This window comes from Buceros rhinoceros, unplaced genomic scaffold (assembly GCF_000710305.1).
Source record: "Buceros rhinoceros silvestris isolate BGI_N320 unplaced genomic scaffold, ASM71030v1 scaffold4833, whole genome shotgun sequence".
Taxonomy (NCBI): domain Eukaryota; kingdom Metazoa; phylum Chordata; class Aves; order Bucerotiformes; family Bucerotidae; genus Buceros; species Buceros rhinoceros.
Window position 1 is genome coordinate 1 of NW_010404058.1, and position 52079 is coordinate 52079.

Consider the following 52079-nt stretch of genomic DNA (forward strand, 5'->3'; position numbering starts at 1 on the left):
CAGCGCCCGGCTCGTCCGTCCCTCGGGGCCGTCCAGGCGACTTCACCGAGGAGATGCTCTGTGGAAGCCAGCCTCGGGGTACCGGGCTGCTGGCCGGGAGCGGCCCATCAGGGTCGGCCTGTTCCTCCTCAGCCTAGGCAGGGCTGCGCTTACCTGGTACGGGAGAAGAAACAACGGGTTTGTGAGAAACGTGTCTTCTTTAAAGCGAGATGAAAATTTCAACTGAGAATGCCAGCAAGCGTGAAGAGAGCAGAGCTGGGGCATTCCCCTCAAAAGGTTTTGGTGCGCGAAACTTCAGCCAGCCCAGCCACATCATTTTCCGCTGTCCAGGACTGTAAATTTCAGAGCTAAAAGCATTTAATTGAAAAGACAGCACCGTGCCCAGTGTATCTCGTTTGTACAGTGTGCGTTTTTAACCTAAAACCAGGTGCTCAAAACAGGCTAGTTAGCAGATCTTCCCCAGCATACGGAGGATCACCAGACCTGCCTCGTTTAGTGAAACGGTAGTGGCTCACTTGCAAATATTACTTTGCCTCTCAGATGCAAGCTGCATGTGCCAAGAATTCAAAGCCAGCCTGAGCGTGAGCGACACAAACTGTTTATTCGGATTTAATCCATTACAGCTGTGCAAATCCACAACCTTCAGCAGAGGCTCGGAGACATCAGCCAGGGCAAGCAGAATGTGCAGGTTTTTCTATGAGGATCATAGAGTTGGTCCCACCTGTGCTGGGGGCACTGTGGTGGCTACCACAGCAGGTGTGCAGCAGGGAAGGTGTCTTCAAGATGAGGTTTTGGCCATAGGACAGTGAAGGAGGAAGAGCATTATGTAGGCTGCATCTACAGCCACTGCAATTAATGGTTCCAGTTGGGTGAACACAGCTCAGGGTCAGCAAGTATGTTAAATACATTTTCTTTCACCAAGGCAGCTAAAACATAAAGTCTGTCTGAAAAACGGGTGGTTCATGCAGTTCATCGCACACGGGTTTTCATACTCTGAATTCTACCTCGTCTTTTTGTAGAGAACAAAAAGGAAAGACAACGTGGGGAAATTTTCAGTACCGTTGAATGTTGTTGAATGCAAAAAGAAAAACATGGGGCTTTGTTATGCCTGTCAAGTATTTCAAAACATAGGTTTCTATGTTGATACATTTTGCTTAGTGTGCAAAGTTAAAAAAAATAAACATTTTATCCCAGAGTGATCATTTCCGTCATTTTATTCCTTCCCTGATGAATTCTAGCTCAATGGACCTGATTTCACAGAGCATTTTCATTTTGCATGTATAAAGTGCAAAAGTTTATTGAGCTGTTGGACTACCAGGAAATAATATTTTAATTGCAGGGCTAAAAGAAGGTTTAAAATAGATGAGAAATGGTTTGGAAAAAAAGCGACACAAAAAAATCTTTGCCATTCTGCCTACATGACTCGACCTTTGTGTGAACAGATTGTTTTGCTTTGCTTTTTAGAAATAAATTGGATCTTCCTACAGAATTTTTTCTCTTACATTTCCTGGAATTAAATCCAAAGCTTTCACTCCAATTTCATTCAATTAAATAACCCGCTTTGACTTTTCCAGTGCTCCAAGATCTTTACTGTTGTTTACTGAGCTGCCTGTTTACATTAGAAATGTTTTCCTGTCCAGAGAGAGTAACACTATTTTTCATAATAGGCATTATCACTACGACAGTTGGTAGGATCAGTCCGAGTAATTTGATTCGTCATTTCAGTTGTCTAATAATGCCTTTGCTATTAATGCAGTTATGGCTAAAACCTAGGGAGGCGTGTTGGTCATTTCACAGTTAGTTACTAGAGTCTTATGTTACTGTGCCAGGAAGAGTTCTGCGGCTGATCCGAGTTTTCAAGCCAAACTGAGCTCAGTCATTATTTCTGATTAGATTATTTCCTTGGTTTGGGAGGATGTTTTGGCGTGAGCTCCAGCAGCAGCTTTGGGAAGGACTTCACAGGCAGGCTCATACCCAGAGCTCTTGACTGGCTCTCACAGGTGTTGGCACAAGAAGGGTGCTGGGGGTTTCAAGGAGAGTGGACCTACGTGGTATGTACGATGGCAGCTCTGGCTTTTAGAAAGGCTGATAGCCTTGACACAGCATGAATAAATCAAAGATGCAAATCAGAAAAAAAAATTGGCCTGAAGTTCACTAGGTGAAGGTGCCTTCCCCCACACCCTGCTTTTTGAATGGACCTAAAATCCTCACGGCGATTTCTGTTTAACAACAACGTTATCTTAAAATTGCATAATTCCTTATCAGGCCAGCACATCTTAGTGCACCAGCAATAACAATGATTTAACTGCAACTCTGGGAATTTCGTTAGGAGAGCTGGAGCTTACCAAGCACTAACCCTCGTCGCCTTGCGCGGGGTGAGGGGAGGAAACGCGGCTGCTCCGGAGCAGCTTGCACAAAGCCCTGGGCTGGCCCTGCTCAGCTAGTGGGGCTGTTCCATCAGAAAGACCCCAGCTTGCACGTTTGCGCTTTTGCAGGGGGGAGCACAAAAGAGGAGGACCCTGTTTTGCACCACCTTGATTGAAATGGCAGCAAGGACGGGCGTGATGTCCTGTTCCCCTTGAAAAGCCCTCCTTTTCAGAACTGGTTTGTTAGCATCACATACTGTAGAATAGGCACTATTATACTTGCCAGCAGGGAGGAATATTTGGGGGTGTATTTACGAAGTGTACCCCTGGAATAAAGTCTCCAGAAGAGAAATAAGTACATGTAACACACCGTTTTCCAGCCTGCTCATTGCCCTTCAGTGGGTTTCTTGCCTTGTCTCCCAGGCCTGGAGTCTCTTTAAATATTGTGGTCAGTTAGTACTGCTTCATTCTTCACATAAAATTTCGTAACTGGGATTTGGGGTTGTTTTCCAGTCTTTAGCGTTTTTTAATTTGGCCTTTCTTCTTTTGCTCCCTTGCTCATGGTGCTGAGCACTGCGGGAGCAATGGCCCGTTTTCCACAGTGGCCTTTCTTTGATCCATCACCTTGTCTGAGGGTCTGGTACAAAATTGCTTCTCATTACCAGTCATTTATTCTTAAAACCTTAACTAATTCACTAATCATATAGTGATAAATGAGATTTTAAAATTAATCACTAACATTTTTAAAGATTTATACACAACTGCAAAGAAAGGTTCCCAGCTAGTAAATATAATGTTGTGTGAAGACAAAAACCCCATAAATTAAAGCTGTTCTGTATTAATGGGAAGCAGTAAAAGTGAAGACGCAGTGAGATGTTACCTGATGAATAGGGGTACCATCTTATCACAGTTAGCATGTTCCTGCAGCAGACCTCTTGGACAACAGGAAAACAGCACCACAGAAGTTGTCATGTGCAGAGTTTCATTCAGCTTCTAATGTGTAATTGTTGGGAGTTTGCGGGGCAGGGCGGGAGGCGACCAAGGTCTGCCTCACTGAGCGGATTCAGAGTTCACGCTACCAGCAACAGAAGAGCATTTACGCCTTGGAAAACAGCAAGTCAGACTTCTCCCACTTGTTCAGTAAGATAAATCCAATTGTTCTATCTAATTTAAAAGTCATCCATAAAAAGTTTGAAGACTGACTGCCAAGCTTGCTAGTTAAAATTAATGTTTATATAGGTGAAAGCTATTTGAACTCAACATCAAGCCTCTTGCCAAACCCAGAGCTGTCATTGCACATTACCAGCATTTTGGAAATTTTTTGATAAGAGAACTGGCATTTGAGCTTATCTTTTTGGTGCTGTTGTTGTTCATTATTAATGGGAAAGACCCAACACTGTATGGACATGGAGGGAGACAGAATTCCTGCAACAAGTACAGCTGTTAGGAGCATCCCTTGCAAACCAGGAATAACCAGTGTTTTACTGGTATCTATACTAGTCTGTAGATTTTGGTGGTAATTAGGATTTTTTTCCTCTTTTTCTCTACTGGGTGCAGACTAGCTAAGTAACAGGTACTGGGATGAACCTGGATGTTGAATTTGATGATTGTTGCCAAAGAAAGTGAGATAGGTGTAACACAGCCACAATTCCTTCTGTTTGAAATCACTGCTACCACATTAGAAACTCCCATTTGGCATCCCATCCTGATGAATAGGAATATAGTGCAGTTTAGTACACAGTAGGGGATGTACATCAAGGACATGAAAAATGAGCTTAAACATGCCTGCTTTTCGCTCCCCGGGTCATGAAAAAATTAACAGATGTAGGTGACAACAACAACCTTTGGAGCTAGATTTTTTTCTGGTTACAGTAGAAGTGAATGCCACAAGATCTGAGGGAAAGCAGCACAGGAGCACAATCTTAATTTTGAAACTAAACTAAATCTGTTTGCTTAACTTCTAAACTATTTGCTGTGTTTAGGCTGTTAAGAGACATTATGCCATTTTTGAATGGAACTGCATCGAAAGAAAAAAGCTCCCTCTTGCCTGTTTTTCTTGGCAAAGTCCTTCCTCAGATAATTCTTAAAGACTTTTACATTATGGCTCCCACTTAATTGGGTTTCCAAGACACAAATACGTGCGATGAGAGTTATGTGATGAACAGGTGCTATGGATAGGATATAGTGGATGCTAGCTAGCTATCATGGCAAAATCATACAACTTTAATCTTTGATGTAATTAATATCCATTGAAAAGAAAACCTGCACCTGAAATAACCCTTCATAGCCAGCTTTTCCCATGTGACAGGTAAAACCAGCAGCACTTTCCAAGAACATCCACCTTTGCCTCTGCAGTAACATCTCTGCTCTAACACTGCTGACATGAGGCTGGAGAATGGAAAATGCTGGGTGAGGGACAGCTGAAGTACACCCTATTTTCCTCTGAATTCGGTGGCTACTTTCAGTTCATCTGACTGGTATCCCGCCCTGTCTTTCATGGCAAGAACTACCTCATTCCTATTTTCTTCCAAGCTTTCACCTTTACCTTGTTAAATAAACATTGTCAAGTTCCTGTAATACTTTCAAACACAAATTTCCAGGTACTTCCAGCACTACAGTTGTACTGAGGAAGGACTGGTCTTCCTGTCTCCCACACCTCTAAAGACAGAGGCTGGAAAAGGACTAGAAAATGAAGTCTGCTATATGGAAAGGGAAATCCAGGGCTACCCAAATTTATTTTATAATCACTATCACATAGATTGCTAGATTTGACCAGAACCAACACTTACCTTCTGTTAGGGTGTGCACTTCCTGAGGGTGCAAACACACTAACAAGGTGCTGGTCATCCTCACGCTCGCTGTGGATTGTGGCTGCTCAGCGTGTTGGGGTTTATGCTGACACTTGGAGCTTTCCTCTTGCAATGGGTTCCAGCTGATGTTTAGAACAAACAATATCAAAATAGGTGAGTGACTGAAGTATTTATAACTGCAAAAAAGGCATTTTTATTTGCAGATGGTCTGAATATACTTTAACACCAGACTTTTCATGAGCTTTCTTATTGGTTGTGTACATACACTTACTAAGCATATCCCACCAGTGTAGTCTTCTAATGTGAGATCAGATATTAGTAGAATTATTAAAATACCAGGAATTTTCAAAATTACTTGCACTTTTGCTTGGATTTAAAAGCTACATCCTCTAAGCTACATTTCTAGGAGTCCTGTGCATGAAATACAATATGGTTTTGATTGCTGGTTTTATTAAGTGATATGAACGGCTAATTAAAGAAATTCCAGGAAGTTTCTGCTTTCTGTCTCCTGGGGACAAGCCTCAAGTGTCAAAGGAGATAATACTGATGGCTATAAAACACCCAAGAGTGTTTATACAGGCTGTAAAATGCAGCTTATAGCTTCTATTTAACTTTCATACTATTTCCTTTTTATACCATGCTTAGAAATACATATTAAGACATTAGTCAAAGCAATGCTTGTACATATTTGAAAAAAATTTGGTAATTACAAGTTAAAAAACAGAAGGCAAGCCATTGGCAAAATAGTCTTAGGAATAAACTGTTATGAGTATAGTTTCATCTATAAACACTAAAAACTAAGAACAATTTAGTCATTAAAAAAAAAAAATCTGCAAGCTACTTCTAGTCCTGACTTTCAAAATGTCTTTAACCCTGAGCAGACGATCTCCTACACGAAGCCATAAGCTATGCCATGGAATTGGCAGTGGTTCTTCATGCAATCAGGTGACAGTTCTAGATCCACTGGGAGGCCTTGAAGAATTGCTAAAGAAATTAAACCTTCTCATAAGCAACCAAACCTGCAGTTCTGAAGTGCTGATCCTGAACACTCTGCACGCTTAGTGCAATTGTTTGGTTTTCTAATACCGGAGCCCTCAAAGTTATTTCTACATTCTTAGAGAAGCCAATGTATGTGTTACTGAAGCCAGTCAAAAATAATGTTGGTATTAGTTAATGATGGCATTAATTATTTCATGCAATTTGCTTCTCAGAGTTGCATCTTCTAGGATACTTAGGGTTCTTTGAAAGAATATCAAAGTTTTAGAGCACATAAAATATTTAAGGGTATTTTAAATCTCCGTAATGTGCTTTATATGAGCAAGGGTGTATGGCCCCTAGTAAAGCAAACTGCATCAGATTTGAAGTTGAATTTTGTATGATAGTTTAGAAAGTTGACTATATGAATATTTCCAGATAACTTTGGAAATGTTCTGAGAGTTTCCTGCTGTATAGACATACACAATCTAGTTATCAAGTGTCTTTGTAGAATGAACTTCAATGACCTGAAAATGCTTCTAAGTCCACAACTCAAAGTGTTGAGAGAGCAGAAGCACTGGATAACTAATTTGCAGTTCAACAAATCTCTAAGAAATGTATGTTTTCTTCCACCAGGAAGACTTTTAAAGGAAAATACGAAACCTTCCAAACCAACCAAGCAAGCACATGCACTTGTGGTACCTGTCTGCTTTACGGCACTCACTTACAGCTAACTCTGCAAGCAGGCAGGTAACGGTAGCAGGGCGCAAAAAGCGGCACAGAACAATGCTGGAAATACCTTTCCAGACCAGCTTTAGCTCTTCAGGATCACAGAAAGATGACATTAACCAAAGCAACTTCGAAGAGCTGAAGGAGATTAAAGTTCTTCCTCTTGATGATTCTAAAGGGTTATTGAAAAGATCAATAGCTTTTCCCTGTTAAACAAGCTGTTCAAATCAATTTCTGGAGAGGAGGTAAACCAACCCTGGAAGTAATGAGATTTAATTAGGATTTGAGATTTTCACTGTTCATTAATTGATCTGCCAGTCTCACAATAGTTTTAGGGAACTGTTTAAAACAGTAAGATTCCTTATGAAAGGAGAAGATTCTGATTCCTTCTGAGCCCTTTTACCTGTGCCTAAAAACATTATTTATTATGTGACTCACACAGAGAGAAATTTCTCTTTTCTATACCTGATGTCACTGTTTTCTTCTGTGAGAGGAGGGGAGTGAGATGGAGGGAAAGTGTTATTTCCCTTCTTTTTGACAATAAAATAATTACATCCTATGGTTTTGCACATTTTACTTATTGTTAACCAAGACACGTGGAAAGCCACTCAACAAAGCAAAACTAAATTAGCTTATATCCAGGTCCTAAATTGGCAATGCCAGAGGCAATTACTAAGGCTTGGCGACTTTTCGGCTGTGCATGCAGCAGTTTTATTTTAAACAAAATCAGAGATCACAGAAGCGATCTTGCAATCTGATTTGCACATCTCCACAGAGATGTGGAATTCAATTTCATGTATTCAGTTGTAAACTCATGCGATTCCCAATCAAACAGATATATAGGGAACTAATTCCTGGTTTAGTCCTTCCTAAATTCTGTTCCTAGTGGTTTTCTACACACAGGAGATGTGATACCAATGCTTTCAGCCTGAGCAGATACAATGACTTCAGAATCCAGAGTTTATCTGCAGCAACAAGACCCTGATAAGGGGAGCAGTTTCCAAAGAGCTTTTTACATTTTTTTCTTAAATCCCAGTAAGTCAAGGAAATGTGTCTTGAAAAGATGCAACCAAGCAAAATTCTTGGGCAAACACTGTACAGTACTGCATGAGCAGTGGTACCCAGGCCCTCACCAGTTCAGTGTGGGTTGCAGCAAAGTTTCAACTGCCAATTTGCTGCTTGTTCTTAGAAAACAGCCTCTTTGGGCCACCAAGGCTCTCCTTTTTTTCTCCCAGATAGACGTATTTTTAAAAAGAAAGTGTCTTGAGCTGGTTTAAGGGAACATTGGACAAAGAAATCAAATTACTTTATTCTCTGAGGGTGTCAAAAAAGTGTTAATCTAGATTACCATGTAACACAGCATTAAAATTAATGTCCTTTTTATAGCGTATAATCATTACCCACAAAGACAAAAAACCCATCAGCATTGCCTGAGCTGTCTAGTCTTTGAAGGAGTGAAGGACTTTGTGTAGGCACTATATACTGATTCACTTATATTTGTAGTTAGCTTGATAGCCTCAGAAAACATAGATGCAAAGTTCACATAGATCATGACTCATCAGACTGTTTTCAGAATTCTTTTGCCTTTACCAAGGTTTGATCACATGGCCGTTTGCTCTTAAGATTCCTTTTCTTTCCTGTGTGCACAACAGAACACCTTCCTTCTACCTGTGAAGAGTCATATCCTCTTCAAAGCATCCTGCTGCTCTGAAAACTTAAGAGTAGAAGCAGCCACCCCACCTGCAAGTCCACAGTTGTTACTCTGAGAAAACCACTAATCCAGATTTAAGAAATTGTTCCAGATCTAGGAAATTCCTCATGTATTTTTAGCTAGGACAAACTAGACAGATATCTTGATGCTTTTCAACCTGCATTTGCCAACACTCCCTGCAATCTCCCTGTTCTGCCTACCTAAACATGCTTTACTCCCACCTAAACCAGTGCTGCCCTAGTCGTGTTTCTGCTCCCTCCTCTTTGCAGTTCACTAGCCGTTGCCTGATGCCATGGCCTAGGGTGATAATCAGCAGCATCCTAGAGGGCCAGATGAGTGCTTGAGGGCCAGTGCTGGCATCACAGCGAGGGCAGTGAGCCCACAGCAGCATGACTGCCCCTGTTAATAAGACTCTTTAGTCTGTTGCAGTTTACTTCAAATATCTTACAAAACAAGAATCAAATGAAGGATTTCTTTATCCATCCACGAGCTCCTTCACAGCCCATCAAACTGATGTCATGCCATTTTCATCGACTTCTACAGTAACATCCGTGGGACAGATTAGATTTCTGCATCAGCCTGCAGAATCTATCTCAGAGACTGCTGGTGTAATTACAGCCCTGGCAAACCACTGCCGCGAGCATCTTGCAATGAAACAGGGAAACATGACCGAATAGACAGAGAAATTCAAATAACACATGGCAAAAGCAGACTGATAAACAACAAGAAAACCCTGTAACAATGAAGTGCAAAACCATAGCAAGATGAAACACTGCAGACCTTTCTTCAGTCAGCTCTGTTTGTAAAGCCAGAGTATCTCCATCAGTGGGCTCAAATCACATGCTGGGTGTGCCTGCTGCCTCCTATCCCGAGTTTACACTACTGAATACATTTAAATATAATTACAAGGGGGTTAGTATTTAATCTTGCTGTACAAGCAAGTCTGATAATCAATTCTAGAAGACAGTTTATGGCAGTTACTTCTCAGGAGTCTATTCCAGAGGCCAAATTTTAGTTTTGATTTTTTTTTTTTTTGAGTTTATATTCTTCTCTAAGGAGTCAAGTAGTCAAACTGTGCTATGAAGAGAAGCCATCCCCTGGTAGTTCATTAGAAGACCAGAGGGAATGGCTTCCCCTTAGCTCCCTGGAGAAGGATGAACCAGAAGCAAAAGCCTCCTACCAGAAGCGAGACTGATGAACAGGGTCAATAAAGAAGAGGTGGCTTTCAGCTCTTTCCTATAGCACTGGCCAAATTCACACTTTTGTATTTTATTATCAAGTAACAGTAAGGCGCAGCCTGCCAACTATGTATGAAAGTTTATTCAACCCTCAGCAGGGTAAAACTCCGCGGCCTGCCGAAGGTTGGCAGCAGAGGAGAGAAGGGAGTTCCCAAGCGGGAGTTCCGGGCAGCATGGCATCCCAGTCACTGCAGGGGCGGACCTTTCCCCAACCTCTCTATCTTCTCTTACTTTACAGCTTACTGTGCTGTAAAATGTAGATGAGGAAATACATGTGAAAACATCATGTCAACCTAAAAAAGTATATAAATAGTCAGCAGTGACCACTAGATGGCATTTTGTTCCTGAAAAATTAAAACCTCCCAGGTTTCAAATTACTTGTTAACAGACAGCAGGAAACAGCAGGAAATGGAATTACTTACCTCATTCAGTTAATAATTTATTATCCATTGTCTTGTATAAGCAAGACATCACTAACACAAAATATTTTTACTTACAAATTAATAAATCCCCTCTATTTAGCTATCTATACCTTGTCACCCTTCAGCCCTCTGCTCAGTAGGCAGAGGTTTGAGCTGTTCAGCATTTACCAAAAATGTTTTCCACGTTTTTAAATGAAGAAAAAAATGTAGCCAGTTCACAGACTTTGAGCATGCCATGGAAGTCTGCCAGAAATGCCTTGCTCCAGTAATTGTACACAGTATTTCCTGTGTTATTTTTGGCTAAACCCTTAATACAGATTGCAGTGCAAAAAATAATTCCCATTCAGGAATAGAGCTGTAACAATTTGATTATTATGAAATAATTTCACAATATTACCTTATGAATATTATTCTCTGCTCCAGTTCATTTTAATTTCAGCTTGTACAAGCTGTGATGTACAAGATGACATTTCCATTCTTAATCTTTGCTGGGTCCAACGTATCGTACCCAGCGGTGCGATGAAGTCCTACTGGGCACACACTCAGGTGACAGGTAGGTATCTTGTTTGGCATCCATAAACCTCTCAGTGTCAGATTAAAACCAAGCAAGAGGATTTCCCTTACTCTGCAGAAAAACGGGAGACTGGGAAGTGATATTAATTTATTCTTTAAAAGAGACTGGAGTACACCTAGTCTCTCTACACCTTCAATAAATACCCTTAATTTTGCATGTGTGCAGATGTACGCAATGAGGATGTTTTCGCATTGGATCATCATAAGTACTGCTGCTTTGAGCATATAGCAGCCTGCTTAACAGTTCATCACAGCAAAACTCAGCCGTCAGAATAGTGACATAACTCAATTTTTCACTGAAATTCTGAATGAGAAAAGAACAATCAAAAATCCCCCAGATCAGAACCCTAAACATATTCTCAGTAGGCTCTTTGAAAAACAATTGTTTTTTCTATAATATAAAACTGCATACCGACATGCTTCAGAAATGTTTCACTTTCAAATGTTTTTTAATATATATACTCCATGTATCTGAAGTACAGGTGTCACACCAAGGTCTCTTGCTCTTAACAGGTCTTCAACACCACTGGCAACAGCAGGGCTAACTGCCGATAGCTGTAGAGAAGGGGCTGAACGGCTGTTTAGAGAAATTAGGTTTAGATTAGAGAAATTACAAAAATCTTTCAGGGTGGTGGTTTATGGCAATATTCAAATAACCCATAAACACTAATATCACAGATTTCTGAGCCCTTGAAGAGTAAAACTGAGAAAATATATTGAGGAAAAGGCTTTCTTGCTTAGACTAAACTACAGTAAGGCTCTAGGTATGACAGTAACTGCTGAGTGACTCTGGGCCTTAGAAAGAAATGCAGTTTTGAGTTAGAAGGAAAAAGGAGACATACCTGCTGGATCATGATGCACAGAGAGCCTGTGCATCACCCAAATTTTCTTTGACTATATTGTGTTTACTGACAGAAGCACTGATGGTGATTAGGAGCTGGCAAAACCAGATCCTGCTCTCAATGTTTGCTTGGGAAAAGCCTTGTTATAGAAGGAATATAACTTCACCAGTGTAAAATTAATCTTCTCCTCTTCATAAACCAGGCACAGGTTTCTTTGAAATTGTCATTGTAGTATAACTGCTTTGGTTTAAGTCAAACGTTAAAAAAAAATGGGGTATTGCAAAGTTTTAAGTGGCTTTATATTGGTTTAGTAGCTATACACATGCACTTTCTTTCTCTTTTTTTAAAAAAAATTATTTAACTCAATGCTATTGTCCAGCAACATGAGCTGGACTGAAATAATCCACAGACGTGTCAAAACAAAGCTTTACTATCTCTAAGTTTCTGTTTATAACAGCATAACTCTGCCAATGTGGTGATACTTTCTTAGGTAGATAAGACTGACAGGATTTTATGCACCCTAACAAACATATCTGGGTGCCTGACATATTATAAAGGACAATCAAGTTGAGTCGGGGCATGTGCCCTTATCCGATAGGTGAAAACCTAAACTAGATGTGAAATTACAAGAGCAGGTAAAGATCATGCATTTCTTGCATGATCAAAATGACACTGCCAGACCTTTGGAAGCAGGAAAAGGCCAGAATTTATATAACAAACTGGTACTTACGACTTAAAGAGACCATAGAGGGGAAGCATCCAAGTCAGTACCATGTGTTTCCATCCCAAGGAAGCCAATGCCGTGCCACGTGGTAGGCAGAAGTGACAAATACAACTACGCTGACAACTCAGAAACAGCATTCCAGTTACACGTTGACTGCAAAGAGAGCCCAAAGATCTACGTCTAGCCACCTTCTTACACAGCATTCAGGAGAGTGCTGCATAATTTACAGAAGAAAAAGGAGTTAAGTCCTATTAGAATCAGAGCTCTAAAAAGTTTGGGCAAACTGTAGAGACAGCATGAACAAATCTTTTATATATTCACACCTATGTGGAAGTCATAAATGGTAAACTTAATAGCTTGAGATTCATTAACTATTCAACATCAAGTGTTCAAAACGCTCCTATCATGCAGTGAAATATGCACTATCTGTTCGGCATCTACAAGGATTATCTATTTTTTCTGCAAAAATCATTAGCCTTTTAAAGCAATTCTGCTGAAAGGGAGGACAGAAAACAAGAAAATTGAAATATTAGCCTTTTGCTTCTTTTGAAATCATAATCCTGCTGACTATAAAGTTTGTTAGCATTTTACAGACAACTCGAATGACTGCACTAGACATTATATTGCCTTTAAGAGTATCTTTCTCATCATGCAGTCATGAATAATGGCATGTTTACACTCCTTACCTCAAGCGAGATCAAAATGCTTCTAACACCACTGTAAACATTTGAAGAAACAGATCATCACAGAATGCAATCTTTGTGCCAGAAAGAGTATCAAAAAGGGCTGGCAAAATTAAGATGTGACACGCAGCCCCTCTTCTTCAGATAGAATAGGGCAAAGGGTGCGGACCCTGACTTCTCTCCATTGTATTTTCTCAATTTATTCAGAAAGCCCATTAATTTTGTTTGCTGCTAAAGCAGAAGGCTCATTCCCCCTTTACTTGTTTCCCTTTTCCCCTCATTAGGATCCTAGATGCAGGACATGGATGTAATTTCCCATCTTATTTTTAAACATGAACAAATTAATAGGCTATCTGAAATCATTCAGTTTCTAAACCAAACCAGTCCAGTGATTTATCAAAGACAGTATTTTTGCCTTCTGTAACGTTCTAGAACAAGTGATTCAGATGAAGGAAGTACAATTTATGTAGCATGCCAGTATGAGCTTGCCATGAAACCGTAGCAGGGACTTTTTAGACAGTAGAAAACAAAAAGATGCTAACTTTTGTCTTACGGGTAGCTAAACACACCCGTCACACTTGCATTCAATCCCCACGGGGACAACAGCATTAAATGGAATTGTAACAGGCCGTGTTTGTACTTTGATGTATTAAATTATCCCTGAACTAGGTAGAGACTTTATTTTAAGCAAAGCTTAAAGCAAAGCTTAAAATAAAGTCGGTGCACAAATTGGATCAAGTTTATGTGTCTTGTTATTCTGTTGACAACTGTATAATTAGATATAATTAACCGCACACTGAGGAAGTGAGGAACTCCTTTTGAAGATAGTTGCACTTTGCAGAATTATGAAGCCATCGGCATACAATCTACACTCATCAGTTGTGCAGAGCACTGGTAACGAAATTTTTTGCAACACTAAAAATTCCATACTGGAGATTCAGGGTGTCCTTCAAGACCTAAATATGTATTTTGTAATATATCCTGTTTCAGGAAGATGTAAATGTCAAGATTTCATAAGCTTCTCATATCTATTTTAGCTGAAGGCGACGAGATACACAGTGTGCAGAAATTCCTTTCCTGAAATGAAAGTTTGCTGCAGAGAATTAACACAACCAAGGAGGAAGCAATATGCAAAATGAAGCAATTCCACACTACGTACATAAGCACTTTCAGGGGCTCATTGCACCAAGAAAAATATTTTGAAGAGAAAGTGAGTGAAGAACAAGAAAGGCCATAATTTTATATTCCATGAAGAAAAAAAAAGTTACATTAAAACCTAATATTAAAAGGACAGGAGATTTACTATTAAAGAATATACAACTTTGAAAATCCAAATTATTTCCTGATAGTGTCATCTGCAACTACCCTACAGAGCGTTATACACGCCATGGGTTAAACAAATCTCTACGTGTTTTACTGTTGATATGATGGTTAAAAATAGCTGTAAAGACTAACTGTAAGCTAATCTTGCACTCACTGCTCTGCAATGTAAATGAGTGCAGTTCAAATTATTTCTCTACCAAGGGACGCAACAGGCAGCACATAAATGCAAACAACCTTCATTAGACGCATTGTCATGAGTATATTAATCATGTCAAGAAGCACTGCTGAAGTTTCCTTCAGCGCAATTTAACACACCTTACTTTATTAGGATGCACTTAATTTCGCTATGTTTTCTCCTCATTATCATTTATGATGACCAATTAAAATGTTTGTGTCTGCCTCTAAGCAAATTACTTCTGTAATTCCAGTAGCTGAAATCACAACTGTTGGATGGTAGCTCATCCAACAGTTCTGTCATCTCCTTCCATCAGTGTAATACCTTTCTTTGTTCAGCCTCTATTAGCATTGTAAAGAGAAACGGCACACTCGGATTGGAGTGTTAGGTATAAAACTCAGTCTTCTCACAGTGTAGACATTAAAAAGTGGGTTGGTTGGCCACCCCCCACCCCCCAGGCTGCCCTGTTATACAGCCTTCCTGCTTTTTTCCTTGGAGTGACAAGCGTAACTCACACAGTCAGAAGAAGAACACAGTGAAGCAAGAGAGGCCTTGGGCAGTATTCTCATATTGGGCTTGAAGGGGTGTGCGATAAATGCCAAGTACACCGCAACTTTATCCTTTTTGTTTCCTTCAAACCCTCTGTCTCAGGGCTCTGTCAGGAGCTTTTCAAATGAAAACAATGTGGCACTCCATGTATGTTTCCAACAAGTCCAAAGCATTTTTAATATTCTAAAAATCAAGCGTGAGGGCATGATTTTCTCTCAACCTTTCTCAACACAACTGTTGAGCAGTTCATCTGACTACAGCTGCTGTTTCTTGGCCTCATGGATAATAAGATATCTGCAAGTTAGCTGGCAATTCTGATTACACAGAGCACTTTTGCTGTGGAACTCGGGGCAACCAGAAATGGCTGCACATCTGGGATCAGCAAGCTATGTTTATGAAGTCCTCTGTCTGCAGATTACCTTGGGCTCCTGGAACTAACTAAACACAGCTTGTTCCTCAGAAGCTGAGGGAGCTCAAATACAGAGCAATGGAATTTGGCTTATTTTCTAAAGAAACATGTGTTCTTATTAACATAACATTACTTTGACATTATAGTAATGACTTCCAGAAAAATGCTGATACTTGCAAGGATGAAGAAATAAGTCTGAAGACAGTGCTGCCTTTTAGAACAATTATAATTTCATTAAAATAGGAACATAACTTAAAGATAGATTTTATTCTCTTTGATGATTTACTCATGCAAACTGCACATAAAAGAAAACAGTACAGTTTGTGAAACATGTCAAATGTAAAGACCCAAAATGCAAAAGTACAGAAGTAGTGTGACATACGTCTCCAAACGGAATCCATGGTGGTACGACTAATAACTTTTCTCTATTTGCTGAACACAGATTTTAATGGTTCTTCTTCCAGCCCCACTGTTAAATTCATTAACTGTTTACACGTCTCCTATACACTTATGTAGACTTATTTTACAAGCGCGACATTTTTGTTATAAAAAAACTCCACTTATATAAATATGATTTGAAAGCCTTTGTGTTTAGGAGAGCAAATTATAGTATAATCAATGAGGCCTTATCTAGTCCACCAAAACTACCATGAAAAGTGACTGTATAGCTTTCTTGCAGAATTCACATTTTGTGCCTTTGCAATTAGTTTCCTTCTCACAAGAGGTCCATGGTACTTCACCATCCCAAAAATGTTCAGTAACGGTTACAGCTTTTTATCTTGAAATTGGGAAAGAAAGACTTTTAAACACATGAGGTTACCAACTCAACCTTCTTAGTTTTAAAATACAAAATATTTAGAATCCCTATTATTTTCATGCTTAAAGCCCTGCAATGATACGTATATGATGTAGATACTTCTTTGTCCAGTTTTTTCATTATAGCATGGTTGTATATATATTGTAGAAATTATGATTTTTTCCTGTGGATCAATTACATTTTTAGATTTAAGACTGAATCAAATAGAAACTCGATGGCACTGACACTTAAAAATACATAGTATAATGTGGAGAAGGAAGAGCAAATGAACTACACAACCCATTATAAATGCATTAAATCTTCGTTATATACATAATGGAATCCTGCTTTGCTGCCAGTTGCTACTATGTATCTGTTTTTGCTATTATACAAAGTTTTCCGACCTGAAAGCACACATCTACTTTTTTTTTTAAAACAACTTAATCTATTGTAAAATATTGTACTGTATTTTGAACATGAGTACAGAATCAAAATAGATAATGGCACATTTAAAAAACTCAATATCCTACAGATGATTGGATAATGAGAAAAAGTGTACCTACAATCATCTCATCAGAAACAAACTACATCATGGAATGTTAGTTATCCAAGTTCGCACAGTAAATAACATTTTAAAACTGCAATCACCTATCGGCCAGCATCACATTGAAGGCATCTTTAAACATTCAAGCAAAAGACTGCTGGCATTAACTACTGAACCATTCTCACGCGCACACCACACACACCACATTATAATTACATTGTTTCCAAGATACGGTTGATACTGATTTTTTTTTTTTTCCACAAGAAAGGTATCAAAATTTTTGCTACTAAAAGATGACAGTGCTTACACAAGAATTAAGTACAAGTTAGCTTGCAAATACAAGACAATGACAAAAAAAGTCTTGAGTTGTCTGAAGAAGGACTTTAGGCTTTTCTGGCATCCTCAACCGTAAGTAAACTCCTTAGTCTGTGACTCAGAAATCCACAAAATATCAACCTAGTTTGGAATACTAAGTATTCCATACTTGATAACCCTGTATTTTACAATATGCTTACTGGTTTCAGCCTAGCAACAAAGGGTAATTATAGATATTCTATTCTGACTGGAGAAATAAAGCTCTCCTCCCTCCAGAATGCAAGTGTTGGAGGGGGAAAAAACAAAACAAAAAAATTCACCTGTCATCAATTTAAAATGAAAAATTGAAATAAAAAAAATCAAATCCTTTTAGTAATGATCCTCATATAGGATAGGTATGTGCATAAGAGTACTGTATCTCACATATTGTACTGGCCCTATTAAACAAATTAAAACCCTCAACAGTTAAAAAAGCCAACCGAAATGCTATACATAACACAACCCAAATGTTTTTCTCCCAATGTTCTTCCTCTCATAATGTGCAAAACAACAAAAAGGCAAAAAGACTAAAAGCAAATTTACTGTAACTGTCTTTCTCTTGCCTAGTGCTTTATGACCTTGCTAACGTTACAAAGTCAATAGGGACTATGCAGAACTTTGGTATAAAAATGTCACATAGTATTACTATCACAGTCTTGGGGATGACCTCTAGTAATTCACCCCAATGTTTGTTGAAATAATACCAAATTAAAAATGAAATAAACCACATTGTACTGTACACACACTTTACACATTAAGCACAAAAAATAACTAGTAAAACTAATATTAAAAAAAAGTCTTTTGCAAAGAGACTAGAACTGATGTTCTGTCTCATCTTCACCTGCCAATTCTTAAAGCCAAATTTAAGTTGGATTTTTAAAAATGAATCATTTTAAGCTACAATTTCTCCTAGATGGAGACTGGTCTTTTGTTGATTTCCCTTTAAAGTCACAAATGTGTATCTAAGAAACTGATGCAACGCAAGTTTTTAATCAACTTCCTGAAGGCTGTGACTGGGAGGGAGGTGCCATGACGATCTGGGAAAGCACCGGCTCTGTGCTCTGGTCCGCCATCTGGGTGAGAACGGAGGTGGCCACCGCTTCTGCCTTGGAAGTTGAGCTTACACCGTTGGAAGTGCTGACAGAACTGTGCTGAATAGCTTCTGTGTGTGGACTGCTTGGCACTGATATGTCTTCCGAACTGTCGTCTTTATCTGCAGCTTAAGAAGAAAAATTAATCTATTTTTTCCCCTGGAATGCACACCACCATGTCCCAGGTAACAGCAATCATGCCTTAAATAATTACGATTCACAGTGTAACGCAGCACAAATTGGACAAAACAATCTTACTTTCATTTTTGAAAGAATATAACACTTTGTAAGCAAAAAATATGGACAGCAGTATGGAATTTAGGCAACAAGAACTTTTTCACATCTTCAAAGTAATGACTGTCCGATTTCCTGCCTAGTAAATCAGCTGGTGGGTATGATGCCTAATTCTAATGATGAATGCTTCTATCGATAAGCAATATTTATAGCTTAAAAATGCTACCAGATCTCTTGGTGCTGTGTGAATTTGCTTTAGATTTTTAACATATGCTATTTACTGGGTTTGCTTAGTAATGGAACAAGAATAATTATAAAATCAGTAATTAATCATGGTCATGAATATGAAATCTGAAAAAAAATATTTATATTACTATATTAAAATTGGGCAATACTTCCACAAGTTTTCAACCCACATTCTTTTAACAGAGTGAGGTTCAGTAATTTCTTCAGTATACAAATGCCTCTCAGTAAGATTTAAAATTGTTAAAACCAATTTTAAAAATATCTTCAAGAATACTTGAGGTGTTCTCCACAACACTGAAGTGAATTAGCCACATGGTTGCATGATTTTTTTCTCATGACAGAGGGTAAAAATATTAAAAAATAACTCTGCTTGTGCAAAACTAGAACTAACAAAATGAGCATGACTTAAAATGTCCTTCTTGCACAAACATCCTAGTCATGCTAAAACCATCCTTTTTTTCTGGAGTTGCAAAAGTTAGCCAAGGCATTATGCAAACACTGTCAAGCAAAAAGCTGAGGTAAAGATTAAAAAAAACAAAAAAGAAAATAAGATTACTGGGTTTTTTCACTCTAAATTAGAAGTATGAACACTAAATTTAATTATAATTTTTTGGTATCACTTTCCGCTACTTAGTACTTTCACGTATTTTCCACAATATATATTTATACACTGACTTAAACACTGTATACAGATGGAGTACTGGAAGCCTCTTTCAAAACACTGCCAACTGCTGTATAACATAACAATATAGAAAGATACACACAAACAGAGCCAGAAGCAGCATAAACTATTACTTGTGACATAGCAATGGAATAAATCTTGATTGTCTCTAGACTTGTCTTTGTTATCCCTTTCAGATTTGCTTGAGATTGGCGTACAAATTCAGAAGGGACCCAGGGGAAGAGAAGGGATGGGAAAGGATGATGCTAACATTAAAAGATGAACAACGCTGTGGTATAATAGTCTTGTTTCCACAGAAAGCTAGGCTAGCACAGCAACTAAAATGAACTCTAAGCATGAAGAATGTTGAAATGAAGTTTATGATGTACTGAGGTTTATACGACACACTAGCTATGAGTAAGAAAATTCACTAAATTAGCAAGTCCAGTCCCCAGTATATAGATCTCTGGGCAACCCCATGCATACTAAGAACACACTCCTGTTCAAAGCCTGAAAACAACAGTTCTATTATTGACTGCTTCTGGCAAAGAATGGCAAGGTCAAAAAAGATGGGTAAGTAAGCAAAACTGCTGTATCCCTTTCTAAGAAATACAGCCTACGTGAACAAGGTAGCAATTTCTCTTACATCTCTACTACAAGAGCATCAACATAATTGTTTGAAAGTATCATAATGTTCTTATCCACGGGACCAACTATTTTACAGATACTGCATTTTTTTCAAAAATGATCTTTCAAGCATTAAAGGAGACATGATATTGAGGTAGGTCTGCTGACAATTACCACAGGTATTGTCTGCTGACAATACCATGTTTGTGATCCTTAGCAGGATTTGCTCATTCAAGAACAGAAAAAACATGAATGGGTGCCAATTCAGGTAACACTATCCAACAGGATTTCATCTTCGCTACACTTCTGTCAAGACCTACAAGATCTCACATAAAAACAAGCAAACTTTGTTAAAAACAAACTCTAGTGACACTTCCTGAAAAATCCCTAATTACTAGAGTCTATTTTCTTCCTCTCAAGACAGAATGAAATGGCAGCAACTGGGACAATATGTATTGAATACAGTCTCTCCATGGTAACACCTGCTCCTCCTCTTCAGAACTGCTGTTATTCTCCCATAAACCTCAGTCTCCCTCCAATGCTGCTTTTGCTGATCCCTGAATTCCTTGTTGGCCAAATCCTCCTCACCCTCAAGAAAAAGGGGTAGTTTTAAATGCTACTAGCCAGAGATAGAGAGGAAATAAAAGAGGATTATCTTTCAGCCAGAGAAGGAAGGTCTTCCATTGTTCTGCATCCCTTAGCATATCATATGATGTTAATTCAAAATAAATGTCTGTAGTGACAACATAGTGGTAAAGAAAGTGACAAAGGCTTGACTTTCTAATTTTGATGGGCTCACAAAGACCATATATGCCATAGAAGAAACAGTAATGAGATGACTTATGATCACCGAAGTACAATAGAAGTTTTCATATCATTAGATTTCCTTCAAAATCCTTCCTTATGTAGCCCTAACTTTACAAAAAGAGCAGCCAAAAACTGATTACAGAACTCCATTTGAAGAATTAAAACCAAACAAGAAAATCTACTCAGTGAATACAGAAGATACTTAAGGCACCTCATTAAAAAGGTGACTTGTTTTCTTAAGCATGAAGACTGGCAATAAAGAACAAAGGCTTTTAGAATAACAAGGGAAAGTCACTGTGGTTTCAAGAGTGCATTTAGCTTTTTAATGGCTCCCCCAGCTTTGCCTCAAACCAAGGAAAATGCACAGTCCATATTAGAAATGAATCTACAGAAATAACACACGCTGCACATCAGAAGGCTGGAAATCTACAGACCTACATCCCGTGAACGTTCCTGAAGGCTACATGGTTCCTAGACAGGCTGCGTCACAAGAAGGAGCAAGCCAATTTGGTGGTGCAACACAACGAGGGCTAGATTGAGCTATAGAGGAGATTTAAAAAATGCCAAACAAAACACAGAGGAAACTTTTGAGGATGTACTAAAAAGCACCCTTTTGGAGTAGTCAAACATTGCTGCTATTTGCTTCTTAGCATTGTTTACCAACAGCTTTCAGTAAGGTAAGCAAAAAAAGAGGGATTTCAGAAGAGAAACCCCACTGAAACAGGAACGACTATGCGAGCATCTCCTTTTGGTCCCCTGATAATCACTAGAAAGGGAGCCTCATGGCAATTCTCATCAGACCATCCATGGACCACAGAGGGACTCAAGCCTAGAAATGCTCATTTCCAGTGAGCTGGCCTTTGTATTTTTGTGAGCCTGTAGTCACTGAAGGACTGTTGTCTGTCCAGAACAGGCTGTAGGAACAGTGGTTTGAGTGGTTAAAATTACTCGAGGTCTGAAATTGGTTAGTCACCTTCTACCATTTCTTTAAAACTAGCTAGAGAAAGAACACCAAAAACCCCCATTTAACACCACCTATATTGAAGCCTCTATTTATCTTCCTTTATATTGTTTTATACAAACGTTCTTGAATATTATTATTTCCTTTTGAAAAATATTACAAAATACCTAACACAATCTTATATTTTTTTTTTTTTTGGGCACAACTATAATTTTCTCAACACATTTTATTCTCAATTTTCACCTTTTTCCTGCTGCAAGTCCAGAAAAAAACTGAGAAAATATAGGAGCACTGTAGAAGTAGAAATAATCTGATATAGGAGTGCTAAAATTTACATAAATGAACAGGATTTAGATTTCTCCTACACACAGCACTTCCCCCCCCATCCCCCCGCCAATGCTTAAAGATGCATTCAAAACCAATAACCTCCTTCTTTGGGATATATAGAAGTTTAAACTGGGTGAAAACTCAAACATCGCAACAGAAATTAATCCATACTGCCTCAGAGTACAATAATAATTTTTCTGGTTTCTCTGTCCTGATGATACCCTCTTTTTGAAGCAGGCAGAAGGCTTTTTAAATAAGGAAAATATGATCACAAGAACTATTTTAGAAGAAGAAAGTGGTATCTGCACTGTTGTGCTTTTCACTTGGCCTGAGACAAAAATTATGCCTGGGAAATCCAAAGATCTTAAAAGATATGTACAAGTAACTGCCAAAAATACCCTGCAAAACAATAGATTATTTACACCTGTTTAAGTGCATCATACAGGAAAGCCCATTAAGTTGTGGACTTGGCTGTTAAAACACAGTATGGTATAAACTAGCACTATCTCAGCAGTCTGCAATATTCAGCACTGCAGGAGCTCTGTAATCTGGTGTCTTCAATTTCGTCCACAGAGACAGACTGTTAAACCACTCAATATGCTTTTGAAGCAAATTCAACTTATATTACCTGATGAACATAGCATGTTTATGTAAAAACACTTTCCATGAACACCATTTTCACGAACCACCTTTTCCTCACATAAATTGTACTGTGGCTATGTCACTTCGTCAACACGTTTTCCTAACAATATTTACATGGAGTTAATGTGACAAAATCCTTTCAGAGGGATGGCATTACTAGAATCACTCATGTTGAACTTTTACTTTTAGAAGGCTTTTCAAGAAAAAGGCTATGCTTCCAATCCCCTTGCTTACTCTTATTCTACTTTTTTTCTAAAAAGTAGGCTTTTCCCACTGATTAGTATTTTAGTTCTTTTTCATTTTGCATTCTTTAGTAAATGAGGAATATTATAGTTCTTTTCTAAGGGCAGAAAGTAAGCCATTTGTTAATTCCTCAATAAAGAAATCCTTAGCATGTAAGTAGTTTGCCAGTGAAAGACTTATGTTGAAATATTTTTTATGCCAATTGGGGAACATGCATCCTCATAACATCAAAATTCAAGGAACCTACTTTATTTTTTTGCTTTTTGAACAACCTTGCATGCATAATGTTATCCCCTAGCAGATTCTGTATGAAATTATGTTATTCTGTCAGATGGGAGCCATAATGGCCTCATCCCTGCAGCAATCATTGTTAATATAAATCCCAAACATATTTCTATACTGTTCCAATTTACTCCAAGATACTATTTTCCGTCTTGTCAAAATGACTGGAGATCAAAGGATCAAGATTTATATGCTCAAAACTGACAAAATCAGTATTCTAAATATATATGGCTATAGAGAGTTGCTAAATCTCCTGAATCTTTTAAATTAAAAAATATTGCCCGTTCTGATGAAATTGCTTACAATGACTACAAGTAAAGATGGTGGCCATTAAGTTTTATCGCAAGCACCTGAGGATCTGTTTGCACGCAATACAAAATGTTCCTTTATTCTCCTGAATTACTGACACTGGCAAATTAAAATGAAGTGGCTACATATGGCAGAAACAATCTTCACATTTACAAATATCCTGAAATATCACTAAATCATAAAAACGAAAGCTGTGGGTTATATATTATGAATGTTGCCTAATGCATTCCCAGCTCAGTTATTTGTAACAAATTTGTGTACAATGGACAAAATTGGCCATTTATTCTACCGCAGCAGCAGCTGGTTCTGGCACTCTGTAACAATCCAAAAAGGAAGTTACAAGTCAGGAAAGCATAATTAACCTTTAAAATGCTGGAAAGATGAAAAATCAAGTGAGTAACTTCAAGTAAAAATATGTATTAGAAGAAAAATGCTACTGAAACTCTCAGTATTCCCTTCAGCATTAGAACTGCTTTTAAAAATATTGTTTATAGAAGTAGTCGCTTAATGTGGAAATCAAACCAATCTAGAAGACATTGTACAGTAGGAGCCATGAACCTGCATCTGATTATTTTAACAGCTTGACTGATCCTGGATGTTATGGTAAATGAGGACAGCTGTTATATTACCTCTACTGAAATCTCATTACAACGAAGAAAAAAAATCGCACAAGGACCTTTCACTGTATTAGGCAAAGATAAAGTAAAAAAAAGGTTTCTCATGTGCTTTTAATACTTTAATTATATTTTCCAAAGCAGGTGTGGTAACCTAGAGTCCTTAAGTGCTAATTATCATATACATTTATTAAACCAACATAAAACCTTCAAGTTATGCAACACTTCAACTGAAAGGGCTTAAAACCGTGTTTCTAAGTACCATATTGTCATTCCTGTGTTCCAATAACCTTCGAGATATAGGTAAAAAAAAGAAAATCTTTAATGTAATATTAGAACTGCACTTTTCAATTTTAATGTTCATTCAGTTCGGTTTGGCAGTATTTCATTGATGCAGCCTAAGGCTAGAGGTAATGGAACATTACTCACTATGATAGCCAGATTTCTTCTGCATGGCGGTTACAGGGCAATCTTTATGAGCCAGAAGAAGCTGTTTCAGCTGTGCCACTTCATTTCTCAGCAGGGTGACTTCATTCTAAAGGAGAAGAAAGTTATGTACTTTACCAGGTTCAAACTGCACACATTTTGAAGGTAAGTATTAAGTTTTATAGGATTTTTAGTTGCTCATTTAGGGGTAGATAAAATACAAGAAGTTTCCATTTGGTATATACTGCAAAAATGTATAAATTTCTTTTATCTCAGAATAAGTAAATATTAGCTGAAACTTGGATAACTTTAATTTTATTATTTTCTTAAACTAGGAATTTTTTTTTTGAAAATACAACATGTTTTTCAGTTTGCAGATGCAGAGTCTACATATAGTCTCATTCACATGATTCAGCAACTCTAAGACACTTCTGCAAGGTTTTGTGATGAATTCTAATGAGAGTAAACCTACATGTAACTATCCACATTTTAACAGATGCCACAGCCAACATTAAAAAATATAAACAAAAAATAAAATCAGCCAATGCAGAATGATTTTTTGTGCCTGTATTTGTACTTGGACTTTGAAAAAAATTCTCATGTAACAGAAAATAATTTAGTAGATGTTTATTGATTTCCATATTCAGTTTCTCTTTGGCAACCATATATAAACATGTTGTATGAAGCAATCATTAATAATAATGATAATATCCTGAAATGTCAGTTTATGTCACTAAAGCGGAGTGTAATCTAGAAGACAGCACCTGCAGAATCTAGTGACTGGGTTGATTTCCAGGCTGTGTCTTTCCACTGTTGGGTGACCTTGCGCAAGGTCATTTTACTTCTTTGTGCTTCAATTTCCCCATGTGTAAAATGGAGTACAGTGACACTTACCTTCCCTGCAAAGCAGCTTGATATCTATAGATGAGACATGCTACATAACTGCATTGTATGTGACAGTCCAAATTAAGAATGGTATGGCATTTTGATGGACCCATTTTCACTTTAAATAGCAGAAAAATGTTTATGGATCTAAAAATCAAGTTATCTGTAATGCTTTGTGATCTCCATATCTTGTCACAATATATGGTCTTCATGGCTTATTTTATTTTACATATAGATCCTTTCCAACTAATACCTGAAGTGAATAGAACTATAAAAACCTTTGCACATTAGCATAATATGCCACACACATGACATAATTGTCTGGTAAATGCAGATGTTTGTGTGTTTGGAAGCAAGTTAAAGAAAAAACCAAACACAGGAAAATTTGATTGTAACTAACATTATTTGGGGAAAAAAAATACAAGAAAATCAACCTATTTACTTGCAAGCTAGAAATAAGACAATGCAGTCAGAGAAGAGATGAACTGCAACTACAAGGATTCCAAAATAAGGAAAACAATTTTAAAGGATAGAATTTATTAGGTTTCAATTACACCAAATGACACAGTTTATAAATACTGTAACTAAAATGCCAGATTTTTAAAGAAAAACTCCTCTTTGTGTCCTTTCTCTGTTTGGAACACATAAAAATTGTAAGCTTTTATACTTGCAAAATCCTCTCAAACTGTTCAGGACTACTTTTCCATTCAGTCACTTCATTGCGTCAAATATCTCTTTTTGAAATTTATATTTAAAACAAAAGCAAGAGCTGTAAGAAAGGAAAAAATACAACCTCACAGATGTTCCTAATGAAAGAAATTGTGATTGCAAACAAAAAAGGTTGCAGTGAAAAAAACCCAACCCAAACCCCAACAAACTCTCTACAAGCTGGCATGACACATCCTGAAATCTTGGGCTGTTAAGAAAGCTCAATACTTCTGCCTCGAGCCCTCGGTCTCCTCTTAGCTCAGCACGTTATTCACAGAGGAGCCACAAATCTAGAGGTCAAGTGGGCAGCTGCACAGAGTTGACGTAGTTGGGGAAAAAAACCCAAAGTGCTGATGTAGTTTTGAGACATTTCTTGATAATCTACAGAAGCAGCAACGTCCAAGAATATGAAACATACTGCTGTGAGTTTAAAGGAACCGTGGCAAAATAAGGGACCAAATTGGGAAAAGGTTTTCAAAAATTTTCTGCCTTCATCTCTCACATTACAAGGAAGAATTTGATACACAAACAGCATACATAAGTATGAAGTCATTATTCATCAGTGTAAGTAAAACTAATATGTATGAAAAAATTTTTGAAAAGGCAGTTTATTGATTAATATAGGTTGTATTAGAAACAGTAAGGATTTTGCTAACATAAATAGAAAAAAGCAAATGTATTATCTTACATTAAAGCAGATTTGGAAAAAAAATGCAACAGCACTCCTATACTAAAAACCCAAGAATTTGAGGTATTCTGACACAATATATAATTAGCATTGTTTATTAACACAAACACTGTGTGACAATAGTGCTATATGCAACACACAAATCATTCCTGACAGTAGAACAGAGCATATCTGCTAGACATGTGGGACATGGAATGTCACAGAGAGGCAATCCATGGTTGTCATTTTCACATTACCAGTAAGAACCACTTCCAGTAATAAGGGTGGTTTGTTAGAATCAATTCCTATACACACTGTAGTTTCTTATCACGTGTGTGACAATAGCAATTCTTTCCATCTCATTCAAAACACGCTAACGTGTTCATTTAACACGTGGTTAACATGTTGAAAACAAGCTAACAAGAAACACATGGAATAAATCAACTGTTGGCATGAAGAAAGATTATTTTGAGTTTCATGCTGGAAAGGTCCTCCTCATTAATGAGATATCAAGTCAAGTGTAGGCATCAGTATTTCCTTAAACAAGCATGAAAGGCACCTCGCATGCATTCTTGAGAAGGAATACCATGTGGTGTACAAAATACTATCTGCCTGTTTCTTCCTGGATCCCAAATGGATATGTAATAATGGAACCAGATTAACCTTTACTCAGCAAGTTGTGAGGTATAGTTACCAAAACTATCATCAGAGACAGGTAGATGTGACTTATGAGGATAGGGGATTGTCTGTGGCCGAGTTAAACTCTGCTCTTCCTTTGGACAATTTCAACAAGATGCCCCCTATATGGGAAAGGACCTTTACTTATGGGCATTTCTTCCATAATTTAGCCTTTCTAAAGGAGCTTCTGCTGCACTAAAACAAGGCTCCACTTGATTGATGCTCCTTTAAAACTTACAACGACTTCATGAGGAAGACATGCCATTCTTCCACTAATACTTTGCCCTCTAAGATTATTAAAGCAATAGGGACCAAATACAGACCATATAATGAACCTTGGCATCTGATCCTGCAATATGATTGAGTGGCCACTGGGGACACACTGCCAGTAATACTTCCCTAACATGTTACATAGCATACTATATATGCCCTGTAGCACTGTGCAAGGCACAGAGGCAACACAATGTGGTATATAAAATTAAAGATCAATAAACAAGTCCACACATTAGTAGAAAACACAGTCCACAAAGAGCAAACAGTAAATAAACTTTAAAAGTCTGGAAGCATGAAAAAAGCTTTCACAGAAAAGCCTATTAATAAAGACACCCAACCTAACCTTAAATATGTTACTGACTTGATGCAATAGGTAGAAACTTTCCCTTAAGGAAAAATTTGGAAAATAATGCTTAAAAAGGAAATTACATTCAAACATTTAAAAGAAGAAAGTAGTCACAAGCTGATCTACAGAAAGCTGAAATCTATGGAACAGTACGTACAGTTAGAGAGCTTCCAGTTTTAAAAAACTTGACACTGGTATTAGAAGCTTTGTCACAGACATTACAGAAGGGCTACTAATCACACTGAAAGAAGTCAGAGTTGTTAGCGAAGCAATGCAACATAGCCATTTCGGTATTATCCTGCTTTTAGTAATGTGACATTTCAGTAAATTCTGCTGAGCAGGTTAGTTCATACTTTGTTTAATAAACTACTAAGCCCTAGCACTCAGTCTACAAAACTGTAGTAAGGCAAAACTCTAAACTTATTTAATTTACTATTAAATATAAAGTAAGTAATCATGGGTCATTATTGCCCACTATGCTGATCAGCTGTGTTAGGCTGTCAAGTGAAGAATTATTATGGAAATATAGGATTGATTAATGTTTTCACATGAAGTACAGTTTAATTATTTCTCTGACATTCAATTTTCTTTACAAGTCATTCTGTTCTTCACAGTTAACAGTTTTGCTTTTGGCAGACCGTAAGAAAATTCTTGTTCTTGAATTCACTGAATTAAATTGGAAATCTGGAAATCTTTTGGATTTGTAACTTATATAACTTTTAGTTATAAAACTTGGTATGTATAAAAGGCAGTTCACATAATAACAAAAATTGTTTTCTCTGAAGTAACTGAACTAGAACCAATCTTTTTTGTTCCTCGTATTTCTTCCACCACCACCTGTTCCTTAGATTATTTAAGATATAATGCTACATAACATTTTGTAATTAATAGATTGCAGTCAGGATTGTGACTGCATTAAAGAGACACATCTAAAGACTGTGAACAGGTATGAGAAAACTATATATTTGCAAAAAATTTAACTAATGCTGGTGCACAGTGTCAGGATTCTTGGAACACGGGAAACGATTTCATGTTTGGTGCTTAGGTAGGAATTTCTTAGGTTTTACAGACTGGGATGTTGAGTATTTTTAAAGACATGAACACGAAGCTGATTGATACTCTGCAATTTCAGTTACATGATAACAAGTAATCTCAACATGCCCTACTTTCTTGTTGTTCGAAGTGGGACATTTCCTTTATCAAAGAGCACAAAAGAGAAGTTTTAACAGGAAGGAAAAGATCTGTGAATGCGACTCAGTGAACAGCTCTGATAAAAGAACAAGAAGTGGAACTTCAACATAGCAAAATACTTTCCATTGCATTTTCTAAATGAATGCTTCATTTAGGAAATTGTTATTTTTCTTTTCTGTAATTTTCAAAACAAAGCTTTTTTTTTTTGAAACAATACTTTGTGCCGATTCTCAAGCGCTGCTGGAAAACATTAAGAAAGTATGCTTTAACATTTAGCAGTGGTTTAAATGAAAGGGTCATGGATTGTTATACAGGGAGAAAGTGTGTCCACGTGACAACTTTCCAAGGTTGACAACCTCAGACAAAGTGCAAAAATGACTCGCAACATACACTAGACTACCCTCTTACAGTATACTTCTCTCACTATAGGATTTATGCACACTGGGAGGGCAGCGTGGTGAAATTTGCACTGCCACTGCCTGTGCTGTACCTGTTCTGTGGACAAAAGAGGCCTTCAGTTTCCATGATGTCAATCTGGCACCTTTCACGAGCACTACATTCACTTTAAAGGAAAAAAAGTGAAGTTAAAAAGAACCAAAGGAAATCAAACCAAATTTTATTTAAATAACTCAGGCTGTGATACAAATTATTACGAGCAAGATGTTTTTAAGCTAAGGCTATTACTTTGCTAATAAGCCTTTACTCCAACACATCTTGTCATCCTTGTTTAGTATCACAGTCTGAAAGTTATTTAAAATGGAACACAGGACAAAAGGGTACAATCCTAAAGTTTATGCATCTTGAAATCCGAGTATTCTCATATATTCTTATTTAACTGCTATATACAATTAGTGCGGAATTTTCAATTCTGACCTGAGTCACCAGTTACAAACCCATTTCTATTTTAGATTTCATGTGAAGTTTAAGTTCCAGTGAGCCAGGATCACTGTCTAAGAATGGAAAAACTTACTCATTTTTACTTGAAATAAAAAGTATACCTGTAACTGGCCATTTAGTGAGCTCAGGTCCTCAGCTTTTTTCTCCAATGACTGCACCCAGACTTTCCGTTTCTGTCGGCATCTGGAAGCAGCAGCACGGTTTCGCTCCAGAAACTTTCTTCTTTTCTCATCAGGGTCTTCATTGGCAGCTCTTCTACGCCGACCACCTGTATTTGGTGTTTGTGGTGTAGGCTGAGCTGGTGATGCCTGAAAACAGAAAAAAAAGTATTAAAGAAGTTATTAGTACAATATTATCCATGACTTAATCCACATCTAGTATAAATACACATCACATCATGAGAAAAGCATTCACAACATTTCTCAATAGGTTCAGGTTATATACATTCCTTTTGTGGAAAGCTCTGTCACCTAACTCTACAGCTATGTTTTTAAAACTTTTACTGGATTTACACCCTTTACCATGTCACATTAACATGTAACATTTTAATCATGGCTCTAGCTTTGGTTTAAAATTGCGCTAAAAGAAGCCACTCACTTAACAAAGTTAAATTTATATGACGTTTACATTTGGAAACTGACTAAAGCCTGGAAGCAACACTTCTTTAGAGAAGTATACTCTCAGACATTACTTTACCAATTCTGATGACACAAGTATTTACATAGGGTAAACGTTAAAAGGCTCTTCCACCCAAAACAGATTTTAAAAAGTTATGTTTAGCGGGAAATACATTTCCTACTTTTGACCCTTCCCAGATACTCTTCCCACAACCTTAGTCACAATAGAAATACTACACAATGTTTATGCCCAGTATATAGAAGCTGTTTGACAAATGCTGTCAGCGCTGATACTCACTGATCCCTGGATCTCCAGATAGCAATTTCCTACTTGTTGATGTGTTCCCCACCGCTGCATACCAATTTCCCTTATATCTGCCCACATATTATGACAGTATCAAAATACTTCAATATTTTAAATTGTACATTATGCTCCTTTCATAGGTGTATACAGACCCTAGACAAATACTTAATTAACTATGATAACAGAATATAACTGTCTCCATGACATATGCACAGGTGCACCTGCCCACTCAGTCGAGCACAGTAAGAAAATTTTTTGTTTAAATCAAAAACCCCAAGCATGTATCAGCTGGCACATCAATTTGGCATAAATTCTAGATAGCTAATAATTAAAAAACACTGGGAACTCAAACCAGCATTTTAGGAATTAAACACTTGCAACTTTTTTTATAATACTGATTATGAAGTAATCACAAAATCACCAAATAGCAAGCTTTTCGTCTCGCAAATTCTGCTATGTGATATTAAGAAAATATTCTTTTAAAACAGTTAAGGCAGTGTGGGAGAACAGCAGCCTTAAGGAGGAGATCATTTTACCATGGGTAACCTTTTCCTCTTTGAGATCCAAACACCTTTGCTTTGATACATTATTCGATTTCACTTGCCAGTCTAAGAATCTGAGTGCTTTCACTGCAGATGCAGGTCCTTCTGGTTCTGGGCCAAGCCTGTAGCTTTTATCAAGTTGCTATTAGGCTAACAATTCTGAAAATAACTCTTAAAGATTTTAAAAAGCATTTTGAAAACACATTTCAATAAGTTGTTTCAGACATAGAACACTAGCAATTCTCCAGGATTCATCCAGGGAAGTATCTTTTTCCTCCAGCAGCACTCCTACTTCCAGTCCGACTCAGAGGTCTTGCCCTTTATTCTCTTGTCCTCATCTATCATCCCAAAGGGACAGCACACCATTCCTAAACTTGAAGCCTCCCTTCCCGTACCCAGAATGACAGAGTACACTTAATCACACAGTTGAAACAATTTTTGTGGCAGCCCAGAGAAGATCCTTCAAGCAAATTAACATAAGCATGATAGACTTGATGCAGTTAAGACAATTTCTGAAGTGTTTCATGATATAAAATATTAAATAGATGCAATATAAAATACAAAATAAAAGCACTTAGTTATTTCAAATATATATTAACCAGCTGTACTTTTCAGTTACCACAGAATTTCCTGTTAAACGAATTCCAGAAATCAGGAAGACTTAGTTCTAAATCTGAGCAGATAGACAACATCTATTTTTAAATTATCATCTTGGATAACGCATTTTAGAAGCATTTAAGAATGTCAGAACTATAAACATTTTGTTGCTACACAACTATTGACTCCAAGGAGTCTGTAGCAAGGTAACTTCTATTTTACAAATCAAAAGTAAAGAAAAAGGATTTTTCTTTCTCTGCATAACAAAGAAGGGGGTAGGAAGTACATGTCCAGTCTGTTGTCATACCGGTGTTTCAGTTGTTGAAGTCGCAGGTTGTTGTAGTGATTGAGGTCGTGGCTCCTCTGACTGAGTCCTCACCAACCCACTTGGATGTCCCTTGGCAGTATCTCCATTTGTTACCTGAGGGTGCTGCTGGGTCAAAGCTGCTTTCAGTCTCTGAAAGCAGAAAAAAAGAAGAAAAACAAAGGAAACATTCTATCAGGCTAACTTGAGAAGTTATTAATTATTTATATTAGTAGTTACTTCCATTTTGCAAACAGGAGCTCCAACTCTAAAATAGCTGTTTCTTTTTATAGGCTTTCAGCAGTGATCTAAGCATAGCAACGAGGCTCTACACAGGAACGCAGACAGAGGAGGATGGTAAGCTGTACGGAGAAGTAAACAGAAAGCCTCCTTCGTGATGAACTGTGCCCACCAAGAAATGACTGGAAGGCCATGAACAAATTGTTGCTGAGGCTGGTGTTACAGAAGGCACAGATCAGAAAGGTAACAACCACACGAGGAAGAATAGGTAAAAAACAGAACAGAAACTTCTTTCCATTTTAAAAATTCTGGTGTTCTCTATCAATTTTTAAATGGTTTGTTAGGACCCCATTTTCCCATGGTCTTTACAAATACTCACCTCTACAATCCTTCCTATGAGTAACTACTAGATAAAAGCCAAGGTCTTTGCTGAACATCTCAGTAATGCACAAAATAACAACAAGCTTCAGGTTATATGTGAAGATTAGCTTTTACTTACATAGAAATATGCAAATTAACTGTTACAGCATGCTGGTTTACATTAAAAAAATGCTAAAAGGTTGGAAGTTCTTCCTTTATTATACACAGCCACTATGAAGAACAGTAACTTCGAGTTCAGCTGTACATAATTACATTCAAGAGCTACTGACAACTTGATAGACTATTTTAAAGCAACCATAGGTGAAATCTCTTAAAATGATAAAGAATAATACATTCTATTTAAGACAAGTTATTAATCTTAACTGATAAAGCATTGTACTAAATTTCAGCAGACCAAACTGCTTGTAGTTCCAGAGTCTTTCTTAAATTTTCAGTTTTACTGAAGAATTTACCTTAGTAGACAAATGGTATTAAAGCGTGTTTTTCTACTGACCACTGGATTAATGACTTAACACACCAGTTTATTAAAACTCTGATAACATGCATCGTCATATGAACCTGCATTCATATTTTGGAATATGAACAAAGTATTGCCCAAGTACTAAGACTAATAAAATGTTTTAAAAATGCTGGAGCTAGGCTACATTTGGCCAGCTCAAAATAAGCAGAAGACTTTGCACCTACTTATGTAGATGTTATCTTTAAACTGTAGTATCCAATGTCTCTCAACAATGACGTCATTAAGATATAGTGACAGCTCTCCCCTACATCTCATGGTGATGGGCTTTCCTGGATATTATTCTACAGTTAGATTACCTCTGTCAGAACTGCAAAAATGGCAAATTACATGAACTATTGAGTCCGCATAGTTGACTGAAGCATCTGAACACCACCACCACCAGTATCTACACCATTTGAGGACTACATAGAGAACAAAGACACTCCAACATTCCTCTGCTCACTTGCTGTTAAGGAATCTTTAGCCAGCGACTTCTGTAAAAAGTCTTTTCTGTACTGACTGTTCCAGATTGAATTAACAGCACAGATTAGCCCAGACAGGGACCATTCAAATGTACGTATAAATCTGGTGTCAATGAAATTCTGCTCCCCACCTCATTTTTGTATCAACTTTGTAAGTTCCCCAGAATGAAGAAGGTGCTTTCAGAAAAGTTTCTGAAACAAATTTACAGTAATTTCCCCAGTGCTCAGCTATAATAACAAAAATTTAGGATAGCTGCAGGCGTTAGGGCAGGATGACACTAATTTTTAAGAAAACTTACCAACAATTCTTAGTGTGAGTACAGTACTCCGAAAATCCCAAGCCTTTATGTAGTTGGTTTAACACTTTCTTTACAGCATTAAAACAAACTCCAGAATTAACTTTTACCTTCCTAATTCACCTTGGAAAATGAAGCTAACAAAAAAAATTCAGTCCCTGTCTCCAGCTAAAAAAGTGCAGAAAGGCCTAAGTGTTTTCTAATTGTCTAACTAAAATTTCTAAAACTGAAATTATGATCTAATTACAACAACTGAAAAGCTGATAATATTATTTCTGCCCCCCCTTAAAATTCTAACTAACCCCAGTCATTAATTAAATGGTAAAATTTATAAGCTACCATGAGGACTACCAGGGAAACATATCACTTTCAAATCACTTTTTAAAAAATATTTTTTAAAAAAACTACCAAGTATTTTATGTTATTATGATAATTTTATCCAATATCCTTTCTAAAAGTTATTAGCATCTGATTTGTCACAATGTTATTTTCATTATCATCTGAATTACTTTAGAATTATTTCTTATATCGTAACTTGTTGTTTGGCAGGACGCGACAAACTTCCAGGAGTCAAAATCAAGACAGCAGTGACAGTACAAATGGCTGCAACAAATTAGCTACAATATGTCTATTTTAGCTTTTGCTGAGGCTTTCAAGGACATGCTCTCTTTTACTTCAAGTGACTTTTATATCGAAGTGCCTGTCTCAAAAACTACTCCTCAACCAAGACACAACATATATATATATATATATGTAACTCCTCTTCCACTGCCATAAGAAGTAAAAATTACTAGATTTCATGCAAATCAAGTGTAAGTTCAGTGATAACAAGCTAACTTCTCATTTGCATGGCAGAGGATCATGAACATTTATAGTTAGTATGTGTATGGCCAGAGAGATTTGTTCTGCTCGTGACTGCATGAGCACATCTTGATGTAAGTACCCTCCACAAAAATACCACAAAACAACAGAGAACATAAACTCCTAGAAATGCTTTGTACTGTGTGCTTGAAGTTGGTAACTTCAAGAAAAAGTTTTACTAGCATATCCATTTCCTTAGTGAAAGACAGCCCAAGTTCAGAAGATTTGGGAGATGAAACAAAACTAATTAGGCTTGGTTTGTTTTTCTGCCGTGCACATAAGGCAAGTGACTGCTATTGTGTAACTCCAGTCTTTCTACTTCTGCATTTCTGTGTTAAAGAAATATTTGCAAAGTTAACCTAAAAAGAAAGGAAGTTCATGTTACTAAATTTCATTATTTTCAATTTTATTTGAAAATGGCAGTAGAAAGTAAAGAAAATAGCACAATACTGCCTACCTTATAAAAGATCTATCACTGAGCACAAGGGATGTGCAAAGAAAGCGTTCCTTAACTTTCCCTATTGTAATGCTAATGTTTAAACATTATAGTTTTGTAAATTTATAAGTAACTCCTTTTGAAAATTGCACTGTTACCTGTAAGGTACTATGGAAAGAGAAACAGAAAATAATTTGGTTTAGTTTTATATTACAGAGTTTAAAAATCTAAATTCAAATAGCTATGATTGAAATTATCCACAAACAGAGAAACATTGTAAGAATCTGAGGAATATCTACAAATTTTCACAAGGAGATATCAGCTCATGTATTTAAAAGGTTTCGTATTTTAGAAGGTAATGCTGGAATAAAATACTACGTAGATGTTATGCTTCCTGTGAGTAGGGAGATAGCTACCCCAGATATTACGAGAATCTCAGTTTTAAAAATCAAGTATATTAAAACAAATATTAGAATAAATGTATATAAGCATTATTATGTGGGGAAACCTGATCACAACCAAGGTTTGTTTATTTTTTTTCAAATAGATGAATAGTTCTTAAAGTCTTTATTAGCTTTATTGTTCACGTATATCCTTGAAAAGAAATCCCTCACCGCATCTGTCAAAATTTGGTAGGACTGGATCATTCCATCAAGAGCTCACAGAAACAAGATAATATGCTCCAGAAACAATTTGTGAAAAACTCAGATCCATATTTCATATCTGCCACAAAAGCTCATCAGAGTAATAACCCTCCTTCTCCTGGGTGTTATCCTACCATCTGCCGCTCTATTACTTATCTTTATTTTGCAACTAATTAACAGCATAATCTTCTAAATTCAGCAAGTTAATTATCATTATTGTGGTCTTTGCAGCATCATCAGTCCTTACGAAGTCTTGTCTCTCCACCCCCAGAGAACATAGGAAATTGAAGTAGGTTGTGAGAGGGTCTGTTTCTTCAGAGTAGGCTCATTAGGTGTTTGCTGATTAGCTCGGCATGCAGAGAGACAGGTCAGAAGAATTCTGCTGAACACAAGGTCCCATGCCGGGCTCCAGCAAGTTAATGTCAGTTCCTGAACATTTGCCAAGCTGCCCTCTTGTCACTTCTCAGTAGAAACCTCCTGCAGAAAGCCTACTGGTTGCCCACTGCGTGCAAGGTATTTCTCAGATTGTGACAAAAGGTTTTAAATGGGTAGGAGGAGACAGAGGGAGACATTCAGTGTTAAAGCCATTTTTAAGTTCTTTGGAAACTTCTGCAATCCATGCAGAGGGGTCTGAACATAAAGTTTGCATCCACAAAAAAAAAAATAATGTCTTACAACTAGGAGTTAAACTCATGGCTCACACTTCAAATACAGAAAGCACACAATTGCAGAACTTCTCACAAAAAGATCAGAAGCAATTCTGTAATAGCATCATGCATCCTTATCGCAGTGAAGAAGTAGTTTTGTTTTGGTTTGGTTTCTAAACATACCTATTGCATCTAGTTCTAAGCTCCTCTAAAATACCACAAAACTGACTTATGCATTTGATTTTACTTAAGTGTGTGGAAATTAGTTTCTTCAGCATAGCAAAAAATACAAAGTCATGTCAGAAAAAATGTCAATTTATATTATTGAGCCACGGAAATCTGAAACTTGTTTTCACTCCCATTGAACGTCATTCTCAGTATAAGATACAAAGATATTTTCAAAAGAATAGAAGTAAAAGTTTGTGTCTGAATAAAAACACTAGGTGTATTTCACTGGAGCTCTACAAGCACCAGGAGGAAAAGGATCCAAGAGTGTTCAAAACTAGAGGACAGCACCTTTCACAGGTGTGAACAGACCAACTATTTTCACTACAATAACTTCAATATTGGACAATTAAATAAAAAAGCAATCTCTTTCCAGATAATTGTCCCATAGCACTGAAACACATATAGCACTGCATGTTTCAGTGCTGAAGCAGACACCAAGATTGTGTTTAACACAACTGTCCACTAAATTCCACTAAAAGCTGCTTCAGCTGAGAGCTTCTTGCAATAATGTCACCAATAATAAAAATCTGGCCCACTGCATAGCCAGTTAGAAATTTTTGTCTCGTGTGGTTTTTTCCTTCTTTTTCTTTTTTTTTTTCTTTCTTTTTACACCTTATTTTTTCCTCCTAGTCATTATTCCTTGCAGTTGTATACATTTTTCTGCTATTATTTCATTCAGTGAACCTGTTCTTACATGCAACCATCCCTCTATGGAATTTACGTGATCATTTAGTGTCAGGCAGCTTTAATGGTAACCAGAGAAAAGAGGATTTCAGCAAAGAAATAACAGAGTTCTAGAAATGACATCTCAGTAACTTGCTTCACAGGAATAACCCAAACTGCCATGCTGAAAGAGTTCGACATTTCAGACTGAAAACTTTATCAAACATAGAAATAAGTCCACAGTTCTGATTATTATGCATTAAGCTTGGACACTCTGATCTAAAAACCACTTTCAAGTGTCATAAGGGAGCCCATTTATGAACTGAAAAAAGTCTGTGAAAGCTGTCGATAGGGGGAGAAAATCCATACACAGCAAGCGTATTAGAGCCCGTATCTCTAAGGGATTTAAGGACTTCTAGGACAGCTGAAGGAAAATTCTAATTGTCTTATAGGAAGGCATCCTATCCCCATTACCAGAGACATCTTCTGCCAGTTATTTTAAGTTTTAGCTTTTAGAAATCAAAAAATCAGTTTGTTTTACTAAACTTCACTCACGATTTTATATAAAGAAAATATATGATGCTCTATGTACTATTTGGTATACGCAACTCATAAGAAAACCACAGGTATCCATCAAAATAGAAGAAACGTGTTGTTTTCACAGAAATAAAAATACAGAAATTAAGTGCCCCAAATCCATATTTAAATAATTAAACTGCACAGCATCAGGAAATAAAAAAACCTCTAATTTGATTTTTACCAAATTAGTTCTCACCTTCATTTAAAAAAAGGAAAAAAAGGAAGTCCTCACAACAGTAGCCTTTTGTAAAGAGGCAAGAGAGAAATGAATGATTGAGATCAAGAATGAAATCAGAGCACAACATACTTTTCTTATTAGAGAACTCTAAAATACATTAAGGTTATTGAAATGTCACGCAAGAAACGAACTGCAGAAATAGCCTCTGTAGAGAAAGCACAAACGAAGGGAAGTGCCTGTTTCCTGCCTTGGTTTGTGCCAGATATTTAATCGAAAACACGCAAGAGTTGTGCCTTCTACAAATGACAGATCTATATCTGAGAGGAATTCAGCAATTTAGGGATATTGCATCTTAAAACGACGAAGATACTGCTAACAGTTCTTCAGGAATTTTACTCAGCTTCTGAAGTAGGCAGATTTGTGACAATTAAGAATACCTTGAAATAGTACTGTCATACATATGATAGTGGAAAATACAGAACACCATGTTAGGAAAGCACGGCCTTTGAATAAGAGATAGATTCAGACAACAGAGGCCAAAAGCATATATGACAAATCCCTTTGGAGATATGAAAAACACATTGTGTCCAACTGTTGCATCCCATAAACTACCAAACTTAAAAATCTGAGGAATAGCTGCAATGTTAGGAAACTTAGAGCAAGTTTTATATTTGTTACATATTCCATCTCTACATTTCATAATGCAATATGAAAAAAAATCAGTGAGACTGCAAGGTCTGCCTATAAAGAACAATAAAAATTTTCTCTGAATAATAAATAAATAAAATAAAGCAAAAGCCAAGAAAATTCCAAAGACCTATAAAAATCCCGATTCCTAGGCCTTTACTGTTGGAATGGAGGATCTCAGCTTCTTCCAGCTTTCTGTCCAAAAGACACTGAGTATACTAGGCTGATAGCTTCATAGAACTGTTTTGGTTGGAAAACAAAAGACCATGGAGTCCAACCGTTAACCCTACACTGCCAGGTCACCACTAAGCCATGTCCCTCAGCGCCTCATGGGGACTCCACCACTCCCCTGGTCAGCCTGTTCCAACGCTTCACAATTCTTTTGGGCAAGACATTTTTCATTATATCTAACCTTGAGCTCCCCTGGTGCGACTTTAGGCCATTTCCTCTTGTCCTATCACTTGTTACTTGGGAAAAGAGACCAACTTCCACCTCACTACAACCTCCTTTCAGGGAGCTGTAGAGAGTGATAAGATCTCCTCTCAGCCTCCTTTTCTCCAGGCAAAACTTCTTAGTCACCTGGGCACACTGCTGGCTTATATTCAGCCATCTGTTGACCAACACCCCAAGGTCCTTCTCTGCCAGGCAGCTTTCCAGCTACTCTTCCCCAAGCCTGTAGCATTGCAGGGGGGTGTGGTGGCCCAAGTACGGGACCCGGCACTTGGCCTTGCCAAACCTCGTACCACTGGCCTTGGACCATTGATCCAGCCTGTCCAGATCCCTCTGAGTAGCCTCTCTACCCTCAAGCAGATCAGCACTCCTGCCTAACTTGGTGTTGTCTGCAAACTTAGTGAGGGTGCACTTGATCCCCTTATCCAGATCATCATTAAACATATTAACCAGAACTGGCTCCAATACCAAGCCCTGGGGAACACCGCTTGTGACCAGCCACCAGCTGGATTTGACTGCATTCACCACTGCTCTGTTACTTGGGAAAAGAGACCAACTTCCACCTCACTACAACCTCCTTTCAGGGAGCTGTAGAGAGTGATAAGATCTCCTCTCAGCCTCCTTTTCTCCAGGCAAAACTTCTTAGTCACCTGGGCACACTGCTGGCTTATATTCAGCCATCTGTTGACCAACACCCCAAGGTCCTTCTCTGCCAGGCAGCTTTCCAGCTACTCTTCCCCAAGCCTGTAGCATTGCAGGGGGGTGTGGTGGCCCAAGTACGGGACCCGGCACTTGGCCTTGCCAAACCTCGTACCACTGGCCTTGGACCATTGATCCAGCCTGTCCAGATCCCTCTGAGTAGCCTCTCTACCCTCAAGCAGATCAGCACTCCTGCCTAACTTGGTGTTGTCTGCAAACTTAGTGAGGGTGCACTTGATCCCCTTATCCAGATCATCATTAAACATATTAACCAGAACTGGCTCCAATACCAAGCCCTGGGGAACACCGCTTGTGACCAGCCACCAGCTGGATTTGACTGCATTCACCACTGCTCGCATGATGGTATCCAAGGTGATGTGCTCCATAACCCTCCCTGGCATCAAGGTCAGGCAGACAGGACTGCACTTCCCCAGGCCACCCTTCTGCCCTTCTTGTGGATGAGCATCACATTTGCTAACTTCCAGTCAATTGCGTCCTCCCCAGTTAGCCAGGGTTGTTGGTAAACAATGAAAAGTGGCTTAGTGAGCCCTTGTGACAGCTCCCTCTGTACCCTTGGGTGGATCCCATCTAGCCCCAGAGACTTGCAATTAATCATCCTGAATTACTGGGCCTTCATCCTGCTCCCCATCCCTGTTGTCCAGCTCAGAGGGCTGGGTGCCTGGAGAACAACAGGTCTGACTGTTAAAGACTGAGGCAAAGGCAGCATTCAGTACCTCAGCCTTTTCCTCATCCTAGGTCACTATGTCTCCCCTGCCCCCATCCAGTAAAGGATGGAGATTCTCCTTGGTTCTCCTTTTGTTGTTAATGCACTTAGAGAAACATTTTTAATTGTCTTTTATGGCAATGGCCAGATTAAGTTCTAGTTGGCCCTTTGGCCCTTCCAATTTTCTCCCTGCGCAGCCTCACGAGATCTTTGTAGTCCTCCTGAGTGGCCCCTTCTTTCATAGGCCATAATCTGCACCTTTACAATCTCCTTCTTGAAGAATGCACAGCCTTCCTGGAATCCTTTGCCCTTCAGGACTGCTTCCCAACATGAAGAAAAAAATGTAGCTATGGTAGGCAAAAGGACACAGGAAGTGTTCCTAGGATTCTGCTAATTTAAGTATACCAACAAAACCACAAACTGCAGTATACTGTTAACAGATGAAACATACACTGTTCACTTATTAAATTTCGGTGTAATAAATTATAGTTCAACTTCAAATGTGAATTACTAATGAAATAAAAATCAAATAAGTAGCTGTAAAACTAAATATTAAGTCTCTACTGCTTCACCAGGAACTCAAGTGGAAAATGAACCTATTATACCTTTACAGAATGTAACATGTAGCAAGCAAAATTATTTTCAAGACATACACGAAAAAGAAAGGACTTGGTATCACAAACACTTAGATTTTAAAAATTAATTGGAACTTAATAAATAATCACGTATCTGCCAACAATGCCTCACATGTCATAGTGAGTTGGTCTTCCTGTTGAAAGTTTTTCTACATGAAGTTTCTCATTAAATTGCTTTTATTTTAGGAGTGATAAGAAATAAAGTTTTTTATTTTTTCTTTTTTATTTTTTGTGAATAGGCACTATATAAAAGTAAATGAAGATAAGAAATATATATAATTCTGATATTCTCAAATTCTGCTCATGCTTCATATAAAGTGAAAAGAGAAGAAATACTGCAAATACCCTTTTTACAGTCTCACTGAAGTACATTAATAGCTAAATTCTAATTAGACTTATATTTTAAATCTAATAATCTTTGTTTTTCTTACCATCTGAGTGATTGCTTCTTCCAGCATGAGATCAAAATCTTCACAACATACATGTATTTCCTTCCGGCCTTTAAAGCTTTGTAAGAGCAACTCATGCAGTAATATGCTTAAAAAACTAATTTCTTGCCCATCTAAAAAAAAATTTGGAACCAATTCCTCCTGGATTTCAGAAAGCAGAGTTCAGTGCATGAGTTTCCTGACTCTAAGGAATGTGTAATTTCTGAGAACACAGCTGTTGTTTTCACTTTCTTACATTATTCTCTCCAGGATTTAAGATTTAACCATTTCATCAGAGCTGGTTACAGTTAAATATTTCCTCAGGTATTAGAAGATTCCTTTTCCATTCCTATGGGGACAAAGATGCACAGAAGAAACAGACCTTCTTGCTTTCTGTACCTCTCTACGCTATTTTAAAAGTCATCATGTTCAACAGACGAGGAAAATGAAGACCTGACATGATCAGGTGAAGTCAGTGCACTGGTGACCAGCTCTCCACAATAGCTTCAGTATTCGGTGTGCCCACTATACTGGAATCCCACTACTCCAGACAGCAGAGTAATTAGTATTCCCAGACTCACTGTTTTTCATATTGTGGTTTCAGGAGAGAAAATTGCTAGGGAAAGAAAGCCCAGAGTTTTAGGTTGAGAGAAATGAGATATCAAAGGATGTTAAGGGCATTCTCCCACTTACCAGTATTGATATACAAAAATGTATTTCATCTAGCAGGTGTTCCTGATCCTTTTTTTAGCATAAAGTAAGAGTCAGAAGAGGAACACTACTTTGCAAGACAGATATTGTTTACAGATACACCTTGTAAATACATAAATGGGTTAATTAATGTTTAATAATAGATTTTTCTATTGTTTGTTCCGTCTGTTCTAAAGCAAGTCAGCAAAAATCAGAGGCAACTGTCTAATGTTGCAGAAAATTCTTCAAGAAATTGATTAACTCAAACTACAACCATAACTGGATCACTAATATAGAAACAAAACCCCCAAACTTTTCCACTTTACTCATGATTTTCCCAAATAATCCCCAAACCCCCCAAACTGCCCTGACACAACAGAAACGACCTCCACATAGAACAGTTTCCTAACTATGCCAGTAAGACCTATCTAATTACAAAACTCTTGCCAAATGGACTATATTCAGTTGAGATTCCAAAAACATTGTTAAAAGCCTTTTTGTTTTCCTAGTGTTTTAAAGGAATATTGTATCCTTTGGGAGGAAACATATTCTGCTTCTCTGAAGGTGATGTCCACTAAGATGCTACTAATCTTGTCTTTCTTCCAACTAACATTTCCTATCCTCCCATAAAAGGAGCAAGAAGGAGTCAGTTAAAAATTTAGTTCATTTAAAGGAAAAAAGAGAAAGATTGAAAATAAGAGCAAAATGACCATTAACCACAGAACTAACACAGGCTGGAATTTGAAAAACTGTAAAATAAATGCAGCTGTTATTTTTCTGTTTTTATTAAATTTGTACTTCAAGAATTTAGACTAACAAAAGAAAACTACAGCTGTTTTAAAAAGCAATAGAATTTAATTAATTTCTCAAGTTATTCTTCTTGAGGAATAATGGAGTTTTTTCACTTACCAATTTAGCCTCAGACTGCACTGGCTGTGGGGAGGAAGGCCCTGGGATTCCTGGGATACTAGGCACCATGGTGACAGGTCTAACAAGCTGACCAGATAAAGTATAAAAATGAAGAAAACCTGAGTATGTTATCATAATAGAGAGCATATGACAGCACTACCCTCTGAAGCCAACACAGCTATCAAGCTGCTTAAAACTAAGTTCCATGCTGCACTTATGCAAATCTGCTCCATTTTCAAATGAATATTAGCATCATGCTTACTTACTGGAACTGCAGCAGGGACATGCACATTAGAATTTGTGATAGATGCAGGAATAGCAACAGGCATGGTTTGTCCATTAGGAAGATGTAACAGCAGAGGAAAAGGACCTGGAACTGGACTGAAAAAGGAATGAACTATATAAAAGAAAACCTATCCAGAAAAAAGAACAAGTTTACACATTATTTTAAATTGGTTTGTTTGATTACAGTTGCAATGTAGTATTTATTTGGAGATCAAAAACATGAACTTAGTGATGTGGAGAACATGGAATTATATTTCACATGTAGTGAAAGTCGTATGTTTCATATGTAGTAAAGCACCACATTACACCAAAGCATCTCAAATTTGTACATTAACTGCAGAAACAGTAACTGAAAGTAAACAAGACCAAATATTTTCAAACTGAGTAAGAAAACACTTTACTAAGATTTACATAACTTACACTATTGGTCTGTTAGAGGATGGAGCCTGGGTAATAACAGTACTAGACGTTGGTGATGGTATTGCCTGCTGAATAATAACACTTGAGTCAGAACTTGTAAGTAGTACATTAGGAACCTGTAGCGATGCTGGACGAACTATTGTCGATGTAGGCTGTGCGGTCTGCTGCAGTGACACTTCCTGAAGAAAAACAAAGATCAATCAGTTTGTGATAAACCATTAATTCTGACTGTTAAATGAACACAGCTTGATGAAACAAGTCAGAATTTCTGTAACGTTATGCAAGCAGATCAGTTATACAATTAAACACTTCAAAAAAACCCCACCAACCCAACCCTTTGGATGAATCACTTAAACCAAAGTGAAATTGTTCCAATGACAGTGATTTTGGTTTTATGACAAACCTTGGTTCTATTTATGCTAAGCTACTCTCAGTTTTGATCGGGTATTAAGGATTTTTTGCCAAGAAGCCCATGGAACTGTCAGCACCGTCATGTCTACTCCCATTCTGAGTAAGGAATACATGGTGTCATTATATTCATTTCAGTTTCAGTCCGTTGTTTTGGATTTAAACAAGATGAACAAAAGAGTTTTATGGTTCAGTAAAAAGTGGAGGAAAAAATTTAGCCTTTATTCCTTACTGATGCACTTATCTTAAACAGTGTGCTACTAAAAAAAATACTCAGTATTACAATCACAGCTTTGCAAAATGTTTCTGTATGCTAATGGAGAAGAAATTATGAGCACAGAAATTAAATTTCCTTAGTTGCAAGTAAACAGTAGACAGAATTGTCTGTAGTTCTCGGCTTGGCAATCAGGCAAAGTACACTATGAATTAAAATGTACCTGCACCTGCTATTTCTGAACACACAGAAATGCCTAATTGTAACCAAAGCGTTCCTTCTCAAGAAACCCTTGACATTGTCAGACTTCAGATTTCCCTTCAGACGTGATTATTCCAAATTACTTATTTTTCTGACACTAGCTACTGCAGTCAGTGCACAGAAAACTGCACTCTCAATACCAGCAGACTTCAGGTGCTGCACTGTTAAACTGTTAATTCAAAGAGAACTTCTCATACCTGTGTCATATAGGCTACACTGATTAACATTTGCTCTGAATTAAGCATAAGTTTTAAAAATTCATCCAAAGCTTTAAGTAATAAGGTCTCGGCTTGTTTCTTCTTTTTAAATATCCAGTACAAAACATGTGTGCTCCTCTGAGCAGTTCATAGAACTGTAAGCAGGCTGGCACACCGTGGATTTTAAAATAAAGGACGGACTTTGGATGATGAAATTTTCTCCGTTCAAAAGCTCAGAGGCTAGATTTGTCATCAGGGTTCATCAGTTTGTTCAGGCTTTTCTGCAAGGGATCTAAAAGACTATTTACAGTGAATGAGAGATTTTGGAGAGTAACAGTGAGCTGTACTGAGAAAAGCAAGAATTTTTTTGTCATTATCAATCTGTTGTATTTATAAATGCTATAATATTTGAACACAGGACCTAGAATTACAGGTAAGCATTCAGTCAAAAGAAGAAAATATCCAGCCTGGAATTGCAGAAACAGGAAAAAAAACGGGGAAGAGTTGACTCCTGCATATTCTTAGGACAGGATTAAACCCTTCTTTGCAAATCAGGAATTTGGTGTAACAGCTATACATACGTTGTTCAGTAAGAAAAGCTGCAGGGAAAACATAAAGGAGACTCTGCTTGGCAGTAGGGAATTAGGTGAAGGCATATCTTTTGGCAATGGCCAATTCAGAAATTACTACTGTTTCATTCTTCACTGGTTTCAGCTTCACCCATTCCTGCCTGCCGTTTGTCACTATTACCTGTCTCATTACTGTGAGCAAGGAGCCACTAGAAAGTCCATTCCCATTGCAGAGATCTGACACAAGAACATCCATGTTTGCCCCTAAAAGCCAGCAGAGTGTAAGAGCTCTTTTTCTTGTTCTTCCTTTCACCTGATTCATCTTAATACAGGGCAGTCACACATATATAAAAGTGTAGGTATAAATATGAATTTAGATTTATGAATACAACTGAAAACATAGCTATGGCAAAGTAATTCTAATTCCCACAAAGAAGGGGAAAAAGATAGTCGGCTAAACCAGCTATGGAGCCATGTGTATAGGTTGAATAAACCAACCAGATATTCACACATTTTCAACAACAGTAATGACGTAACAGCCCCTTCTGCATGGGTTTGTGCCAGTGTCTTCTCTAAGTACCTGTGTGTGGGGATGGGGGCAGAGGTACCAAAATGCAGGAGGCCAAGAAAAGAAGTGTTGAGAGGCAGTGTGTGAAAATCTCCCAAGAACAGATAAGCTCCAGAGAAAACCGGCCCAGTTGAATTTGCAGCAATTCATAAATTCAGAACACCAGCTGCATCGGTACACTAGCATGACCATGCTGTACAGTTCAGACAACATCCAAACCCACAGTGCTGCTATATGCGAACACAGATGACAGGATTATATATACACTTTAAGAAACAGTGGACTGCTTGAAGAACTTCCACAGAATCACGGAATGGTTTGGGTTGGAAGGGACCTTCAAAGGCCACCCAGTCCAACCCTCCTGCAGTGAGCAGCGACATCTTTAGCTCAGGTTGCTCAGAGCCCTGTCCAACCTGACCTTGAACACTTTCTGAACACCTACCTAGAAGTCATTGGCATGTCAGTACAACCTTCCACCTCTGAGCAAGCAGCTGTGACTGGCCTCCCAACTGTGGCTGCAACTGGGTAACTAAGTACAAGTGAATAAGTTATGGCACTCTGTGAATATCTACTGGCTATTAGTAACAACAACTTAATTACTGGATGTTCTAATAAATACTGCTAGTAAAACCGGGTCTCTCCCTGGCTTGATCCTCTACTAGGAAAAAGACAATTTTCAACTTTTAGACAAAATGGAAACTAGACTGCAGCAATGGTCAGAAGATTAATGCACAAAATTCTGAAATAAATCTGTAATATTCTGAAAACAGAAACCTCACATGCACATAATTATTTCTGTGTTAAAGACAGCATTTGTGCTTTGTTTAAAGGATCAGAAATGATCCTCAACCAAGAAATAAAATGTTTATTGACAAGTGTGTTTACACAGTTAAAACCAAAGTATTTTCAACTTCCTCTTTACTTCTTACACTAACCTGCTCTATGCTACACTCTGAAAAATGCTGCAAGTGCTAGTTACTGCAACAATGTGGCAACAGCACCAGCTGCAGATTTAAGAAGTATCCATGGAAAAGAAACTGACATTTTATTGGTATATAAAAACAAAACCATAGGGACCCCAGTCTGATAGAAGATACTAATTGGTCATCAAAGCATTGCATTAATGGAGTATAAATTTTGTCTGAAATAAAATAATTGGAAATATATTCTGCTCATAAACAAGCAAAATCAAGATGAATTTGCAATCGTGAGATTAAGTCTAAGTGATCTTACCTTTACAAGAAAGAAATTTAAGTCTATTCAAAGATATTCATAGAATATATTAGACACTTACTGAAATAACCTCTCCAACTCTTTTATTCTGGAAACTAAAAACCACTGAATTGGAAAGTATTGTACAGAAGAGGATAGTTACTTTATTTAAGAAGTGTTTTCAAGACGTGTATTTGCAAGTATTTTGTATGTAAAAGAAGTATCACACAACAACTTCCTAATGCCATCAAAGAATAAGCAGAATTCTTTACATAGAAATGTAGATGGCCAGAACTAATATTGTAATTGATTATTACTGTAAGAAAACAATAGGTTTTAAAATAATTAACTTAGGCAATTAGCTATCTGAAAACAACTAAGCAACCTGTGAAACTGTTGAGTCACCCTTTACAGTACTGTTAGTAACAACTATAATGACTGAAATCTCTCAAAAAATAAATTTGGTTTCATTTGCTTATTATATATTTCTGATGATATCTTGGCCTATTCAAAGTAGAACATCAACTCTTACTGTAGTCCAAAAGGACTCAGGGAACTCTCGGAAAACTAGGATAAGAATTAAGTGTAATTTTTAAAGATTCTAAGAAATTCCTTTGACAACTATAAGGAAAATTGGAACTGCACACACATTAACAGGCTGTAATCATTGAAGGCTACGAAAATCTGTTCAGCCAATGAAATGGTAATCAGTGGCATATCTGTTTTAAAACCAGTTATGCCTTGAAACAAATCCCTTCCCTCTCTCAGTAAATCTACAGAAGGAGAATATAAAAATCTAACTGGGAAAACAGCAACACTCTGCTCACATTTCTCAACTCCTGCAGGCCACATTGAGCAGCAGCACACTCCAAGCAGTACCCTCATCCTTGCTCAGCTTGTCTCTACAATCAGACATCAGAACAGCATTGAGCAATAGCAGCTTTTCACTCCAACACTGTTACAGTGACAACACTGAAATTACATCATGAATGAGACAAGTTTACAAGTACTGCCAAGCACCGAGATATAATTTTCACTTATAATGATGCTAATGAGATACTGAACCACTACTGTATAAAGATATTCTCTCCTGCCAAAATTAGAGTACTCAGAATAAGTATTCGCAACAAAATACTAAACTAACCTCTGAAGTCTTTCTTTCATTTTTTCTTTAAGATTTAGACCATGATTTGCTTAATCTAAGCAGCTCCTCACCTGTATTCCTTTAAACTACTTTTACTGGTTTTTGAGAGTTCATGGTTGCCCTGATTACCTATGATTACTCATCTTTGTTGACTAATAAAACTCAGCAAAGCTTTGTAAAGTCAAAATATGAACTGCAACTCTTAAATTTCTGTCACACACTTAAGGCTTATCTCACACCGGTGCCTGCTGGCAGCATAAGCCAATGAGTTGTGAGTTGAGACAGGTTCAGACTACATCCAACAAAAAACCACTTTCACCACAAGGACAGTCTGCTGTTGGAACAGGCTGCACTGTTGTGCAGTCTCCCTTGTCAGAGGTTTTAAGACTGGACTGCATAAAGCTCTGAGTAACTTGGTCCAATCTCAGGGCTAACCCCTGCTTTAAGGAGAAAGTTGAATGAGGAAACCCTGCAGTCCCTTCCAACCTGAATCATCCTGTGATCCTAAAAAGTCCTGCTGATTTTTGGGAATATGGCAGTTAACTCTCTCAAATGCGGGCTGCCCACTGAAGATGCACACAGCAAAGGAGACTGACTAAAGCAACCATATTGCTTTATTATTTTCTTCTCCTAATATTTTTGTTTATTGAAGAAGGAAGAGAAACATGGGGGGAATGATTCACAGAACTGAAGTGCTGCATTGGATGGCTACAGACTCTTCAGAAGGAAAAGGCTGGGAAGGCAAGGCAGTGGAGTGGCCCTGTATGTTAGGGAGTGTTTTGATTGTCTTGAGCGTAAGGACAGTGACAACAGGGTTGAGTGTTTATGGGTAAGAATCAGGGGAAAGGCCAACCAGGCAGATATCGTGTTATGACAGTCTGTTATAGTCTGCCCAAACAGGATCAAGAGGCAAAAAAAATATCCTGTAAGCAGCTGGGAGAAATCTCACAATCACTACCACTTGTTCTTACGGGGGACTTCAACTTACCAGATGGCTGTTGGAAATACAATACAGCAGAGAGAAAACAGTTCAGGGGGTTCCTCGAGTGTATGAAGAAGAGCTTCCAGACACAGCAGATGAGTGAGGCAGCTAGGTAAGGCTCTCTGACAGACATGCTTCTCTTCAACAGAGAGGACTTCTGGGTGATATGAAGGTTGGAAGCCATCTTGGACATAGTGACCATGAGATGGTAGTTTTCAGTTCTTGGGAAAGTAAGGAGTGGGAGCAGAACTGCCACCTTGGACATCCGGTGAGCACACTATGACCTCTTTAGAAGGCATTCTCGGAGGGCAAAGGAGTCCAGGAAAGCTGAACATTCTTCAAGAAGGAAATCTTAAAGATGCAGGAGCAGGCTATCCCAGTGTGCAGGAAGACGAGCTGATGGGGGAAAAGACTAGCCTGACTTTGAAAGCAAAAAGAGAGCTTTGGCTGGAACTCAGAAAGAAAAGGATAGTTTATGGTCTATGAAAGAAGGGGCCACTCAGGAGGACTACAAGGATCTCGTGAGGCTGCGCAGGGAGAAAACTGGAAGGGCCAAAGGGCCAACTAGAACTTAATCTGGCCATTGCCATAAAAGACAATAAAAAATGTTTCTCTAAGTGCATTAACAACAAAAGGAGAACCAAGGAGAATCTCCATCCTTTACTGGATGGGGGCAGGGAAGACATAGTGACCTAGGATGAGGAAAAGGCTGAGGTACTGAATGCTGCCTTTGCCTCAGTCTTTAACAGTCAGACCTGTTGTTCTCCAGGCACCCAGCCCTCTGAGCTGGACAACAGGGATGGGGAGCAGGATGAAGCCCTGATCATCCAAGAGGAAATGGTCAGTGGCCTACCACTCCACTTGAATGCACATAAATCTCTGGGGCCAAATGGGATCCACCCAAGGGTACAGAGGGAGCTGTCACAAGGGCCCCAAGGATACAGCAGCATCTGTCACAAGGGCTCACTAAGCCACTTTTCATTGTTTACCAATGACCCTGGCTAACTGGGGAGGATGCAGCTGACTGGAAGTTAGCAAATGTGATGCTCATCCACAAGAAGGGCCGGAAGAATGGCCTGGGGAAGTGCAGTCCTGTCTGCCTGACCTTGATGCCAGGGAGGGTTATGGAGCACATCACCTTGGGTGCCATCACGTGACATGTACAGGACACCAGGTGATCAGGCCCAGTCAGCACGGGTTTATGAAAGGCAGGTCCTGCTTGACTAACCCGATCTCCTCTTATGAAAAGGTGACCAGCTTAGCGGACAAGGGAACAGCTATGGATGTTGTCTACCTAGACTTTAGTAAAGCCTGTGTTTCCCACAGCATTCTCTTGGAGAAACTGGCTGTTCATGGCTTGGATGGGTCTATTCTTCATTGGCTAAAAAAAATGGCTCTATGGCCAGACACAAAGAGTGGTGGGGAATGCAGTCAAATCCAGCTGGTGGCTGGTCACAAGTGGTGTTCCCTAGGGCTTGGTATTGGGGCCAGTTCTGGTTAATATGTTTAATGATGATCTGGATAAGGGGATCAAGTGCACCCTCACTAAGTTTGCAGACAACACCAAGTTAGGCAGGAGTGCTGATCTGCTTGAGGGTAGAGAGGCTACACAGAGGGATCTGGACAGGCTGGATCCATGGGCCAAGGCCAGTGGTACGAGGTTCAGCAAGGCCAAGTGCCGGGTCCCATACTTGGGCCACCACACCCCCCTGCAACGCTGCAGGCTTGGGGAAGATTGGAGGCTGTCTTGGGCATAGTGAC

At 38.1% G+C, this 52079-nt stretch overlaps 1 protein-coding gene across 1 annotated transcript; it reads right to left on the bottom strand.

Annotated features, from left to right (window-relative positions):
• Window positions 1-17753: 17753 nt before the first annotated feature.
• On the bottom strand, window positions 17754-46668 carry ATF2 (activating transcription factor 2). The gene is made up of 8 exons (XM_010133219.1): window positions 46594-46668; window positions 44764-44942; window positions 44325-44439; window positions 44059-44145; window positions 32706-32855; window positions 30440-30646; window positions 24697-24802; window positions 17754-18442 (listed from the first exon to the last, which is right to left on the bottom strand). Exons 1-8 carry the CDS (start codon window positions 46666-46668, stop codon window positions 18216-18218), a joined length of 1146 nt encoding a protein of 381 aa, XP_010131521.1. The 3' UTR covers window positions 17754-18215.
• Between the last annotated feature and the right edge of the window lie 5411 nt (window positions 46669-52079).

Excerpts from the sequence above, each read along its gene's own strand:
- ATF2 (XM_010133219.1), bottom strand. The coding sequence starts at position 46,668 with ATGGATGTTCTTGTGTCAGATCTCTGCAATGGGAATGGACTTTCTAGT. Across the intron at positions 44,943-46,593 it reads TGCTCACAGTAATGAGACAG|GAAGTGTCACTGCAGCAGAC; the intron begins GTAATAGTGACA and ends GTTTTTCTTCAG. Across the intron at positions 32,856-44,058 it reads TGCAGTCTGAGGCTAAATTG|AGACTGAAAGCAGCTTTGAC; the intron begins GTAAGTGAAAAA and ends TTCTGCTTTCAG.